General features: G+C 35.3%; 3 protein-coding genes, 1 long non-coding RNA gene and 1 pseudogene across 4 annotated transcripts; 2 read left to right on the top strand and 3 right to left on the bottom strand.

Moving 5' to 3' along the window:
• Nucleotides 1-5771: 5771 nt before the first annotated feature.
• LOC113295469 (wall-associated receptor kinase 2-like) lies at nt 5772-8406 on the bottom strand. The gene is made up of 4 exons (XM_026546439.1): nt 7611-8406; nt 7380-7574; nt 7053-7217; nt 5772-6964 (listed from the first exon to the last, which is right to left on the bottom strand). Exons 1-4 carry the CDS (start codon nt 8404-8406, stop codon nt 5772-5774), a joined length of 2349 nt encoding a protein of 782 aa, XP_026402224.1.
• A 22319-nt stretch (nt 8407-30725) lies between these two features.
• Nucleotides 30726-31808, top strand: LOC113324999. The gene is made up of 3 exons (XR_003347965.1): nt 30726-30970; nt 31225-31278; nt 31357-31808. It is a non-coding gene; the product is annotated as an uncharacterized LOC113324999 (long non-coding RNA).
• A 19203-nt stretch (nt 31809-51011) lies between these two features.
• Nucleotides 51012-53546, bottom strand: LOC113303281 (wall-associated receptor kinase 2-like). Its single transcript, XM_026554815.1, has 3 exons — nt 52655-53546; nt 52364-52528; nt 51012-52189 (listed from the first exon to the last, which is right to left on the bottom strand). The coding sequence occupies exons 1-3, from the start codon at nt 53544-53546 to the stop codon at nt 51012-51014; spliced, it is 2235 nt and encodes a 744-aa protein (XP_026410600.1).
• Nucleotides 53547-55963: 2417 nt separating this feature from the next.
• On the bottom strand, nt 55964-64757 carry LOC113311318 (annotated as a pseudogene).
• Nucleotides 64758-66655: 1898 nt separating this feature from the next.
• On the top strand, nt 66656-67618 carry LOC113318828 (uncharacterized acetyltransferase At3g50280-like). The gene has a single exon (XM_026569711.1). It carries the CDS (start codon nt 66656-66658, stop codon nt 67616-67618), a length of 963 nt encoding a protein of 320 aa, XP_026425496.1.
• The last annotated feature ends 4471 nt before the right edge of the window (nt 67619-72089 follow it).

Below are 72089 nucleotides of genomic sequence, written 5' to 3' on the forward strand. Positions count from 1 at the left end.
TATGGTTTTTGTGTGTGCTTGTGTGATATGATATAGTTTCTCTCAAATTATTGTTTTTTCTCTAAATTTTATGAGATTATACTTAAAATTATTATGGGACTCTTTAGTTATCACCACAATGATACTAGAGTGTTATATCTCAGTATAATCATAATGTTATTACAAGCATGAATTTGCAAAACGTAAAGTGTGGGTTATGCAGTTATCGACATCATGTGATAATGATATTATTTTAGTTGATTGGCTATCACCACAGTGATGTCAAATCACTTTTGGTCATGATCACACTTTTTGTCAATTGCTTGTAATCCTGTTTTTCTTAGATATATCAGAACAAAATTTACCCACATGAAATTGGAGTTCACATATTTAAGAAAACACTGATTGATATGATTGTTGATCATATGGATATGAACTGATTTGAATCGTGAGGGTGTCTACTGTCATTATGTTTCACTTTTCTCCCAATGTTGATGATAATTTCAGTTGTACGTATAAAATTATTGTGCTTAAGATTCTTAGGCCATAATTCTTTAGTTATCACCGATACTAGAGCGTTTTATATTAGCAATAATAATAATTTTGTTGTATGCACGAATACGCCAAGCCGTAAAGGCCAGGTTTAGTAGTTATTGTGGAATTATTTTTGAGTTGTTTGGCAATCACCACAGTGATGTCAAATAATTTTTCCAGTCATAATCGTTATTATGTCAAGTGCTTATAATATTGTTTTGCTTAAATTTATTAGAACAACAATTACCCACAGGTAAGTTGAGTTCACATGTTTAAGATAATATTGAAGTGTACAATATCTGATCATACATTATGGTAACTAAATAATTGGCACATGATTTTACGTTATTTCTTAAAAGTGCATAAAATAAAATTTACATAAATTAACTCATTATCGAGTTGAGTAACCTATTACGATTTTTTTTCATATTTTCATGAATATTTTTATTATGTTGTCCAAAACTTATTGCATCCTCTATGAAATTGAGGTTTTATTTTTGATAAATTTCTCCACATTGACTATTTAACACCTTTCATATTAATTCATCATATATCCGTTATTTATCATGATTTTTAAATTTGTATCATATTTAAATGAGCGATGCATCAAAGAATTTTTCTTCAACGAAATTTCATTATTGAATTATACTTATAGACTTGCTTTATGCTCGATTTTGTTTTACGAAAAGTTCATTATGTTTGGACATTTCAATTAAAGGGTGTTATTATTTTTACAATTTATCTATGATGACATGCCTTTGAGTAAAGGTTTATGATTTAATGTTTTAGGGTCACTCGTAATTATTTATAATCGACTAATTTTATGATCAGATCAAGGATGTCCGTATCATTGATTAGGACCATGCAATGTCACAAGAAAAGCTAGTGTGATATTGAAATTCTACATATTTGCTGGATTGTTTATTTTGAGTGTTGCTACACTGATGCTAAATTCTTATCTTGTAAGTGTTGTATATTTTGAGTCCTCTTAGTTTGATTTAACTATTAGAACAATGTTGCTCACAAGTAGTTTTGGTTCACAAATTCAAACAAGCATTAAGGTTATCTGAATGTTTCATATACATGTGAAATAATAGCCACCCACAGGTGACTACAACTCACATTATATTAGGTTGAACATATTTAGAATTATTGGAGTTTGTTAATACATTTTAGGACGTGAGTTGCCCACAGGTGATTCTAGTTATGGTATTAAACAAACATAATGTTGTGTGTATGAGAAGGTAAAATATGTACTAATTTTTTTCATGTCTCACATGGTTCTTTGATAAGGTTTTACCCACAGGAGAATCTTATTGAAGGTATGAAACTGTTGTAAGCTTAATTGTCATTTATCTCTATTATAACTTTCAGCTTTTGTTCTTATTAATTGTTGATTATGATTATTTTGTAGACTTTTAATGGTCCAAATTTTGGAAGATAAAATTGTTTATCACCTGATGATTTTTCGCGTTACTGTGTACATCTATCAATTGCATTATGAATCTCAATCCGTGGATATTTTCTCGAACATTCATTATTGAAATTGAGAGGCAATTATAGAGAAAGTGAAAATCATAAAGTCTGATAAAGGTGGTGAATATTGTGAAAGGTATGCCAAAACAGGATAATATCCTAAATCTTTTACGTAGTATCTCCAAAAGTTCGAATTTGTTGCTCAATACACAAGGCCAAGTTATCCTTGGCATAATGGTGTATAACAAAAGGAAAAACCATACTTTTATGGAAATGGTTAGAAGCATGATGATTTATGCATAACGAACACATATCAGTGAATGTATGTTCTTTCAACAACTGCGTAATTTAAATATATTTCCGAGCAAATCAGTTTCAAAGACACACTTTGGACTAGAATGGCTGGAAACCTAGTTTAAATCACCTTTAAGTTATGGTTGTTCAGTTGGAGGTGAGGGCTTACATTCCAAAGAATCGAAATTGGATTTGGAACTATTATTGGATCATTGGTTTTCCTAAATAATCCAAATGGTATACTTTAACGTTTTAACCGTAGTATGAGATTTATTGAAATCGAAAATATAAAGTTATTAATGATGGCATAATCAATGGGAGTGCGTGGATATATCTGTTCAAGAAATCATGATAATGATCCCTTTATTTCAGATTTCTATAGATATTGTGAATCTTCTCATTATCAGAATGTTAGATAATGAAATACCACAAATTACTGATCCAATACTCCATAATATAACTAATGCCAGTAAAGAAAATTTCTGATAACAACATGAACCAGCATAAGAAGGTCTCAAAAGAGATTGAAAGAAATTTATTCATGTTGTTTCAGTGATTGTCTTACAAGAATTTATTACATTTTGATATGGAATGGCAAAGACTCGGTTTTAGGTTCACAAATATTATGTGTAATAATTTTGATTAATGGATTGATGCTATGTGAGCAAAAATCATTGGTTGAAAGTCAGGTCTCGGATATTGTTTGATTGCTCGAAAGACACAAATTAGTTGTATGAAAGTGGGTCTTTCTGACCTAATATGACTGTAATAGCAATTCTAAATGGTATAAAGCAAGAATTATTACCAAATATTTTACTCCGAAACGATGCATTGATTATAAATAAGTTTTTCTCTCGTGTCAAAGAAAGACTTATTCAGAATTGTCATAGTATTATTAGTAGCTCAGTATGACCTAAGAGTTGCATTAATTAAATGTGAAAAATAGCCTTTATTAATGATAAATTTTAGGCTACAAATTTTAGAAATCAAAGTATGAAATTTAAGCATCCTCCCATAATGGTATATGAAATTCAACAAAACTGTAACTATTTCAAGTTTTGGATGAAATTATTACAGATTTATGCATATACCTCAAGATCAGTGGGAGAAATTCATACTCTTGGTCTTGTATGTTAAGACGTACTACCTACGAGTGGTGATCTTGACTTTATGCATATCTCTATAGTTTTTTTGAAGTAAAGGATATGAATGAAGATTACCATGTGATAGTAATATCATATGGATTAATAAAGCTCTCGTATAAGGCATATATCGAATATTCAAAGAATTTTGGGATAATAACATATTTAACAGATTTTGTTTCATGTTAGATAGAAGATATAAATTAAATCTTCATTACGTCTTAATTCTGATATGAAACTTATAAAAAGTTGTTGATATGTTAAAGAATCGAAGAAAAAATTATAGGAAAGCTATCAAGAGTTTTGAGATACTATTTTAATTTATGTCTTATAATTAGTTAGCAAACCTAACAGAGTTGATTGGGTTTTCGGACTTCAATTTTTGTGGATGTATGGATTCTGTAAAGGAAGAATCCATTAATATTAATTCCACAATTGGGTTTGAATATTTATAACTGCGAGACTTAGAGATTTAAGTTTGTCTCTACATTGCTGAAATTTATCGTCTTAGCTTCGCAGCATTAAAGCAAGATATGTATACGAAGGGAACAAAACACATGAAACTTAAGTATATATGTGTGAATTACGAAATTCAGAAACAATAGTTGTTTATTTATCGCTTAAGCACAATTGCATTCAGAGATGCACTTAATGAATAATTACCTTTTAAGACCTCTTAAGAAAAGATTAAAATCTCAGGTATGTGGGAGTAATTGATTATTGAACTCAGCTAATTTATGTGCTTATTTTTGAACACTTATTGAGCTCTTATTAATGTGTTTTGAATGTATTTCTGTATCCATGTTTAGTATATTTTTATGTGAATGGATGAATGTTTACAAAAATCGTCTTTCTTAAAGACATCACTGGACCATTATGATACTCTTATTTAAGGCCTAGTTGATTGAGGTACTCATGTGGTGGTACATGGAAGGGAACATGTTGATAACAGGACAATGTGCCACCGCTATGACTCGCATGAGTAGTTTGCTTGATCAAGGTATTACGTTAACCACTAATGTATTATATTTAGCAATTACGCGCGCCTTATGTTTCCTGAAATTAACCATTAATAAATTATCACATGGACCGGTGGGAGAATGTAAGATAATTTTTTATAGGATAATTATTTTTATTGGGCCCATGTGATAATCTGGTTATATTTAGGATATTGCTAAATATCTAATCCATGGTTTATATAAGGAGTTAATATCATATTTATGCTCTTCCTTGATGGATGATCGAGATCTAATGTCTAATACTAAAACCCTAAGAACTTGGTCCTCTTTCTACCTATGAAAGGGAAACAATAACCATTACTATTGTATCTAAGGAATTACTCATTATGCTTAAGGTCAAGAGAGAGAAACCATGAGATCCACAAGGTATTAGCGCTGTTTTAGATTGATCCATCACAGACTAAGGATTGCGCTATAAGGTATTCTTCATATATTATTCCTGCATATTTATTGTGTGATTATCATGAAGTTCACGATACTGATTAAGTATATCTATAAAATAAAACTTATAGATGTCTCTAGATATGTATAAACTGATACCCTTCATTGAGATTCTAACCATTTTGAGATTAGATAACATGGAACAATTTAGAATATCAGTCCATTGAAAATGTAGAACAATTTCATAGTATTTATGATTTACTCTTGTAGCCTGCTATTAAGCGATGTTGATATGTTAACTGCACAATTTGCTATTTACTCGTACAAAATACTGATGGAAATTCTGATTCTTACATTGGTAAAACTGTTTCGTTCATAAAAAACAAGTCTGAGAAGTATACGCAGGAACAAACATGGGAAATGGAGAACTTTCCTGAATGTCCTAGGTTTCCCAGACATCTATTTTGGTTCTTATTTCCCAGCTTAATGTTATAAAGCGGCCATTTCAAGATTTAGTATGCAATTTTTAAGTTTCTGAATTAGTGCTTTGAATAGGAATTATGGAAATCTCTTTCTTTGTTAGTCAGTGAATCTCGTTCTGAGGTTTGGTAAGTTTTCTCATGACACACTATTCAATTACTCTTCCCTGAGTCTTAGATAAACTATTAACTAGAAGTGAACTTAAGATTTTTGGAGTTGTTTGCCATGTGCCATTTCAAGATTTAGTACGCAATTTTTAAGTTTCAAACCTGTTTTTGGCATGCATATAGTAAGGAACTTAAGGCTTATCGATGTCAAACCTTTTTCTCTTACGAGAAAGAGAAATTATGCATCTCTATCATCTCTTTTATTATGATCCAAAATATCTCCAGAAATGCCATGAATTTAGATACATCCATATACTTTTATTTGAATAGTGTGTATCAAAACCCAACAGAGACAACAATCAGCACCGGATGTTTATACCCGTAATCGTATTTTTCTGAAAACTATATTGATCAGAGCTTAATGGCACAGTATAGAGGTCTTGTGGTTCAAGCAGGCTAGTTTTCTCTTCTTTGTGATTTGGTGGACAATCAGTCCCTGTGTGCGTCTTAAGCATCCTTCTTAGACCTTCCAGCTCCGCTGCTACTTCTTTCATTCTTGGCCTTTCTTGACCCCTTAAGTTTAGACATCTTTTTGCAAGCTCCGCAGCTATTACAACTTGCTCTTGCTTGCCTTCCTTCGTTACTCGAGCATCAAGAAGGTCAAAGAGTCCTCCATCTTTCAGTGACAAAATGAAATATGACGTAAGATTTCTTTGTTCTTGAGATCTCTCAAGTGATAGTGGCTTTTCTCCAGTTAAAAGCTCGATAAGAACCACACCAAAACTGTAAACATCACTTTTCTCTGTCAACTGGCTGGTATGGAAGTACTCTGGATCCAAATATCCCACCGTTCCCTGAACTACTGTGGTTATTTGGGTTCGATCCAAAGGCACCAACCTTGATGCTCTAAAATCTGATACTTTTGCAGTGAAATTTTCGTCCAATAGTATATTAGTAGACTTTATATCTCTATGAATGACAGGTATAGAAGCCGCAGAGTGTAAATATGCAAGTGCCCCAGCAGTTTCTGCAGCAATCCTCAAACGACCTTCCCAGGAAATAGATGATAACCCAGCAACTTTGTGATGTATATGCTCAAAAAGAGTACCATTGGAAACATATTCATAAACGAGCAATGGGACTTGAGTCTCTAGACAACATCCCAAGAGCCTCACCACGTTTCGATGGTGAACTTGTGTTAGAATGACAACCTCATTTATGAATTGCTCAATCTGACTCTGGACGATTATTTGAGACTTCTTGATCGCAACTACCCGGTTATCTGATAATATTCCCTTGTACACTGTACCATAGCCTCCACGACCAAGGATCCGACTCTCATCATATTTGTTTGTCGCTATTTCTAGCTCTTTTGCAGTAAAGATTTGTGTTGATTCTATGGCACCTGCATGTGAGCCTATTTGTTGTTTTAATAGCATACCACCATTCTGTAGGAAGAATTCATCTCTGAGTTTGGATAACTTTCTTTTCTTTATGTTTAAAAATAACAATGAACCACCAATGATTAAACACAACAACGCCAGGCCGACGCCTGCATCATCAATTCATCAATGACATGGATAAATCGAAATGTAATATTAACGTATCTCAGACTACTCAGTGAGAGAATTTAATTATACCTATCACAATTTTTATTACTGTTGTAATTTTTTTAGAGCAACCAGTCCCATCTTTCCTCCCATCCCCAGTACTGCCTTTCGGACAAGAACATCTGTAACTCCCAACAAGATTTGTGCAAATTCCTTCACAAGGGTTATTTGTTTCATCCTCACACTCGTTCGCGTCTATTAAGCCCATCATGAACAAGTAATTAACATCACAATAATAATTAAGTTTACAGCTTAACTGTATATGTATTGTGGCTTTGGTTAATTAATAGTCATGCATATATACAAAAATAGACTGATCATGCACACATCATATATATGTATATCCAAATAAGGTACCTTGGCATCCAGGACTGATATAAGGGTTCCCCTCATAACCTTTATAGCAAGAACAACGATACCCACGACCATTTTCGGAATCGATACAGTAACTGTTGTGTTCCTTATGACATGCAAAACTCGTCAGGTTCTTCTGCGCTTCTTCGCAAGTCATATTCCCGATCGCCCAATTAAGCACAACTGGTAAAGGTATATCTTTATTCCCTTCCCTATAAACAAGGGTAGTATTACTGCGAATGTTTGGAATGTCAGTGTCCGCATTGAATTTGTAATAGTCTTTCTCAGCCATGAAAACGGAGCTACAGGGATTGAAAGACCACACCTTAGTGTGATTGAGCGTGGTGGACACTATTCCCTGGAAAGATTTTTGCCCCTTTGGGAATGTCATTTCACAACACCCACTGCCAGTGCAAGAACCTGCGTGATTGTACTCACTTTCCCTACTAACACATTCGGATTGACACTGAGTTGAATAGTTCTTTTCTTGATCATCATTAGCATACGTTACGATTGATGCATATGTTGCACAGCCGACGCCATACACTCTGTTTTTAGTGTCAGAAAATGTGAAGGGACTCCAGACGAAATAATACCAAATGCTATTTGCTGTTGCCGGTGTTAGCAGAGCACCAGATTTGTTGTAACACGAACTGGCTTGCAAGGTTTTAAGGCGAATCTCTGACTCCGATATACTTAGAATTTCAATTTCCTCGATGTCTGTCTGTAACTGGTTACCCATACGAACAAGCATCTGTTGATTTTCACCAGGTGTGACGCCGGCTAAGAAGGGTCTTGGAGGATTATAAGTAGTATTGCAGTTAACGCTGAAGCCGTAACTCCCATGTGATCCGTACATGGAGCAGTTGGCACCTGATGATGATATAATTCCAAACGGATAAGGAATGCTAACATCTCCGCATTTAAGTTGGCAACCTGGTTTTGTCTGAGCAAATGATGATGACGATGAAGCTATTGTTATCCAGCAGGAGATGATAATCACCAGCTGTAATAAGATATGTTGAGACATTAATATCATATGATTCATATCCTTTTGTCTCTTTTAATCTACTTTCGTCAAGTGTGGACGAATGGTTAGATAATTAATTAATTAGCCTAGCTTTCTTATGTTATATAAGAACATCATTTTTCCTGAAAGATCACTGTTTATGTATTATCGTTTTCCCATATCGATTTAGAAGGGTAAACTGACCGCATTTCTGAGCTGACCAAGTAGCTTAAGTGCAACTGACAATTTTTTATGCAAATCTTAATTTCTTTTTATGGAAGTTTCCTTACTTTTGTTCAACCCCTGAAAAACTCAATTGTTGAAGTTTCCAAACTAGAACAGTTGACATACGAAGTAAATACATTGTAAATTTGTAATCGTAAGCAGAGTAGCTTATGTGCAACTGACCAAGTAGTTTATGTGCAACTTACACAATTGTTTTATGTAAATTGACAAAATCATCGTTATTTAGTTTCTTTTTCCTTACCTATGTTCAATCCCTGAAAAACTCAATTGTTGGACATGCTAGAACAAATTGGTGACATTAACATACAAAGTAAACCATAAGCTGAACCAGCATAATTGATTTATTTGTGTTTTGAATAAGAGAAAAGATGTATTTGTCTAAACTAATAACCAGAAAAGTCAGAAAAATGTAATGTACCCCCTTCCGTACGACTCTTGGAATTGCTCAGAGGTCGCCGTGTTGTTTCCTCTGGGTCTCGGACGGTCAAAACAGAAGAAGAAGCAAAGAAAATGGTGAATAGTGGACTTTGATTTAAGTTACAGCCATAAGCATTACAACAGAGTAAAATGATTGAAGCCACATGCATTAGAATACAGATAAAGAATGGTCAAGACTGAATCATAATCAAAATAGAATATAATCTCAATCATCCGTTTCCAATCATTTGAGGTTAGTAGATTATTAAGGAATGATATATTACAGACCCACTAGATGTTTACATGATTGCTAAAGAAGGGTACCAGGATTAACTTGGGGATACCGTTTGAATGTTCCAGCCATGGGGATCGGTTTTTATCTTTTTGCCTTATATGGAATGGTATCGCCGGCCAGGATTTAGTATCAGCCTTTAGCAATTATGGAAGTTCATACCGGTTCCACTCCAGTTCCTGTCATACGTCCCCCTTGCATCAAAGTTCCAAATCCACCATAAGCTCCGGCAGGTTGAGACAATTTTAGTTTATTAAGTTCCTGTCATACGTCTCCTATAAACAATTGTATACACCACTTTGATACAAATTGTAATTGTAGTGCATTTTACATAGTGGGAATGTTATAAGTGAAAACTACAGCCACACCCATTTTCTCACCTTCCACCACTGTCAAACCCACGCGTGTAAAAGTTCACACGCGCACCCAAAATCGGCGTATAAATTCTGCCGAAACCCAAAATTTTCAAAATTCAGTTTTCTTTTTATTTTATTTCCAAGTTTAACCTCACTTTATGTTTTGAGATTTTGTTCTGAGAGATTGAGATAGAGCCGGAGCGAGAGCTGAAGTATTGAATTATCGAGAGTTGCGAAGGAGCTGATTGAGAGATTCAATTTACTCAGCAAAGATAATCTGAAATTCAAGCTCAGGTTCGTTCTTTTTATCTTTGATTCTGATCTTGTTTAACTTTGATTCTGATTTTGTTTAATCTTGATTCGATTCTAGGTTCTAGTTTCTTTAAGATTATGATCTATTATTTTAAGTTACAGAGTTTAATTTAGGTTTTCGAATGGATTTTTAGATATTTTAAGCTTGTTTTTGAATTTACGATCAATGCAGATCTTTTCGATTCAATCTTTTAGTTTCGATTTCACAGAGTTCCAACCCCATTGCATTGTATTCATCTCTAAAGTTCTCCTAAAACTGCAACATGATTTAATAACACTCATCAGGGAAGGCATAACTTTATATGCATAACAGGTTATGCAGATACTCTAAACAATGCATAACTTGTCATGCAGTCAATGTTGGATCTGCATAAGATGTTATGCAGTTAAACAATGTGTGATGCAGGGTATGCTTAACTAATATAATAAGGCTTTTTATATGCATAACAAGTTATGCAGATACTCTAAATAATGCATAAAAGGTCATGCAGTTATTTTTGGATCTGCATAAGATGTTATGCAGTTAAACAATGTTTGTATTTTAACTGCATAAGCAGTTATGCATAATAAGTTATGCAGTTCACCATGTTTGCTTTTACTGCATAACCAGTTATGCATAATAAGCTACGCAGTTCAGCATAGTTGCTTTTACTGCATAACCAGTTATGCATAATAAGCTACGCAGTTCAGCATAGTTGCTTTTACTGCATAAGCAGTTATGCATAATAAGCTACGCAGTTATGCATAGTTGCTTTTACTGCATAACCAGTTATGCATAACAAGTTACGCAGTTATGCATAGCTGCTCTTACTGCATAAGCAGTTATGCATAGCTGTTTTTACTGCATAACTAGTTACGCATAACAAGTTATGCAGATACTCTAAACAATGCATAACATGTCATGCAGTTAATTTTGGATCTTCCTAAGATGTTATGGAGGATAGATATGATTTGATTTTTTAAATTTGATCTTTGCTGTTGTTGATTTGATATTTTAATTTTGAGTAAGAATTTTTTTTCTGAAGCAACATGCAGGATAGATATGTTTGATTTTTTCTGTTTTTGTGTTTTGCAGGGTGAAATGCCTGTTATTAGTGCACTAGCTGTGATTCACTACTTCAGTGAATTCTTAGCACATCATGTTGATGTCAATTCAACTCTGGAGAATTTGAAGACAGCCGTTTGCCTGAAGTGGACTCGTTTACTACCTCATCATGTCAGTTTTTCTTTTAATGATGGAAGCAAGTTTTTGCGAGTTGATTCTGATTTTCAGCTTCAGTGTTTTGTATCTCGTTGCCACTATAAAGGTCAAAAGAGATTTGATTTACTTGTTGAAGTTGTCTCCAATTCTTTCAATTGTTCCAGCAGTCGTAGTAGAGCTTCATCAAGTATGCATTTAATAGAACCTGAACCAGAACAAACTATGGTGAATTTCCTTGAAGATGGTTCTGTCCCTGTTAACAAGGTTCTTAGGACTAAGGGTTGGGATAAATTACTTGGTGAAGTTAGTAAAGTTTTTTTTGAAGGTGTAGCAGAGGTACGTATTGCAGTGAAGAAATACGAGCTAAAGTCTGGGTATGTTCTTGTATATACTAAGAATGAACCTAGCAGGTTCTATGCAAAATGCTCTAAAGAAAATTGCCATTGGGAGTATAAGGTTTGTGCTGTTGATGTTGAAAACAGGATGCTTAAGGTTAAGAAATATTATAACAGTCATCACTGTGGTGTGGGATGTCAAAGGCTTTTCCACAGGCTCAACAGTAAATTTGTTTCTAGTCTTATCAAGGAAGAAATCAGAAGTGATCCGAGTATCAAAGCTTCTGATTTGAAAAAGTTTTTTAAACATAGCTACGGTATCAATATGAAATACTACCAAGCTTACAATGGAAGAGAGAAAGTGTATGAGGATATATTTGGTGATGATGCCATTTCGTATTCGCATCTGGTATGGTATGTAGATGCCATTCGCAGCACAAATCCTGGGAGTTGTACTGATTTTCAAGTTCAAAGGGATGAAACTGAATCGAACAAGGATAGTTTAACTGATTTAGAAGTTGATGCACCTTCAAATAAGTTTGTGCGTCTTTTTATTGCTTTCGAGGCATGCATCAGTGGTTACCGTTACCTTCGTCCCATGATTTATGTCGATGCTACCTTTCTTACAGGGAGATTTAGAGGATGCCTCATGGCTGCAACCGGTATCAATGCTGAAAATGGTTAGTTTTCTGATAATGTATCCTTTTTATATATGTGCATAATGTTTCATGCATTATTTATTTTGGCTTCATAATGTTTCATGCATAATATCTTATGCATTACTCTTTTCACTTTTCTGGTTATGCATCAGTTTTGTTTAGATACATAAGACATTATGCATTTTTTTATAGCTGCATAATGCCTTATGCATTACTATTTCCACTTTTCTGTTATGGAATTTATGCACGTGCATAATGCATAAGACGTTATGCATCATTTTTTAGATGCATAAGACATTATGCATCATCTTATTTAGATGCATAAGACATTATGCATCCTTTTATTTAGATGCACATACTTTATGTATACGTTGGCTTGATTTTATAATTTTTTAAGTCCTGAACCATGTTTTTTTGCTGTATAGGGTTCTTTCCACTAGCCATGGCCCTAGTACCTGCTGAAGATAATGATAACTGGGAATGGTTCATGAGGAATTTGAGTAATGTTGTTGATCATGATCAAATGCCAATCACATTTTTATCCGATCGTGCAGAAGGATTAAAGATATCGATTCCAGTTATTTTCCCTGGATCCTTCCATAGTTTCTGCTATTATCATCTTAAGATGAACTTACCTATTAATGCTTCTGATGAAAGGTATGGTGCCGTTATTGATGCATTTCATGCTTCTGTATATGCTCTTAGTCCTAAAGGCTTCCAAAATGCCACTGCTACGATTAGGGGTCTTGGTTGTGGTTGGGTTGCAAACTATATTGAAGATATACCTCCCGAGAGATGGTCAAATGCATTTTTTCAGGGTTGTAGGTATGGAAGGACATCTTCTACTCTTGCTGAATCCTTCAATAGTTGGATGAAGGTACATAAGAAGCTCCCTGCTAATGCTCTTTTGGATCAGATAAGGAAGGATGTGATGAGGATGATGTCAGAAAGGAGAAATACTGGTAAAAGTTTCATAACAGTTCTCACACCGAAGAATGAAGTAAAGATGAAGGCTCTTATTGATGAGGGTTTAACCTGGCTGGTTATACAGTTTGATACTCATGTTTATGAAGTGGAGGGCGGGGAGAGTTCTCATTGTGTTAACCTTGAGCTAAAGACATGTACCTGTCAGAGGTGGCGCGTCTATGGGTTTCCATGTGTGCATGCTTTTGCTTCGATAACAATGTCTGGTTCTAATCCATATGATTTTGTTGAACCTTATTTCACTACTTCATACTTCAATAATACCTACAACCATGCCATTCATCCTATTCCAAACTACAACAGGCCCGAAGTTTATGAAGGTAATCAGATTATCGATGTGCCTGATGTTAGGAGGCCGCCTGGGAGACCACCAGCTAATAGACATTTCAGCAGTTAGGAGAAGCCGCCAAGGAGATCTATTCGATGTGGTAATTGTTTTGAGATTGGTCATCACAACAAGAAAACTTGCACAAAGCCTACCTGCTACAAGAAGCCGCTGAAGCAGCCTAAGGGAAGTTAAGGGAGAGAATTTTAACTTGTTGGTTTCTTCAAGCTTAGTTTTACGTTTGAACCTAATTCATTTTTCTTTATTTTAATTTATGTATGGGATTTTATGAACAAGTACTTTTTCATTTTGTATTGGTTTTTATGAAAAAAAAATAATTCTTTTTTCACTGTTCTTTTCTGCTTATATCAGATAATGTTATTGCATAGTAAGTTATGCATTATTTTTGAAGATGCATCTAATGCATAACTTATTATGTATTATTTCTTGAAGATGCATAGTAAGTTATGCATTTATTTTTGAAGATGCATCTAATGCATAACTTATTATGTATTATTTCTTGAAGATGCATAGTAAGTTATGCATTTATTTTTATGAAGATGCATAACGGGTTATGCATCATTTTTATAAGATAACGTTATTCATTTTTATTCTTAAATGCATAATAGAAAATGCATTATTTTTGAAGATGCATAACTTGTTATGCATTAGTTTTGAAGATTCATAACTTGTTATGCATTATTTTATGAAGATGCATAACTTATTATCCATTATGATAGTACAATTTTTCTAATTTTTGTGAAATAAGATTGTAGCAAATATATATAAGAAGCACTGGAAAAAGCATTGATATATAAATATATTAAAAAATCGAAAGTTAACAAGATATAAATTGTTTAGACATGATTCATACCAACACATTATGCATAACATTACACAACTTAATCATATTGCTGAGCAATTGCATCCCAGACGTCTTCATTTGCATCTATCTTCCAACTGTTAACTGGATTTGTCAGCATTTTCAATACCAGACTTATTCTTTTCTTGTTGGCTTTTTTTATTGCATCTTTCTTTTTCAACTTCAGCCATTTCTCTCTGACTTGACATTTCATACTCATCTTCATATAGTAGCATACAAATATGAGGCAGTCTGGGTGATGACCTTGTTCAGGAACACCTGACGACTCTTCCTGCACCTCATTTATGCCTGAATCAATGAGCAAAATCTTCACATATTCATACATCTGAGAATTGAAGTCTCCTCCAGTCCGTCTATATGTCTCCTGAGTCTTCTTCATGTCTTTCAGCTTTGCTTGAATAATCTTAAACATTGCTTCAATACTATCAGGACACTTCTCTTCTTCAATGATTTGTAACGCATCTTGAAATGCTTCTTCATACTTGTCCCTGTTCTCTTCAAGATTCATTGAAAAGAGTTCCAATATAGCTGACCTTTTTATTGATTCTCTTGGTTCACAGAGTTCCAACTCCATTGCACTGTACTCATCTCTAAAGTTCTCTTGAAACTGCAACATGATTTAATAACAATCATCAGCAAATGCATAAATTTTTATACGCATAACTACTTATGCAGATAACCTAAACAATGCATAACAGGTCATTCAGTTAATTTTGGATCTGCATAAGATGTTATGCAGTTAAACAATAAGTGACGCATTGAAGGCGTAAAAAACCTTTTATATGCATAACTACTTATGCAGATAACCTAAACAATGCATAACAGGTCATGCTGTCAATGTTGGATCTGCATAAGATATTATGCAGTTAAACAATAAAAGACGCAGGGAAGGCGTAAAAAAAAATTATATGCATAACTACTTATGCAGATAACCTAAACAATGCATAACTTGTCATGCTGTCAATGTTGGATCTGCATAAGATGTTATGCATTAAAACAATAAGTGACGCAGGGAAGGCGTAAAAACCCTTTTATATGCATAACTACTTATGCAGATAACCTAAACAATGGATAACTTGTGATGCTGCCATTGTTGGATCTGCATAAGATGTTATGCATTAAAACAATAAGTGACGCAGGGAAGGCGTAAAAACCCTTTTATATGCATAACTACTTATGCAGATAACCTAAACAATGCATAACTTGTCATGCTGTCAATGTTGGATCTGCATAAGATGTTATGCATTAAAACAATAAGTGACGCATGGAAGGCGTAAAAACCCTTTTATATGCATAACTACTTATGCAGATAACCTAAACAATGCATAACTTGTCATGCTGTCAATGTTGGATCTGCATAAGATGTTATGCATTAAAACAATAAGTGACGCAGGGAATGCTTAAAAAAAACAATAACACTTCTTATATGCATAACAAGTTATGCAGATACTCTAAACAATGCATAACAGGTCATGCAGTTAATTTTGGATCTGCCTAAGATGCTATGCAGTTAAACAATGTTCGTATTTTATGCAGTTAAACAAGTTATGCATAATAAGTTATGCAGTTCTGCATGTTTGCTTTCATATGCTTGAAATACACATTCATTCTTAAGGTTCATAAAAAAGTACCTCTAAGCTTGAAATATGCTTCTTGAGCATTGCTTTCTTCATTGCTGCAAATTCCCACCTTGCAGCTCTTGGTGTAGCATTGGGATTGACCTTGACAATGTCTGATGATGATATCTCAGCTATGTTATGCACATAGTTGTTTTTACTGCATAACCAGTTATGCATACTAAGCTATGCAGTTCAACATGTTTGCTTTTACTGCATAACAAGTTATGCAGTTCAGCATAGTTGTTTTTACTGCATAACCAGTTATGCATACTAAGCTACGCAGTTCAACATGTTTGCTTTTACTGCATAACAAGTTATGCAGTTCAGCATAGTTGTTTTTACTGCAGAACAAGTTATGCAGTTCAGCATAGTTGTTTTTACTGCATAACAAGTTATGCATAATAAGTTACGCAGTTATGCATAGTTGTTTTTTCTACATAACAAGTTATGCAAATAAGCTATGCAGTTCAGCATGTTTGATTTTACTGCATAAGCAGTTATGCATAATAAGCTACGCAGTTCAACATGTTTGATTTTACTGCATAACAAGTTATGCATAATAAGCTACGCAGTTATGCATAGTTGCTTTTACTGCATAACCAGTTATACATAATAAGCTACGCAATTATGCATAGTTGCTTTTACTGCATAACCAGTTATGCATAATAAGCTACGCAGTTATGCATAGTTATTTTTACTGCATAATAAGTTATGCACATTATGTTTCCTGCATAACATATGTTATTTAAAAGTAAAACAAATGACTTATTATAGATGCATACCAGAAAATTCCTTTTTCTCCTTCACAAAATCTTCCTTTGCCTTCATTGTAAACTCAATCAGTGGTCTTTCACTATCTGTTTCTCCATTTTCAAATTCAACATCAACAAGTAAAAATGATGTTAAAATCAAAGAAAAAGAAAGTGATAAATGGAGAACAAATTAAAATAAAATGATGTTGTTAACCTGATTGTGCTTCTGTTTCGTTCATTTTTGTCGAAATGTTCTTTCTAGGGTTTGTAATTTCAACTTAACTAGTTTCTAGGTTGGTTTTATAGAGTATGAAATTGATTTTTTAGGGTTTAAATGGAGAAGAAATTAACTCCTCAAATCAGTTACAGAGTTTTTTGTGCTGAAAGTTTTTAAACCGCTTAGGGTAATAACTTCTCAGGAGAAAAGAAAAACCGCTTTAGTTCGAAACTTCCGAGGGTAATAGAGTAAAAATATATTTATAAAAAACTTTGGTTGCGAGCATATCCAAAGTTAATTATGGGCCTGACGGTAAGAAAATAATTTTTTTTGGGCCTGCGCCTAAAATTCGCAAAAAACACCCTACTATTCATGGATCGTGCACAAATACCCTTATCCATTATAAAAATATCCCTCCCCTTTTAAAAAAGAATCTTTAAAACTATAGTACCAAATCTGCCCTCACCAAATTAGAGTAGATCTAATATTTCTTGTCGATCTTTTTATTTCTATTCTCTGTCTCCTCCTCTCCCGACAGCCGACCACCAACTTCATCGTGGCCACCACCGTAACAAAGTGGAGTATGGTGGCTGTGTCACAGAGGAGAATGGTTGTTGCAGGAACAAAACATGGTTGTAGATTGTTGGAGCTGGAATGGATTGTACAAAGTGCAGTGACAATGGCTCAAGGCTATGTTGGTGTTGAAGTTACATTGGTCGAGTGCTGAGTGGGGAGAGCTAATGTTGCTGCTGTTGATTGAGGTACTGCCATGGGTTCTGATAACAATAAGAATTGTGGCTATGTAGGTATGCAAGCTGAATGATACGGAGAATGGAACTGGGAGTTGCATCTGCAGAAATTGGTGCTGCATTGGACATGCAAGGAATGAATATATTGGTGGTAAGGGCAGCAAAGTGTTTGAACTGCAGATGATGATACTGGCAGGGACAAAATGGATGTGGCCTTATGCTACGAAGCTTTATGAATGTTTGATAAAGGTCTTGACGTCAAAGCATTTTTCAGCTTGAGGGAGATGTTGTGGATGGTGCACCTCATATATGTCCTATATGAGATGAAGTTTACATGGTATATTGGTTTCATAACTTTTGTATGACTATAAGAAGAAACTCTCATAAAGTTATGAATATAAATATTGTGGTACAATTTGAATTGGTCACAAAGTCACAAGTTGCATGGCATATTTTGGGATAGTGAACATTATTATGCCACGTTGCTTGTAGGTTTCATAACCCAATACATATTTTTGGTTGTGTGGCATATTTTGGACTTGGATTATAATCAAAATAGTCAAAATAGAATGTGATCTCAATTATCCATTCCAATCATTGACATTAGTAGATTATTAAGTTGTGATATTTTATAGACCCACTAAAAATTTGAACCACTACTTAATATAAGTATACACCACTTGATACAAATTGTTAAGCATTTCATATATATCCAAATTATTATTGTATAAACTAATCATAAAAACTTTTGGCGTGTTACAAGAGAAACAAACCAAGTCTGAGGGTTTGACTAATACTATTTGGTATGATTTATATCGTCACCAAAATATAGGGCATTATTTTGTTTTTTTTCCGCATTATGCCTTCATTTACTAAACAAAGGCATATCTTTGATTTTGTTAATATTTTTCTTCTACCTATTACATTTATTGTTGCGCCAAAGTCTGCGGAAGCGTTTAGGTTTGCACTACTACGAGGTAGATCAATATCACCAAGAACGCAATCACACACACAAGAAGAACAAGTATTTAACTAGGTTGAATCCTCGGGAAGGAATAGCAATTTTATATATCATCGTATAGGTTGGAACATACAAAGCTCAAGCAGAGAAGAAGAGAACTCTTTCTAGTTCTGGTGTGTTTCTCTTTGGCTATTTATACACATCAATAAGAGTGGACATATTCCTTAACAAGGATTACTTTCCTACAAGTATATGGTTTCCTAACTTAGCTCTAAGATACAAACCTCTTAAGCTTCTATACTTAGGACACAAGTACTTGTTTTCCCTAACCAACTAGATTTCCTAATTTAGTCCTTGACCGACCTACCAACAATTCTCCACCTCGGATCATGCATTCATGCATGAGACGATCAATAGATAAAATCACCTCCATCTTCCAACGTCGATTGAACCATCACTGGCTGCCTACTTATCCTCAATAGAAATCAAACCCGATCGTAGTTCTCTCAAATGTCCTTGCTATAAGACCTCCACCAGGTTCCTAAGAACCTATACCCAAAAAGGGCCTTTCACCAAACCAGAAGGATGTGGATCAATTTCGAACAATGTCGAAATTTGATCTCAGATACTATTTTAGTCAACATATCAGCTGGATTGTCTTTGGTATCGATCTTCACAAGTGCAAAGTATTCTTCTTCAAGAATTTTTCTCACAATGTGAAACCGTACATCTATATGTTTGTTTCTAGCATGATGCACTTGATTCTTAGGAAAATAAATTGCACTTAGACTATCACAATTCACATGCAGTTGGTCTTGTACAACTCCTAAGTCATCTAGTAAACCTTGTAACCATATAACCTCCTTAAATGCCTAAGTCACTGCCATATACTCCGCCTTCGTAGTTGAAAGTGCCACAGTAGACTGCAAGATTGATCTCCAACTTACTGTGCCCCTGCTACAGTAAACACATACCATGTAGTTGAACGTCTCTTGTCCAAATCACCAGCATTGTCAGAATCCACATACCCAACACACACTGATTGTTACTTTTATCCTTCATAAACTCCAAGCCAATATCAACTGTACCATAAAGATACCTCAAAATCCATTTCACAACATGCCAATGTCCATTGCAGGACAATGCATATAACGGCTGACCATACTAACTGCATGTGAAATGTCCGGCCTTGTACATACCATCGTATACATCAAGCTACCAACAACCCCAGCATATGGGACTTGGGCCATATACTTTCTCTTATTCAGTAGTGGGAGACATACGAGCATTCAACTTAAAATGAGCAGCAAAGGGAGTACTTACAGATTTAGTTCCTTTGTAGATACCAAACTTCTGTAACACTTTCTTTAAATATGCCTTCTGAGACAAACAAACTTTACCCTTATCTCTGTCACGTTGAATCTCCATACCAAGAATCTTCTTAGCCTCTCCCAGATCTTTCATCTCAAACTCAGATGACAACTTGCACTTCAAATTATCGATCCCTTTCTTGTTATTCAATGCAATCAGCATATCATCGACATACAAGAGAAAATATATGAAAGATCCATCACGTAGCTTCTTGAAGTATACAAAATGGTCATAGTGAATTCTTTTATATGTCTGGCCAATCATAAACTGATCAAATCGCTTGTACCACTGTCTTGGAGACTGCTTCATCCCATACAACGATTTTTTCAGCTTGCATACACAATCTTATTTTCCATCAACCTTGAACCCACTCGGCAGAGTCATATAGATCTCCTCTTCTAGATCACCATGTAAGAATGTCGTTTTAACATCTAGATGAACTAGGTCTAAATCATATTGTGCTACTAACTTGTAAATCCCTTCTCTTTGGGCATAACCTTTTGCAACTAACCTTGTCTTGTAGCGTACTTGATTCACCGAAGATCCTTCTTTCTTAGCATATACCCACTTTCACCCTGTGGCCTTCTTACCGTTCGGAAGCTTCATAAGAATCCATGTGCCATTCTTGTAAAGAGACTCCATCTCGTCCTGCATTGCACCTTCCCATTATTTACTCTCTACATTGCGTACAACTTCTAAATAGGAAGTAGGAGTACCATCTTCAACAACTGGTAATGCATAATAAATGTAATCATTCATCCAACCAGGCTTCCTGGTTGATCTTCTCGGTTTGCTGGTTGTTATGGTCTCTGTGACCTTAGCTTCTGTATCTTCTACTGACTCTTGTTCCTCTTCCTCAACAGTGTCACTATCATTTGGAACTTTAGTAGTTACCTCTCTTGCAGATCCAATGTCTTCAGAAGTATTCTGAACAAATACAAACTTAACTGGAATTGGTGGAGTTGCATCAATCTCCACCTGCTGCAAAGGCTCACTAGTACTTATGTCCTCCACCTGCCGAGAACCCCAAGACTTTACCATAGACATCTCATCAAATGTGACATCTCTACTCATGACTATCTTCTCCTCAACTGGATTCCAAATCTTGAACCCTTTTACTCCACTCTTCATACCCACAAAGATTTCTTTTACAGCACAGCTATCAAGCTTGTTTTCACTAACATGATACCACGCAGGACAACATAAAATATAAATTGAGTCATAATCATAAGCTGGTTTACCAAACCACTTCTCCATAGGAGTTTTACCTTCTAATGGAGCTGATGGAAACCTATTAATGAGGAAGCACGCATACATAACTTCCTCAGCCTAAAACGCCTTACCTAATCTAGCATTAGATAACATACATTGTACCTTCTCCAGCAAAGTACGATTCATGCGTTCAGCTACCCCATTCTGTTGCGGTGTCTTCTTAACTATGAAGTGCCTCTCTATACCCTCATCCTGACATACTTGCAAGAACGGATCACTCTTATACTCTCCACCATTATCCGAACGTAGTACTTTGATCTTTCTGCCAGTTTGAGTCTCAGTTTCCTTTTTCCACCTCAAAACTACTTCTAGGACTTCATCCTTATACCTCATGGTGTACACCCATACTCTCCTAAAATAATCATCAACGAACGACACAAACCAATGTTTCCCTCCCAATGATGCATTCTTGGAAGGACCCCAAACATCTGAGTGAACATAGTTAAGAACTCCACTAGTATTGTGGATAGGTTGTGCCAAAGCTTGTTCTTGTTTTCTTGCCCTTAACACAATGTTCACAAAATGCTAACTTGCAGGCAATAACACCTTTCAACAAGTCTTGTTGAATAAACCTATGCAACGACTTCTCACCTGGATGTGCAAGTCTCATGTGCCATAGCTTTGTCTTCTCGGTAGCTCCTCTCTTGATGTGTTCAGAAATAGACACATCCCCTGTTGTGGTAATCCCAATCAAGTAATACAAGTTATGATGACGTGTTCCCTTCAGGATTACCATAGATCCAGATATTACCTTTAGAACACCATTTTCAGCGACTATCTTATAGCCCTTACCTTCTAAAGTTCCGACTAAAATCAGATTCTTCTTTATGGCAGGTACAAATCTTAACTCCTTCAGCTCTCTAACCATACCATCATGCATCTTGATACGAACACTACCAATCCCAATCACCCTGCAGGTATGATTGTTTCCCATACGTACTTATCCATCAAGCTATTCAAAACTTGAGAACCAGTCCCGATATGGACATATATGATATGTTGCTCTAGTATCTAATACCCGTGTACCATCTGTAATAGCACAAGCTGATGGTGTTACAGTTAGCGAGAAATCAGAAGCATCATATGATTCTTCTTAGCAATGTTCACCTCGGTATTACCGTTATCTACTTCTCTCGCCTTACGCTTGGTACAATCCTTAGCCCAATGACCAAAGTCATGGCACGAAGCACACTCATCTTTCCGCAGTCACGTTCTACTCTTAGAACGTCCTCTACCTTTACCATAACCACCAGTATTCCTTCTCGTGTCTGTTGACCGACCTATTGCAAGAAGCACATCATTATTATCTTCACTTTCAAGGTCATCACGGTTCATCTTACTAAACTCCTCACTACGCAATGCTGCAGTGACCTCAGAGTATGTTATCTTATCCTTGTCGTGCATTAATGCTTTAATCACGGGTTCATACTTATCAGGAAGAGAGTTTATCAGACACAAATCTTGTTCCTCATCGTCAATTATCTAATCGTAGTTAACCAACTCAGCAAGAAGTTTATTATATGAATTTAGGTGCTCGGTTAGGGTTGAACCTCTCTTCATGTTATAGCGATACAAATTCCTTTTAAGATGTATCATATTGGCCACGTTCTTCACAAGGTATTCCTTCTCTAGCTTTTCCTAGAGATCCTTAGCTGAAGTCTCGTGCTGATAATTAACTCTTACTGTAGTTGCTAAACACCCTCATATCGAAGCAAGACATAATTTATTCATCTTGTTCCACTACTTTTCAGACAACTCCACACTAGTACAAACCTTCACATAGGCCACGTTTTTTTGTTTACAACCTAGCCACGTTTCGAGTTATTTGCGTGGCTATTGGTCATATGTACAACTATAGCCACGTTTTGTATTACCATGTAGCCATAATGCACCATTTGGTCATGATTTTAAACATAGATCTATCAATTGTAGCCATAAACACCTTTTGGTCATGGGTTTAAGTCTAGACCCATTACCCGTAGCCATTGGTGAGGATACGGTCACATTAATCAATTCTGTAGTGTCGAATATATAGGTTGGTTTTAGACACGCCTATTAACTCGTGACAGAAATGAATCTGATTAAGCCACTTCAATTTATTTATGTGTCCGAATGGTTGGGCTCATTAGACACACATCTTGTGACTGAGACAAAAGGCTCTCCATGGCCATCAGCCATGTTTGGCTTTTGTTGATACTCAACTAAAGTCATGTGTATTAATGGAACCAGGTCAAGAACTCTAGGACCTGAACAATAGCCAATTCTTTTTCTCCATTTCTTTCCGCCCTCTAAGCTTTAGCGGGTCATGACAATTTTGTTGGAAAGATGGACACTACAGAGACCCCAAATACAAAACTAGTATGGGACGGTTAATAATGACTGGCAGTATAAAATAACCCTACTAGACATAGCAGTTTGCAGCTGCTTTAAATTTGTCTGTACAGTTCATACTGATGGTGTAAGCTATGACTTGGTCCAACACCTTACAATGTGGTTGTAAACGATCACAACCATTAGACAAGACCCAACACCACATTGAGAAAATGATATAAAATATTGATAATTAGCACCTGTTTCATAGTATTAAGACCGGCGAATGCCTCTTTAATGATTGGTACACAAAATAGGATATCAACAAGATCTTCGAATAACAATGGAAACTAGGTATACAAATTGTACTTGCATATGATGGGTTCGTATGAAGGTCGTCAAATAATGTTCCTGCAATGCTTGGGAATTGGTTTTGGAAACTTGACAGCCACAACAGAAAGTACACCTGGCTGGGGAGAACCTCAGTTACCATAGCTTGTTGCAGATGCATATTCATGTGTGCATGACCTCTGCATTCTCCTAAACATGCAATTGACCAGCTTAAATTTCATAAAAAATGGAAGAACAAAACAAGCATCTTACACAACACAATGACTCACTCCAAAATACATCATATTAATTTCATCAAAAATTATATTTACGCACAATTAGTATGACCCCGAGACAGTTGTGATTGTACATGGGTCATTAACAACAAAACAGCCGTACACTTCTATCATTCTATAATCCAAGAACACCCTAGTCCCCTTTTTTGTTTTATCCTATGTTGAATCTCTATCACATGTTAGATTTTTATGTTTCTTATTCTGGCATATAACTGCTGCATTTTGCACACAATATACCATCACTAAGTTATCTCTCTGCAATCTAAATAAGTGTTGGAGACGTATCCTGCCTATACAGATTATGAAAGTGAAGGATTTTGACCTTGTGCAGCTATAAATCTTTGAAACCACTAACAAATATAAACATGCTTATGACACAAATGGAAACAAGTTTTTGCCATCAGTTCCAAACATGCATTAGAGGCTCCCGAACCTTGTGATCGAAAGCTTGTATATTTTCTAGACAAGCTGAATAATGGCGATGGACTTGTAGAAAATAACGGAACCTGCCAGGAGGGAACGACTGTAACCAAGCTGACTTTTAACCAGCTCTGGCTATAGTTGCCATGGGGTTTGCGGTGGGATTTTGGGGTTTGTTCTTTTTTTTTTTGCTTGTAAAGGAACGGAAATGGTGGTTTCTGTATTGGAGAACTATAGACTCTTATTCAGTTAAAATAGTTGAAGGATGTATTCATAAAAATTGATAGTTCTAAAAATGAGTTTTTTTTCTACATCAATGAGAAAGATTACTATAGTTGCGATCTAAATAGGTTTCTATATCATTATCTAAAGCAGTGACAACTGACAATTCAAGTCCGCTATCTTTTCTAACAAATTCAATCATATCATAACCCAAAACAACAAAAAATTTAACAGAGAAGAACACTTATGCTATGGGTTTGCAAATAAAAGATTAGGTTTACCTCTTGAAGCTTCCCTTTAAGTATCAAAAAACTGATTGCAATATCACGACAACAGCTTTCATAGTGACGCTTTCTTTGGTTTTAGTAAGCTATTTAATTCATGTCAAGCAATTTATCAAACATTTAGCATTTACCGAACTTGATAAGAATGAATAATTGTTGACTGTAAATCACCCTCAAATAATCTTATAAACAGTATCACAATTTTGAGTTTGTAAAACCCTACCACATCCAGTTAGTACTCAATAATGCCTATAAATGATGCAGAATCAAGAGAATATCCCCATAGCAGAGGAGAGCAGAAGTTCCGCGGATAAGGTCCTCGCTGCAGCAAGCCAAGCAAAAAGGTCAGGCAACAAAATAAAACAAGCCTTTTTCTCTAAATCGGACACCCCACTACACCTTTATTTGACTGTTCATCCACAAAAAAGGGTAGAGGAAGAAATGAGAGTTAAAAGCAAAATTCATGTCATATACAACATGTAAGTCTAAGTAGTACAAGCAAATATTTTTGTGTTTTCCCAACTTTAGAAGCAACAATTCACTTCCGGTGTGGCTTAGAAATTGCAACAAAAACTCAAATTAAAATCACAGTCCACATATATAGAATCTCAGAATAGAGGGAGAATAGAGCCTAATAGTTTTTGCGATAAAACATGTCAGCCAAGTTATCATCTGTTGAGTACAACATCGTCTGTGTAAGTAGTTTCTTTAAAATTGGTCAAAGGATTCTTATCTCAAATTGTCACTAGTCAATAATGGGAGTATGGGACCTAATGCAATGAATTCTTAACCTTGGTCCTGCAGGCTATGAAAAAGAGCTAAATTTTAATTTTTAAGTCAATTCACATTAATACTAGTTAATGAAGAAAAGTTCAAATCAATTAAACAAGTTGGCAGGTGTTAGAGTTTAATGCTAAAGTTAAATCTATAAATAGTAGTCTGTAGCTGAGACATTCTGCATATTCATTCATCAATAGAGTTGTTTAGTTAACCATGAATACATTCAATAAGACAACTAAAGTACCAGCATTTCTAACGTATCTTGTTTAGTTAACCATGAATACATTCAATAAAAACATACCCACCTCTATTGTCTTGGATCTCTATTTTTAAAAGTAATTATAGTAGCAAGTTTTCAAGTACAACAGTAGACAGACCCGCCAGAAATTTGGGACAGTCTGAACATTCTGTAAACTTTGCGCGCTCAAGTATTGCCACAGATCATTGGAGAAGGCATTGCAAGAATAAACTGCCCTACCAGTTTCTAAGATTTCAAATTGAATGGTAACAGTTCGATCCTAAGTTTCTAAGCTGTCGACATAAACTGCGAGTCAACCAAATCTAATTTTTCAGTTGGACACTAGTGACACATTGCTACTTGGACCATCCCCTGACAATGTACTCACACCATTCCAATAATTAAGATTCCAAAACATGTTATTGAAGTACCCTCTCCAATTCACCCTCTTTATTGAAGTACCCTCTCCAACTCAAAGCCAAAAATCTCTAAATAACAAATACTCCTAACAATCACAACACTTCACCCAGTCCAGATAGTCTTAATTATGAACCATTGAAAGTTTGATGTACCTTCATTCTGGGTTCAATCTGTGTAGGGATTTCGTTAAACCCTGGCTAACTCGACTTGGGAGAGCTATCATCCTTATTGTCTGCTTCTTATTTCCTTCTCCTCATGTTTTTAAACTTATCCTGCCAATCCTGCTTTCGGGTCAGTCATAGCACCAATACTCCCTAACTACACACCATATCCAAAAATGCAATGATTCAATAATTGCACACAACAATTCTACAGGAGTTCTACCAACTTATAATTTGAACTACAAGAACTTAGAACTTCAACACTGCACAAGCCCTGTTAATTATAATCAAACCATCATGACATCACACTCATGTGTACTCAGCAAGTTTGTGAATAAGAAAAAGTGATTCATCTCCTGAAACATTGAACAGGGAAAAAACTTTTCAACAACTCAACAAATTTTAAATCAAATCATACCCATAATCTGAAAATTTCAATAATCAAATCTATAATCAGCCATAAACAATATGAGAATAATAAATAGACCTAGATTTTATTGATTTTGAATTGATTCACATGAATTCAATCAAATAATAATTCACATAATTAATAATGAAAAACAGATCTTCATACCTCCGAAATTAGTGTACGATTATAGGAAAAAAGATAAATCGATATATCATCTTTTTCTCCATCTTCAAATCTCTGACAAATCAATAACTTACAAGAGAAAATCTTAGATTACCAGATTGGTTTTGATTTATGGTTGATTAACCACTCAGAGAGGTATCGTGTTCTGATTTTGTTGAGAAAAATAGTACTCTGCTTCTTGTTTATTGATATTTTGGTGGTTTAGTGGTGAAGTTAGTTTTCTCGGAGGCTTCGAGGTTCGAAAGAGAAAAAAGAGTGTAACCAAAGAGGGAGGAATATAATAAGACTTGGTTAGGGTTTTGAGGTTAAAAAACTATTGAAATTTAGGAGGAAATATTGCGCCAAAATTTCGTTGTTCCCGCCCATGGAGATCGCAGTTTTCCCTCCTTTGTGTAAGATTGATCCATATGAGTTTTTGTGTTTGCATTTATATTCGTTCAATTAAAGATTTTGATTTTCTATTGGTCGAATAAACACCATACAGATTGTGTGACTTAAATACCACCTGTCAAACCATGATTGATACCACATACCACATCAAAAATAAATTTTACGAAATATATAACTAACATATGTTCAATTTTGTAAAAAAAAAAAGAAAAAAAAATGGGAGATCAAATTGATGATTATGTGATCCAAGTTTGTGGTTTCTTACTGCAGGTCGATGTATGACTAATGAATCTATTGATATCAAACGAAGTCCCTCGACGAATTCTAATAAATCATTTAAAATGGGGTGAGGCTAGACGAAGTTTGTACTTGAATAAAAATATAAATATTTAAACCGACCAGAAAAAAACTAAATATTTAAGCATAAAAAAACTCGGGCTAGCTGAAATAAAATTCAAAGTCCAAAATTGATGAATAAAGGTGTCATTGAGTGAGACCAAAGTTAATAAGATCCAGTGAACTTGAGTAAAATTAGATTCAATTGGATGTAATCTAATTCCAACCGTTTTCTTGGTTGTTTTTTAGTTTTTATACCAAAAGAAATATATTTAAATTAAGCAACACTTGCAAGAAGTTGTTCCTCCAGTAATCTGAGGCTAATAATGTTAGGTGGATCATTAATCGGATCCTTAAATTTGTGGATAATTAGTCACAATAAGCATTATCCAATGATCGTGGGATAAAAGGTAGTACAATGTGTCTGAACTAGAAGGGATTGGGTGGGTAATCGGTCATATTATGTATCATCAAGTAATTTTGAGTATGATTTGATGGAATGAAGAAAAATTCTCAGTAAAGTTGGATTAAATTTGTGGATAACCATTCAAAGTAAGCGTTACTCAATGATTGTGAAAGAAAGTTGAATATAATTGGATTAAATTAAATGGAATTAGGTAGATAATATACCATATTGAGTATGGGTATGAGCATGATCATGTGATTTTAAATATGATTTAATGAAATTGAGCAACATTGAGTAGAACTGGAATAACTTTGTGGATACTCAAGCATTATCCAGCGATTGTCGAAGAATGTTGAGTATAATTGGATTGATTAAGATGGATTCGAGTGAATGATCAGTTAAACTGAGTATTATCTAGTGCATTTAAATCCAAAAAAAAAATACAAAATATGAATGCATATCGAAAAAATTATTGTGAAACTGAAACATGAATTGATACGCCGAGAAAAACTATCAATTTAAACAAAAATATTCGGAAAATTATAAACTCCTATGAAACAATATCTCATGTCGAAGAAAATTAATAAAAGTGCACCCATTAAAAAAATAGCCAATAAGAAGATTAAATCGAAGTTTGTGATCCGTAATTGGGTTAATTTACACTAAGATATCTAGCGTCCAATACGATCACACAGGATCGAACGAAATCCAAAACCATATAAATAATTTTTGGCATTTTTTTTGAAGCATATAATAACGTTATTAATAAACTAGAAAGAAATTGTACACGAATATGTTGTGCTTAAGGAGTCAGCTAATACAATTTGGTCCATAAAAATTGGGACAATATGGTTTCATCTTGTAGTCGAGAATGAACCTGGATGGCTTCCGTCTACTGCTTGGTTTGATAATCTATACGACGTCAGGTTTCCCTCTCGGTGGTTCTGATTTAGTGTTTTATGTGAAAGTAATCTTATCCAATACTTATTTTTGATATCATACCTGAGATATATCAAGACACCCTTTGGTATATTGTCTTATGTTACCGTCCTTGTCTTTGTCCCTATGATCCTGGTTCAGGTTAAACTATAAAATTAAAGAGAACCAACTTAAAAATAAAATGAATTCCCATATATATTAGCTAAAATGTTAAAATGTATTTGCATTATGCTTTAATACCCCCTGGACAATTATGTCAACTGACTCAAGTCTGATGAAACAACATTGCTGATGGGGGTGTTATATTGCTTGGGATGTACCCAAAACCAAATAAGACAAAACACCAATTCCCTTTGGTTTGGTACACCCTCCATCAATATGCTACCTCCAATTAGAAGCCATGAAAAAATACCAAAACATTTTAAAGATGCGTTTTTGAAATCCAGCATTTTCATGATCGCTAAAAGTTGTTACCACTTCTGCTAAGGACGGATACCAATCCAAGATCCAACGGTTGAGATTACTTTGTCCTATATGGATTGGTACCCGCCCCTAGCAGTAGCTGTATCAGCCTTTAGCAATTGTGGCATCTTCGTCATTTTCCGAATTCATTTTTATTAGGTTTACATAAATTACACACATTTGCTCCTTGCTTTGTTTTCTCCTCCTCCAGCAACCCTAAGAAGAAAAAAAAAACAGTATGCAGCGGCGCAAGATCTGTCTCTAACTTTCCCCAGAAATCCTCTCCTTTCCCTTCAAATCAAATCTAAAAACACTGTTAACTACTGAGACCGAGAAGAAAGTTCATCGACAAAGCTATTTACGAATCAAAACTGAAAACTCGATGGGCTGATCGAAGTAGAAGAAGATGGTGTTCTTCAGTTACTGCAACTCAAACAAGAAAATGGTATTCAAGGTTAGTTAGTCCATCTCGCTCTACTGTTTTTCACGTTACATACAAGTCTCAATAGATTTACATTTTATAGTTGTTTTCTCTGTGTAGATTCATAAGAAGAAGAAGCCCTAACATGGGTTCCTTTTGGGTTCTGTATACGGGGTTCGTATTTCTTAAAACCCCCTTTTTTTACAAGCCCTAGTCTAAATTTAGCATCAATTCTTTCAGAGCCTTATTCTTCTCCGTGTTTAAGAAAGAGAATTTTTTCATTGAATTCCCACTTTATTTTTCTTTTTGGAATTTTACCGAAAAAAATGGAATCATATTTTTCGTACATTTTCTGTTCAATTCTTGTGCTTTGGAGAAATTTTGTTTTTTGGTTTTGCTGATTTGGGATTTGGTGGTGTTAAAGGATGCGGAGCTTGCCCAAGTAATGGAAGGATCAATTGATTATGATCCCATTACTCCTGAACTGTATCAAAGGGTATCTTCAATAATCCATGTGAAAGAGGAAGATGTCATTACCATCTCTTGTTCACTAATGAATTCTGGTTATCTTTGTCGTCTTTTGAGGTTACTGGCAGGGAAGTTCAAAATTTATTTCAAACATTAAGGGTAAGATTTTATTTTTCCTTAATCTTTTGCTTTGTAATTAATTTGGCTTGATTTGTTACCAGTATCTCAAATCAACATCCACATTATTCGTCGCTTCGGTAAGGAACCACAAAACAATTACTAACTTTATTTATTATAGAAACTGGCCTATTAAAAAGTAATGGAGAGAGTAGTATTTGAGAACAGAACTATAATTTCCTAGTAATGTTTGTCGATTCGAGATGTTTTAATAGCAGAATACCTCACTTTGACAGGTTGCCATTGTTGTGGCTAGTATGTGTTCACAATTTTGCTCTCTAGGTACCATGGTAAATATAATTTCTTTGTCTTGATGTTCACCTCATCTTTTATATAGATTGAAATCTTACTATCGGAATTGGTTGAAGTCTTCTTATTATGCAGGGTACTTCTCGGGTGACAAAAAATCCCAAGCACAACAGCAGGGTACTTCTAGGGTGACAAAAAATCCCAAGCACAACAGCCTGAAGCTAAAGTCATATTGGCTTGCATACCAGGAGCTGATCCAAGTTTACTTCGAAGCGACTGATGTTATTATCAACTCTATCATTGTTTCTCAGTGTAGTGTTAAGTGGACTACCACTCCTGTAATAATAGATTGATAATTTTATTCAAGTTTTGCTCGATTCTATGCTTGTAAGTTTGGTAACAGGTCTTGTAACTTTATGGTCGATATACTTGCAATTTTATGCCAAGTGTCCAAGTCCTGGATGAATGGTCATTGTTATCGCATTTCCTTATGTTAAAGAGGCTTTGGTCAGTGATGTAACTACCCTTTATTATTAAAATAAATAAATAAATAATATTTTGATGTTTTGAATATTTTCGCTTCTAATTGTACATTTTTTGGGGGAAGAAATAGCGGTTCGGTAGATTCATATATATCAGTAGCGTAATTTGGAGGGTTAAGCCATGGTTGTACCAAATATCACCCGAAACTATACATTGTCAATATGCCACATTATACTCTGCCATCGTTAAAATGAATCCATGTGGCCTTAAGGTATACATTAACCACGTTCAAAGCTTATTGTGTGTCCATAAGAAATTTATGGCCATGGTTTTACTGGTTCCCTGTGTCGTGAAGATATACAATAGCCACGTTAAAAAAAATTGTGTGTCCTTAGAAAATTTATCGCCATGGTGCTACAAGTTTAATGCAGCGGTAAGTCATGAATTGGCCACGATAAAACAAATTTTACGTGTCTAATTGATAGCAAAGGCCAGGGTTAAAATAAAATCTATGTGGCTTTAAGGTAAACTCTAGCCACGGTCAAATTAAATTGTGTGTCTATAAGGATCCTATGGCCATGGTGATAGTGAAAATGCTTAACTACAAAAAAAATAACGAGTACCATATAGACACGGTTTTAGAGTTATGGCCATGGTAAATCATATTTTATATCCACTCAAAGTTTATGTAGCCATAAAGATACCACTTTGTCACGGCACCTGATGCCACATTTTTGGAGTGAAAAAAATCCTTGACCAAAAGCCTATGGACACGGTGCTTAAGTGTGGCCAATGTGAAGATTTGTACTAGTGCCACTAGATGACCTTCTAGAGCTTCTTCTAGGTCAAGATGAACAAGAGCATCCATTATGTATGTTCTCCATAAACCAAAGTTATTGGTTCCTGTAAACTTTTCTACCTTGAGTTGTGATCCATGTGAATGAAGTATTTCTTTTTTTGTTTCTTTATCTTTATTTGTGGACTCTGAATGTTCTCTTAAAGGATTTTTCGGATCTTCGTCCCCTTCAACCATTGTTCACAAACAACCAAATATAGATAAAAAACAGAACCTTTGGGATTTGTATTACCTCAACCAATCTTCAAAAAAAAAAATACCTTCACTTCTACTGCAATTCGAGTACCCGTATCCAAGAGCGTCTCCTTGCTCTGATACCAATTGTTGCGCCAAAGCCTGCGGAAGCGTTTAGGTTTGCACTACTACGAGGTAGCTCAATATCGCCAAGAACACAATCACACACACAAGAAGAACAAGTATTTAACGAGGTTGAATCCTCGGGAAGGAATAGAAATTTTATATATCACCGTATAGGTTGGAATATACAAATATCAAGCAGAGAAGAAGATAACTCTTTCTAGTTCTGGTATGTTTTCTCTAGTTCTCTTTATGGCTATTTGTACACATCAATAGGAGTGGACACATTCCTTAACAAGGATTACTTTCCTACAAGTATATGGTTTCCTAACGTAGCACTAAGAGACAAACCTCTTAAGCTTCTATACTTAGGAGACAAGTACTTGGTTTCCTTAACCAACTAGATTTCATAATCTAGTCCTTGACTGACCTACAAACATTTATCATATATGAAATTACAAAAGAAAATTCATGAGTTTTAACTGATTATAAAAAAAAACTATCGTAAGGTTATTAATACATATATTGAGTTACAGTGCATATTTTGAGTCGGTCACCAAATCACGGGGCACTTAATAAATTTGTGGTCATGTGGCATATTTTGGGTCATTAAACATTGTTACGCTACAGTGGTTGTTGGTTTCATGACCCATTACATATTTTTTGGATTACAGTATGTGGCAAATTTTAGACCCAGATTGCAATAAAATAAAATATAATCTCAATTATCTAGTCCAATCATTTGACATTAGTAGAATGTTAAGTCACGATATTTTGTAGAGCCACTAGAATGTAGACCACTACCCAGTACAAGTATAAACCACTTGATAAAAATTGTTACGTATTTATCATACGACCAAATGATGTGTAGTACTAATAGTAAAATATTTTAGCGTGTCACGAAGATAAAAAAAAAAAAAAGTTTTGAAGTTTCGGTGCTAATATTTTATAGAATTTGTCGTCACCAAAATATCGTGCATTACTTTATTTTTATTCCAAATTATATCTTCTTCTAACTAAGGACATGCATATCTAGTATTTTGTTAATATACATGAAACCACATAAGAAGTTCATGACTTTTGCCTGATTATAAGAAAAATCTCTCGTAAGGTCATGCATACAGATATTAAGTTACAATGCATATCCTGAATTGGTCATAATATCACAAGGCACTTAATAAATTTTGGGTCACATTGGGATAATAAACATTATTACGTCACATTGTTGGTAGGTTTTATGACCAAATATATATTTTTGGATTATGTGGCATATTTTGGACTTGGGTTATAATTAAAATAGTCAAAATATAATATGATCTCAATTATCCAGTCCAATCATTTAATGTTAGTAGATTATTAAGTTGTGATATTTTATAGACCCATTAGAAGTTTAGAACACTAATTATATAAATATATACCACTTGATACAAATTGTTAAGCATTTCTCATACAACCAAATTGTCGTAGAATAAATAATAAAACTTTTTTGCGTGTTACAAAGAGAAACAAACCAAGTCCTGGGGTTTATTTAGGATTTTGTTAATATTGTTCTTCTGCGCATTACATTTATTATACATGAAATTACAAAGGAGGTTCATGAGTTTTTGGTGATTATAAGAAAAATCTCTCGTAAGGTCATCAATACAGATATGAAGTTATAATGTATATTTTGAGTCGGCTACAAAGTCACAAGGCACTAAATAAATTTGGGATCACATGACATATTTTAGGTCACTAAATATTATTACGCTGCGGTGGTCGTAGGTTTCATGATCCATTAAATATTTTTTGGATTATAATATGTGGCATATTTCGGACTTCGATTGCAATCAAAATAAATTATAATCTCAGTTATCCGGTCCAATCATTTGACAGTAATGGATTATTAAGTAATGATATTTTATAGATCCACTAGAAATTTAAACCACTACCCAGTACAAGTATACACCACTTGATACAAATTGTTATGTATTCCATGTACGACAAAATTATTTGTAGTATTAAATAAAATCTTTTAGCGTGTTACGAAGATAAAAAAAATAAATCAAGTTTCGGATTGTACTACTATTGTTTCGTAGGATTTTCATAGTCACCAAAATCTTGTCCATTATATTTTTTTTACTGATTATATCTTCAATCTAATTAAAGAAAGTCATATCTAGGATTTTGTTAATATTGTTCTTTTACCCATTACACTTATTATACATGAAACCACATGAGACGTTCATGACTTTTGCCTGATTATAAGCAAAATATCTCATAAGGTCATGGATACAGATGTTGAGTTACAATGCTTATTCTAATTGGCCACAAAGTCACATGGCACTTAATAAATTTGGGACCACATGGTATATTTTGGGACAATGAACATTTTTTTTTTTTGAAGGAAAAACAAATTTCATTAATTTGTTTGGCAGAGTTTTACATAAATCTTTAGTACATCAAAAAAGAAATTACAGTAAAAAGTACAAATAATGATAAGATCTCCTAAAACAGAAGAACTAATAAAGTACATTAAAGGTACCCAATACAAATATTTCCATGAGGATATTGATGTTTTCCTAATGGTTACTAACTTCATGTTGAACCATTTTGATTTTTTAATCTTTAATTTAGATTCTTTGATCTTCGAATCTTGAATCTCCATTGAAAAGGAGTAATATGCTTTTAACATCTTAATAAGCATCATCACCGGTAGCCTTGGATCCTGGACATAAATGTTTGGATCTGCGACACGCCAGAATGAAACATCCTTTATGATATACCCGTGTATATCTCTGCAAGTGAACAAATCGCCACAAAGGCTGTTGAAATATGCTAAAGCTGCATATAATTAGAGATCGTAATGGAAATACCATTCCATTAGACTATCACAAAAAAAGAAATAAAAAAGAGAAAGGGAATTGAACCCTAAATTGCTGGACATCTGTACATCAACAATTAAGTTTTATTTAGATAATAAATCCTAATATTATTGTTGTGAAATCTATCATGAATCCTAAGAATCAAAATAGATTTGACAACACAAGATTTAGATGGAAAGAATTTAGTTTTTTCTAAAAATTAGGAAAAAGAAAAGAAAACAGTTGATGGAGAATTATTAGGCAAAAACAGTTAGGAATTGCAGAGTTTTTTCAGAGTTTTTCACGAAGTTGATTAATCACAACAATGAACATTATCACGCCGCGTTGGTTATAAGTTTCAATACCCAATACATACTTCTGGATTATTTGGCATATTTTGGACTTGGATTATAATCTAAATACTCAAAATAGAGTATGATCAAAAAATTTCATTCCAATCATCTGACATTACTGGATTATTAAGGCGTGAAATTTTATAGACCCACTAGAAGTTTAGCCACTACCCAATATAAGTATACACTACTTGATACAAATTGTTAAGCATTTCACATACGACCCTAACTATTGTAGAATTTATAATAAAACATTTTGGCGTGTTACGAAGAGAAACAAAGCAAGTCTTGAGGTTTGTCTACTACTATTTTATATGATTCAAATCGTCACCAAAATGTTGTGTATTATTACTTTTCTTTCTTTTTTTCCTTCTTTTTTCCGGCATTTTATCTTCATTTAACTAAAGAAAAGCATATTTAGAATCCTGTTAATATTGTTCTTCTACCCATTCCACTTGTTATACATGAAATTACAAAGAAAGTTTATGAGATTTTCCTATTATAAGAAAAATCTCTCATAATAAGATCATGATTACAAATATCGACTTACAATGCATATTTTGATTCAGTGATAAAGTCAAAGGGCACTTAATAAATTTGGGGTCACTGAACATTATTACGCCACTGTGGTTGTTGGCTTCGTGACCCCATAAGCGTTTTATTATGTGGCATATTTTGAATTTAGATTATAATCTAAATAATCAAAATAGAGTATAATCTCAATTATCCATTCCAATCATTTGACATTAATAGATTATTAAGTTGTGATATCTTATAAACCTACTAGAAGTTTATAACACTACTCAATATAATAATAAGCTATTTGATACAATTTGTTATCATTTCATATATACGACCAAATTATACGTAGAATAATAATAAAATCTTTTGGTGTGTTATATAAAGAAATAAATGAAGTCCTACGGTTTTACGATTATTTTTTATAGGGTTTTTATGTCACCAAACATTGTTACGCCGTAACAGTTGTTGGTTTCATGACCCAATATATATTTTCGGATTATCCAACATAATTTGGACTTAGTATAATTAAAATAATCTCAAATATCCCTTCCAATCATTTACCACTAGTGACTTGTTAAGTTATTATATTTTATAGACCCACTAGAAGTTTTAGAGTTTAGACCATTTCTCGATACAAAGTATACACTACTTGATACAAATTATTATATGTAGAATTAATAATAATTTTTGTTGGCGTGTTGCAAAGAAAAACAAACCAAGTCATGAGGTTTTACTACTACTGTCTTGTACTGTAGGATTTTTACCGTCACCAAAATGCTGTGTTATTTTAGTTTTCTTCCGTACTATTACTTCATTAACTAAAGAACGGCATATCTAAGGTTTTGTCAGTATTGTTTTTCTGCACATTACACTTATTGCACATGAAATTATATAAGAAGTTCATGAGTTTTGTATGATAATAAGAAAAACCTCTCATAAGGTCATCAGTATGCACATTTTGAATCGTGTTAGAAAGTCACAAAAGCATATTTTGCATTGTAGTGAGAGATTTTGGCCTCATAATGCCTAATAATTTGTGTCATGAGGCAAGTTTGCGTAACTTAGCAAATTTCGTATATGTGCGGTCAACTTTAACTGTGTGATGGGTTCTTCTTCTGCAGAAAATGTGATAGGTCGCTTTTGCCATTCTTCTAAGGGGAATTCTTTTGCTTCACTGTGTACCTCCTTCCCATTGTAGTCGCGATTATGGACTCTTCTTAGTTCATTCTCGTAAAAATTTACCATTTTTTTTGATGAATGGTAATGGAGTTACATCTCAAATACTCAGTTCCTCTATATAGGAAAATTGTAGGTGACAAGCCAAATTCTAGTCACTTTGAAAATTATGGGTCCCACCGGAAAAATTTGTGAGACAACGCAGATTTTAGGCGCTGATTTCGGGCAACAACTACAACTACACAGATTTAGAGATACATGGGTAGAGGTCTAAATTGGGCTGTGCCAGCACGAGCACAGCCCAGGATAGCACGCTAAAATCTGAGCCCATCCCAGCCCAGCCAGCACGTTAGTTTCGTGGGCTATGCTGGGTAAGCCTAATCGGCATGGTAGCACATCACAGTATGAGACACGCATAAGCACGTGGCCCAGCCCAGCCCAGCACGTTAAAAAAACACGTCACAGCATGCACAAATCAAGAATATAAAACAAAGCACGAACAATTTAGCTTAGATAAAGGACGCTCTGGATTCATTCTTAGGGAAGCTAAATCGATGGTTGTGGTTGTTTACATCATTATTATATCATTAATTTTGTATAATGAATATTTTATTAATCACTCATTATAAATGTCTTATAATTATGTTAATTAATATACTTTCATTAAATTTTGTATTCATTTTTCATTATAAGTATCTTCTTACATCATAAATATCTTATGATTATCTTCATAAATGAACTTTCATTAAATATTTTATCAGTATTTCATTATAAATGTCTCGTAATTTTCTTAATGAATATATTTTCTTCATTAAATATTTTATTAATGTTTCCTTATAAATAATGTCTTTTCATTATCCTGATAAAATACTTTCATTAAATAAATAATAAATGTGTTAATAATCATATCAATTGGGTAGTATTTGTGGGTGTCCATGGAGTCGGTGATGAGGTAGTGGTGATCGGCGGTATTGGTGGTGGTAGTGTAGGAGGTCATTGTGGTAGTCAGGTAGTGGGGAATTCTTACTCTATGAGAAAATAAGATGGTTATATTTAAAAAAAAAAAGTTGTATTGACCCCTAAAAACAACCCGATAAAAATTTAACGATGATAGGGTAATGTATCTGCTATTGGCATAGTAAATATTTGGTGATGAGGTAGCGGTGGTGGGCGGTTCTGGTGGTGGTAATGTAGGTGGCCAGTGTGGTGGTCAGATAAGGGGAATTCTTACTCTATGTGGAAATGAGCTGGTTATAAAATAAAATAAAAAATGTACAGGTTAACCCCTAAAAACAACCTGATAAAAATTTAACGATGATAGGGTAATATATATGCTATTGGGATAGTAAAGACTTTCAGTTGGTCCCATTACATGCTTCACTCGGTGGTTTCTTCGAGACATCTATTACAGTCAACCTAGCAATTCTCAAGAAGAAAAAAACCATGGAAACAAATTGTCACTATGTATAGAGCCAACAAAAAAATGACAAGCGTCAAAATAGACATAATTCTTCGTTTAATTATTATGGAAGTCGTACCGTTACGACACAGGTGAAATTATAAACCAGCTTATAAAATAGAGTTTAGAAACCTTAGGCAAGATAAAGGACGCTCTGGATTCATTCTTGGGAAAGTTAAATATACGACTTTAAAATGATCAGTTTAATTAACTTTCAATAATAAATATTCTATTGATACTTCATAATAAATGTTTCTTCAATTAATCAAATAAATATATTTTCATTAATATTGTACATAATAAGTTTATTTTATATTAAATCAGTAGGAATTAATGGTGGTTGTGATGGTGGGTGGGGGTGGTAGGTCGGTAGTGGGGATCTGGTGGTTGGTGTTGTTGAGAATGGTGGAGTGATGACATTAATGGCGGAGGTGGAGTAACAAGTAGTTGTAGTGGGATGAGATAGGTGTCCTAAGGTAGAGAAATTATTTTGTTACCCTTGGTTAAATTTTTTATATATTTGATATTAATTTTTAAATTTTTTTTTCTTTTTATTTATATCAAATAAATATAAAGGCCAAATTTTTCTAGGGAGAAGATAAATCAACAAAAGTGGTTTTAAGATTTGTCTGGTCGGGTCAACGCTACACGCGAATCAATTGTAGTAGATAATTTAGTTTCTCATATCCCTTTTTATTCCCATTTTTAGTCATGATTTATGTTTCTGCCATTTCATCTCGACTTCATGTGATTATGCATGCTTGAGAAATAGTTCATGGAAATAGGTAAAGAGAAAAGATAAGTAGATAAGAAATGAAGTGGATCAAGAATTACAGATTCATAAACTTTAGGAAAATAAGTAAACAAAAATCTACCTAGATTTGGAATAATTTAATTATATCAACAAAGGGATAAAAGTAATTCCTGAAGCTAACAGATTTTGTAAGATTAATCTGATTGATAGACAACTTACGCAAGATAAAGGACACTCTGAATTCATTCTTGGGAAAGATAAATCTATGGCTGTAAAATGATTAGCTTAATTAACTTTAAAAAATAAATGTTCTGTTGATATATTTCATAATAAAAATGTCTCTTTAATTACTCAAATAAATATATTTTCATTCATACAGTACATAATAAATTTATTTTATATTAAATCAGTAGGCATTAATGATGGTCGTGATGGTGGGTGGAGGTGGTGGATCGGCGGTGGGGATAATGGTGCTGGGTGTTGGTGAGAATGGTTGAGTAATGACGATAATGGTGGTGGTGATGAAAGGAACAGTGGTAGTGGGATGAGAAGGTGTCCTAAGGTAGATAAACTATTTTGTTACCTTTGGTTAATTTTTTTATTTGATATTCTTTTTTTATTTTACTCCTTGAATTTTTTAAAATAAAAATAAATATTAAAGGCCAGATTATTCTAGGGAGAAGATAAATCAACAGCTGCAGTTTTAAGATTTGTCGGGTCGGGGCAGGAAAGAAGATGAAACCTATAAAAAAACTAACCCTAGACAAGGCTACACACGAATTAATTATAATTGATTTAATTTCTCATATCTCTCTCTATTCCCATTTTGTCATGATTTCTGTTTTTGCCATTTTTCCTCGACTTCATGTGATTATGCATGCTAGAGAAATAGTTCATGGTAATATGTAAGGAGAGAAGATAAGTATATAAGAAACAAAATGGATCAAGAATTACAGATTATTAAACTTTAGGAAAATGAATAAACACAAATCTATGTAACTTTGGAATAATTTATATCATCAAAGGGAGAAAACTAATTCTTGAAGATAACAGAATTTGTAAGATTATCAAAGGTCGTTCACCAAATTTTTAACAAAACTGAAAACACAAAATTACTTCAAAAACAACCCGAGAAAAATATAACGATGATAGGGTAATGTATTTGCTATTGGGATAGTAAAGATTTTCAGTTGGTTCCGTTACATGTTTCACTCGGTAGTTTCTTCGAGACATCTATTAAAGTCCACTTAGCAATTCTCAAGAAAAAAAAACATGGAAAAAAATTGTCACTATATATAGAGCTAACAAAAAAAATGACCAGGGTCAAAATTGACATAATTATTCTTTTACTTATTATGGAGGCCTGCTGTTACGACACAGGTGAAATTATGAACCATCTTATAAAACATAGTTTAGAAAATTAGGCAAGATAAAGGACACTCTGGATTCATTCTTGTGAAAGTTAAATCTACGACTGTAAAATGACCAGTTTAATTAACTTTCAACAATAAATATTCTATTGATATTTCATAATAAATATTTCTCCAATTAGTCAAATAAATATTATTTTCATTAATACATTACATAATAAGTTTATTTTATATTAAATCAGTAGGCATTAGTGGTGGTTGTGATTGTGGGCGGGGTTGGTGGATCAGCGGTGGGGATATGGTGGTGGGCGTTGGTGAGAATGATGGAATGATAACATTAATGGTGGAGGTGGTTTAAGAAGTAATTGTAGTGGGATGAGATAGGTATCCTAAGGTAGAGAAATTATTTTGTCACCCTTGGTTAATTTTTTTTATTTGATATTAATTTTTAAATTTGTTTTTCTTTTATTTTTTTAATTTTTTATATCAAAATAAATATAAAGGCCAGATTTTACTAGGGGGAAGGTAAATCAATAACAGTGGTTTTAAGATTTGTCAGGTCGAGTCAAGGCTACACATGAATCAATTTTAATAGATAATTTAGTTTCGCATATCTCTTTTTATTCCCATTTTTTGTCATGATTTCTGTTTCTGCCAGTTCTTCTCGACTTCATGTGATTATGCATGCTTGAAAAATAGTTCATGATAATAAATAAAGAGAGAAGATAAGTAGACAAGAAATGAAATGAATCAAGAATTACAGATTATTAAACTTTAGGAAAATCAATAAACAAAAATCTATGTAAATTTGGAATAATTTATATCAACAAAGAGGGAAACTGAAGCTAGCATATTTTGTAAGATTAATCTGATTGATAGACAACTTACGCAAGATAAAGGACACTCTGGATTCAGTCTTGGGAAAGTTAAATCTACTGGCTAAAATGATTAGCTTAATTAACTTTCAATATTAAACGTTTTATTAATATATATTTTATAATAAAATATTTCTTTAACTAATCAAATAAAGATTTTTTCATGAATTTAGTACATAATAAACTTATTTTATATTAAATCAGTAGACATTAATGGTGGTTGTGATGGTGGGCCGGGGGTGGTGGATCGGAGGTGGGGATAATGGTGGTGGGCGTTGGTGAGAATGGTTGAATAAGGACGATGATGATGGTGGTGATGAAAGAAGTAGTAGTAGTAGGATGACAAGGTGTCCTAAGGTAGATAAATTATTTAGCTACCCTTGGTTAATTTTTTTTATTTGATATTAATTTATATTTTGTGAACTAATTTTTATTTTATTTTTATTTTATTTCTTTAATTTTTTAAAATAAAAATAAATATTAAAGGCCGAATTATTCTAGGGAGAAGATAAGAAACAGTCGTGGTTTTAAGATTGGTCGGGTCGGGGCAGGAAAAAAGACGAAACCTATAAAAAAATTGACCGTGTACAAGGCTACACGCGAATCAATTGTAGTTGATTTAGTTTCTCATGTCTCTCTATATTCCCATTTTGTCATGATTTCTGTTTCTGCCATTTCTCCTCGACTTCATGTGATTATGCATGCTTGAGAAATAGTGCATGGTACGTAGATAAGAAACGAAATGGATCAAGAATTACAGATTATTAAGCTTTAGGAAAATGAACAAACACAAATCTATGTAACTCTGGAATGATTTATATCATCAAATGAGGAAAACTTATTCCTGAAGCTAACAGATTTTGTAAGATTAATCTGATTGATTTTGAAGTAATTTTGCGTTTTCAGTTTTATTACAAATTTGGTGAACGACCTTTGATGATTTATTTGTTTTCGAAGTAAGGACACTACTTTGTTTTCAAGAAGTGAGTGAAGTAGTGTTCTATTACCCATAGGCCCATAGGAATCTGAGGAGTTGATTAACGATTAACTGTATTGGTCCTAAAGGATTGTATGATTTACGGACATAATATTAAAATATTTGAGGCTAATAGGACATGTTTATTAACCAACACCTCAAAAACATTTAGGCTTAGATCAATTGGGTCGATTTTTTGCCAACAGTTATGATATGTATGAACCGATGGACATATTTGAAATACATATTCTTTCCCGTGTCATTACGGCACGGGTTAAGCCCTAGTACACCATATAACAAGGCATAATACATCACATTCTTTGTATATTTCATAAAAGAGTCACTGTTCTAGCTAGTTTTTGACATTTTATGCTGGTTTATTTATAACCACACATATAATATTTTAATATTTGAAAAATATTTTTCAATATCGTTGTTACAATGTCGTCACCTATATTTGACTATAACATTAATTAATTTACATGACAATAATCTAATTTTATATTTGATGGGCTATTTCTTTTTATTAATAAACTTGTTAATTTTACTTGAAATAATTTCAAATAATATGTTGTGAATTTAAATTCTCGTGATAATGTCTGACTTAATGTATACATTAAGTGATTTCAAATTGTTTATAGCACGTATGTCAGCACGGCACGGCACAACACGTTTATTCGTGTGCTGTGCTCGTGGGCTGTGTTGTGCCTAGCTTTTAACTAATAAAGCACAACACCACACAACACGTTTAAATCGTTGGCACAGCACAACACGGCACACGGCACGTGAAGCACGCGACTTCGTGTGCCGGGCTGTGCCGGGCCGGCACGTTTTAACCTCTATACATGGGCATTTTAAATCTTGAAGATGATTTTGAGTCTCCAGGATAGGTTCTTGGTCGACATAGATTGGGATCAAGGGGAAAATAGTAACCTCATAGATTTTGAGATACGGGACGAGCTATTTACTGGAACATGACTTAAAAAACATAATTGGTCAATCAATCCAATAACGACAATTCCTAGGTGAAAAAGACATGTAAAATTTGATACTGTTTAAATGGACGACAATGTAAAAATAGTCAGGATGTAAACAGTTTCATTTTACCCATTTTCAAATATATATATTTTTATTTTTAATTTACATCAGGATGCATCCCGTTTCACCCTCGCTATTTTTTAAGTTTAAGCCAGGATGAATCTGGATTCATCCTTGCTATTTTTTTGGTGTCAATTTCACCCATTTTAATTTTTACTCATCCATTAGAACCATGTTTTGAAAATATTTGGACAATTGACCCAATTTCTCCATAAAAAAGATAAAATTCTCGTATTTACTGTTCATGATTGGAAATTCCAAAAATAACATTTTGTACTTTTAGCAACTATTTTATACTTTTTTTGTCATCAAAAATAGATTTTTAGCAACTTTTTTGGTCAGGCAAGGACTCATCAAATCCCACGAACATACCATTTGCCGTTGACTATGCCAGTTGACTTAACCCAGTATTCAGGTGCACTCCTACTGGACAACCAAAAAATGAGACCGTTGACTAAATAGTGTCGACTGTCAAGTGTTGTTGACCATGAACATAAATCCAGTTGTCTGGTTAATATTTCGAACGCACAATTAGTGCGTTCAGAAAAATGTTCCCACTGTATTTTATCGTTTGTGTATAAGAACATGGGCATCATGTTTTGGTCATATTTTCCCCTTTTGGAAACTATGTTGTTTATGGTATTCAGCGGTACGTTGACCATATGCACTAAATTGGCCGATTTTTTAAGTCTTTTTTTGCAAAAATGGAAAAAACTTTTGTAAACTTTTTTTTGTATTGAGATATATTTAAACTATGGTCAAAATTTCAAATTACGAGGCAAATAATGAATCGCATTTAGGTAACGAGGTTGACAGCTAAGACACTGAATGAAGCTTCTTCTTCACAGCAGATACTTTCTCCATCTGAACAAGACTACTGGAACAATTGGAACATTATGGAGGAATATTTTCAGGAAGATAACCTTCCAGTCCCCAAAAGATTGAAACTAAATGAAGGTGAAGGGAATCAAGTGCCTGCATAGTTATTGAACCTACTAACACTGTAAGAGAACATCATCTCCAATGGATCAAGGTACAAGCCAATTCATCTGCAATGCCAGGAAAGGGCAAAGATTCAAGCAACAACAGCTGAATGAGCAATCCATATAAAGAATAGAAACAGGAAACCATGAGGGCCTATAACATTTATTTTGCTTAACTATTTTGTTTTTCCTGCTATTATCTGTACTTAGTTTTTTCTGCTTTTGTATATTTTGATTTACTTTCCCTTTACTGCTTGTAATTACTTCCTTTTTTTTTTTTTTTTTTTTTTTTTTTTTTTTGATATGTAATTATAAGTAGTCAACTTCTCCTTCTTGTAATCTCTTTGTTTTACTGTAATATACTAGCTCCTTTGTTTTCCCCCTCCCTTGTGAAGTTTACTTTCACTTTTCTGGATGTTAAGTTTTTTGTTGTAACTTATCTTCTATCAGTTTATCTCTAACTGAGTATAGCTAAGCAGATTTTCTTAAGTACATTTTCACAAACACTGCATTCTCTTTTTGTGGCTTAGTTCTTATTCCGTGTAGCCACTCCTTCCTTACAGGCCTGTTTTCCATTGGCGCTTTTGAGTGGATTGAAGCCAATATCACCAGGCCTGTTTTTCCTTCTCTCCAGTTTTTTCTTTTTTAGTCCGACTCCTTTTATTTTTCTGTTACCTCTTACTGTTACAATCTTTGTGATAAAGATTGGAGTTAGGCTTTTATAAAAGTTTCCTCAGTTCCTTCTTTGTTTTTTTTTTATTTTCTGGTGTGGTTGGAATTAAAATCAATTCTCCCCCTCTGGTTTTTGATCTTTAATTCCAACAGTATTACCCTGTTTTTTGACTCTACCTTCTAGGAAGCTCCTTTCCTGAAATGTTCAAGGAATTGGGACTCCAATAACCTAAGACCATTTCAATTACCTCAATTCCTTCTACAAGCCTGACATAGTTTTTCTTGCAGAAACCAAAGCACCATTGGCTAGAATGGATCCTTTCTTTAAAAAATAAAATTTCTCAGATCAGTTTATTGTTCCGTCCGTGGGAATTGAAAAAGGGTTAGCGATAGCGTGGCATAATAATGTAGAGATGAACTTAATTCCATCAAATTTAAATGTTTGTCATATTGATTCAAAAATTGGAGATAAGGAGGAGATACTAACCTGTGTATATGGTGCAGTGGAATCGGAAGACAAATTAGAGCAATGGTCTTATATTGCTAACATTGCACAGCAGGTCAACAAACCTTGGATACTTATTGGAGATTTAAATGTGATTCTGGATCCAGACGAGAAACACGGAGGAAACAAAGCTATTTCCAGCAGCAAGTCATTCATTATTCACACTATACACTCCATGGGACTTCAGGATGCAGGATATCAGGGAGCTCCTTTTACATGGTCAAATAACAAACAAGGCAACGCGAATATTTGTGAAAGAATCGACAGAGCTCTTACGTCATACCTGTTGATACAAAATTTCCCGAATACCAAGGTAAGTCACCTCCCTAGAGTAGGGTCAGATCATACTCAGCTCTTACTTGATTCACACTCTGATAAACAAGTATTACATAAACCTTTTAGATGCATTAGATCTTGGCTCTCTCATCCAACATTTTCCGCCTTAATTACCAATTCTTGGACTCTCCATTCCAATAGTGATCTAAATAATAACATCTATTCCAAACTCCAACTCCTCTCGTCAGAACTCTCTAAATAGAATTCAGATGTTTTCGGAAATATCCAAAAAATATCAAATCCCTAAACAATAGAATTGATTCTCTACACAAATCAGGTAATTATTCTGCCAATCTAGAAAAAATTAAAAAGCTTCAAACCGAATTAGGTGATTGGTACAAGATCAAAAATGACTATTATCACCAACTCTCTAGGGACAATTTCTTTAAGGAATTGGACCAAAACAACGAATATTTCCACGTCACCGCCTCAAATAGAAAAAGAATAAATGCAATTCATACCCTTGGAGAACCTTCAAGCCTTTGGATTTCAGATAGAGATCAAATCAATGCTCTGCTGATAAACCACTTCTCCCAAATAGGCACCTCTCAGATCCCTAATTATCTGGAAGATTTATCCAACATTATTGATCCTTGTATTTCTGAAGAGGAAAATCTAGCTCTTACCTTGATTCCTTCAAAACTAGAGATTTGGAACACTATCTCTAATATGAACAAATGGGGGGCTCCAGGTCCAGATGGGTTTCAACCAGGCTCTTTTAAAGCTAATTAGGATATTTTAGGGACAAATATAATTCAATCGGTGCAAGATTTTTTTAAAACAAGAGTTTTAGACCCAAAATTAAATTTTTCTTACATAACCCTTATCCCTAAAATATCCACTCCGCAAACTCCAGTTGATTTTAGACCTATTAGCCTGAGTAATACTATCTACAAAACCATATCTAAAATTCTGTCCAATCGTCTCAAACCAATTCTTAATAAAATTATTTCTCCTAACCAATATGCTTTCCTCCCTGGTAGACAAATCACAGACAATATCATCATCTCCCATGAGCTTATCCACACAATGAAAACATCGAAAGCCAGAAAAGGACATTTTGCTCTAAAATTAGATCTCTCTAAAGCTTTCGAGAGGGTGGAATAGAATTTCATTAAAGATGCCCTTACTCCTCTAGGCTTTAGTGATCCATGGGTAAACCTCATTATGCAATGTATTTCAACCACCTCCTTCTCCATCCTCCTAAACGGATCCCGGGGCCCTTCATTCAAAACCTCGAGAGGGCTAAGACAAGGTGACCCCCTCTAACCTTATCTCTTCCTCATTTGCATGGAGATCCTTTCTAGGTTGTTAGACAAAGCGGTGTCGGAAAAGAAAATTTCCAGTCTGAAAATAAACAAAAAATGCACCCAATATTTCCCACCTATTCTTTGCTGATGACTGCTTTCTTTTCACAAAGGCAGACTTAGGGGAAGCAAAAAACCTGCTAGACATCTTATCTAGATTTGGAGAAATTACGGGTCAAATGATAAACCTTCAAAAATCCGGAATATACTTCAGCCAAAGAATTCATCTGAAGCACGGAAAAATCATAGCTAAAATTTGAAAAGTTCCCTTAATGACAAAAAATGATAAATACTTAGGAACTCCTCTCTTTTTTGATAAAAAAAGAAAAAAAACTTTTGAGCCCCTCCTTCAAAAATATTATGCTACTTTGCAAGGTTGGAAATCAAAATTACTCTCTCAAGCGGGTAGAACGGTGTTAATAAAATCTGTTCTACAAGGTTATCCTACTTATCAGATGCAAATTCTGGATCTTCCCAAGGAAACACTGGATCAAATGGATAAATTCAAAGGGACTTCTGGTGGAATAAAGATAAGCCCAAAAAAAGCGGAGGTTATTTTAAAGCGTGGGTAAGAATATGCAAACCAATTTCTCAAGGAGGTCTGGGAATTAAAAACCCACATCAATTCAATATAGCACTCTTTACGAAATTGGCCAGTAGACTTATCTCATAACATGATTATCACTGGGCTAAACTGCTGAAAGAGAAATATTTCCCCAATAACGACCCACTAGAAGCTTCAAGGACCTCAAATTTATCTTGGATTTGGACAAGCATACAAAATGGTCTAAGTCTTATTAAAGGGAATTTCGTGTGACAAGTAAAAAATGGAGCTTCAATTAAAATTTGGGAAGATAAATGGGTACCCAATGAAGACACCATTCAGCAACCGTTGGTTTCTCCTGATCCAGTCCCTCAAAGAGTAAGTGATCTGATTACTCAAGATGAAAATTGGGATCATGATAAACTAGATAATCTCTTCACACCGGATATAAAATAAAAAATCCTAGCCATTTCTCCTAATGCTCAAGAACAAGATATGATAAGATGGCGACATCACTGCTCTAGAAGTTTCTCAGCAAAAAATACCTACAACTTCCTTATAAAAGAAGATCAAGAAAACAACAACACTATTGATTTTCCCTGGCAGAAAATCTGGAAAATCAATGTGATTCCTAGGATTAAACTTTTTATTTGGAAATTAGCTCAGAAAGCACTCCCAACCAATGCCAGGCTAGGAGCTCATTATAAATATTTTATTACGGATTTCCCTATGTGCAACTTTCAGACTCAAGAAACAGAGCAACACCTTATAAGATCTTTCCCTTTTGCTAGAGCTATATGGTTTGGGGTCTCTTTAGATACTGTGAACGCAAGAAGTAACTCAGATTCAATAGTAACCTGGATTAAAGAGTGGATCGCAGGACCAGATTTCAATAAATTCTCAGATAAGATCGCAACAATTTCCTGGTTCATCTGGAAGTATAGATGCTCTGTATTTTTTGATAAATTAAACCCAAACCCCAATTCTCTTATAGAGCAGATTAATTTTTTTTTACAACAATGTCCTCAAGAGGATTTCCACAAGAGTAAAAGGATACAACCAGGTATGAACTTCAAGGAAAAATGGACAAGCTCAACTTCAGATTGGATTATATTTATAGATGCGGCTTTTAAAAAGTAAAATTCAACCATCGGGTAAACTTTTATACTTTATTTAGTGGACAACGAGGCTTTTATGCACATAACAGCTGGATCAGATAGGGCTACTTCGGCTTTTCATGCAGAATCAAAAGCTTTATTGAAGGCCTCTTCTTGGCTAAGTGAGAATATCTTATCCAGTGTCTCCTTAGTCACATATTGCAAAATGCTAGTAGAAACCATCAGAAAGGAAGACAAGATCCCAGATTGATATGCAAAGAACACCATCAAGGCAACTCATACAATACTACAAAAGCTCCCTCAAGCTCAGGTGCACTATATTAATAGAACTCCGCAGCAGACCACGTAGCAAAGGAAGCTCGTGCTAAAAATACGAGGAATCTCTCAACCCAAATTCATCTAAGGATTTCACAATCTAGTGTGATATCCAATGTGTTTGAAAAAAAAGATATTGTAAATCTTATGTCCTCTATTACTTGATTAATATATTACATTTTCCATTAAAAAAAATAAATATTTTATGATCACAATTTTGTATCACATGAGGTAATCATGGTTTATTCGTCGCATGCAGTTACACCCAAATCTCTATATTTGGTTCTTCGATTGATCCATGCAAAAACTCTTAACAATCAATTACAAGATAGCTCATCCCTAGGTCGATGGCCTTCCAATCTTAGATATGCAACTTTCACGCTGGATCCAAATTTGCATACCCACAAGAAAACATAAGACAATCAAAACCAACTAAATCGTGCACTTTTGCTCCTTTTATGTGTTTAGGAGTTTTTTTTTGTTTGTTTCTTATTAGTGTATTTTAATTTACTGGTAAGTTATATACAAAAGGCACTTGGTTTTGATTTAAATCGGTGTGTAAGATAGTCAATAAGCAACCCAATGGGCATAGAGTACTTCTCGATTTCTACCACCATCTACATCCACATCCATCTACATACACAGTAGTAACACTAACATGTACTCAAATACTCATACAAACATTATGGAATTATTTTCTCTCACATTTTCTAACATATCTCATTACAATAAGCATTCATTTCTTTCACAAGAACAAACTTTACCACCAGAGCCAGCAGCAGAGACATTGCTCTCCAACCTAGGTTGATGCATGCCAAGATCCCCACTTAAATGCTCCTTCATTTGTTTCAGACGTAGCTACCCAAAAAGAAAAACACGCTGCAATCAACACACTTACAAATAAATACTCCTGAAACACTTGGATTGCTAAATTATCTCGGGAGATTCATGTACAACAGTGTACTTGTGTTGGAACTAAACTGTCCAGAATCAAAGTCTGAGACACCATAGAGATCTGTAGGCTGAGGCACAGGTGGTGTTGGTTTTGTATTCTTTTCATTGCTTGTAGACCTTCTCAAATCTTCCAGTTCAGCTACCACTTGTTTCATTGTCGGTCTTTCTTCACTCTTCAAAGCAAGACATCTCTTTGCGATCTCTGCACACGCAAGGATATCCTCAAACTTTCCCTCTCTTAGTACTTGAGCCTCAAGAATTCGAACTATATCGGTTTTTGTTGCCATCGATAAAATGAAATACGTCGCAAGATTTCTTTGTTCTTCAGATCTTTCAAAAGAAAGAGGTTTCTCAGCTGTTAAGAGTTCTGCCAAGATTACACCAAAACTATAAACATCACTTTTTTCTGTTAATTGACTAGTAAAGAAGTATTCTGGATCCAAATATCCTAAGGTCCCTTGAACTAGCGTCGTTAATTGGGTTTGGTCCAAAGGAATCAACCTTGATGCTCCAAAATCAGATACTTTTGCCGTATAATTTTCATCTAATAATATGTTAGCAGACTTGATATCTCTGTGAACGATGGGTGTAGAAGCTGCAGAGTGTAAATATGCAATTGCATCTGCAGTTTCAGTTGCAATCCTGAGGCGATTTTTCCAGGAAATGAATGATAACTCACTTCTACTGCAGTGTATATGTTCATAAAGGGTACCACTAGAGACGTATTCATAAACAAGCAAAGGAACTTCAGTCTCTAAACAACAACCTAAGAGCTTTACCACGTTACGATGATTAATCCGGGTTAGAATAACAACCTCATTTATGAATTGCTCAATCTGAGTCTGGTCAAATATTTTGGACTTCTTAATGGCTACTTCTCGATTATCTGACAAGATTCCCTTGTAGACTGTACCATAACCTCCTTCTCCAAGCACCCGGCTTTTATCATAATTGTTGGTTGCTATTTCTAGCTCTTTTGCAGTATATATCTTTGTTGATTCAACACCACCTTCATCTGAGGGTACGTTCTGTTGTAATAGCAATCCACCGTTTTGCTTAAAGAATTTCGCTTTGAGCTTCATTTGTTCTCTTCTCGTTATGAAGAAATATAACCAAGAACCACCAACTATTAAAAACAAAAGCCCTAAGCCGATACCTGCATCAACGAATCATTTAGTATAAGTTTATATAATTTATGTTATTGTGACACATGACACATCCATCTTCCAAAAACAAAGAGTGCTGATACATATTCATTCTCATCCGTACTACCAAATCAAATTGTTATCTGTATAAATCACTAACAAGCAAGGGAGTAAAACTTCATTACCAAGCGAGACAGTTAATAGTACTGATTTCCTGGTATAGCAACCACGACCATCTTTCCTCCCATCGCCAAGGCTTCCCTCTGGACAAGAACAACTGTAGCTCCCTATAGTATTTGTGCAAATCCCTTTACAGGGATTGTTGTTTTGGTCCGCACACTCGTTCATGTCTGTTAAGCAAGAATAACTACAGCTTAATTCATATGGCATATGGGTCTAACTAGAATAAAGACACAAGAGAGTAAATTATTCATATACAGTAATAATTATCACAATTGGTCCATGATAAATATTACCTTGGCATCCAGGACTGAGGTAAGGGTTCCCCTCGTAACCCTCATAGCAAGTGCAACGATACCCCTCGTTGTTATCAGAATTGATGCAATTACTATTCTCTTTGCATGCCAAGTCTTTCTGTGCTTCTTCACACGTCTTATTTCCTATTGCCCAGTTAAGAACAAGGGATAGATTACTCTCTTTAGCAATAAAATCAGTGGAGGGAAGAAGGAAATCAGATGCACGAAACATATACTGGTCTTGCTCGGCCAAGATTGCATAACTACAATTGTTGAAAGACCAGACTTTTGTATGGTTGTTGAGGGTAAACACGTTCGCCCCAAACCAGTTTATTCTCTTGGGGATGGTCAACTCGCAACAACCATGTCTTTCACTACAAGACCTTTCTACAATTTCTTCTTTGCTACCACATGATGATGTGCACATGCCTTCATACTTAGTTTCTTTCTTGTTACGATCCACAACATAACCTTGGAAAGTGGTGATAGTGTCGCAGCCAATAGCAAACAACCTATTTTTGGTGTATGAGAATGTAAAAGGACTCCTTTCTAAGCTGTACGATATTTCATTAGATGAGTAGTTGTTGGAAATCGTTTCTCCTACCAGCACACCGGACTCTGTGAAACATCGTCCGGCAACCTGCTTATTTCTCACTCGAATTTCGGATTCTGATATGCTTAAAACTTGCAGGGAACCTTTGCCTAGGAAGGGCTTGGGAGGATCAAACGAAGTATTGCAGGTGATACCGTATCCAATCCAACCTCTATTAATGGAGCACCCTTCTCCACCGGCAGCATCAAATATGCCAAACGGATAAGGTATACTGACATTCCCACATTTGGCTGGACAACCTGGTTTTGCCTGCATAAATGATGACGCCGCGGTCACCATTCCCGACCTTGCAGATATCACAAATACCCAGCAGGAGATGACCAGTTGAAGTAAGAGTGGCGAATACATGGCAATTAGTGCACTAAATAGATCTGTTTTGCTTCTTACAAGAGAAGATTTAGAAAGATGGGATGGTTAAACTGATCATTGATCAGCCATATTTGTAGCAACTAGCCAACTAGTACTCCATATTTTATGACTTTTGAATATCAATCATTTATGATTAATCATATTATAATATTCAATCATGTGGCAACTGACTAAGTTGGTCCGAATTAGTACCAGTTCATTTTTGTACATGAATTTGGTTTTCCATGAAGGAAATTTGATTTAGTAAATGAAGGAAAAAAACATTTAATTTAGTTGAATCTTGGAAGAGCTCATTTTATTTAATTTTCTGCAGGCAAATTTAGGTTCCACCCCTCGGACAAGCTTAGAGGGGCTTTGCTGCCAGATAGGATTTGATTTCTCCTGTATATAGTACGGTTTTGGACTTTACCGGAACCGAAACAGAAAATGAAACATATATCTTGTAACAAGATTTTCCTGGAAAGTTGCCTGAAGTGGTTTTTAACAAAGCTAGTTTATCCTCCATTCTCAAACGTGGCGAAAAAAATGCTTGTAATAAGTCTACCTTCCATGAGCTTGTGCTCGATTCGCTCAAAAACCATTGTTGGCAAACCTGGCATGTTACTTGCATTTAACTGCTCCTCCATATGGATGATCCTCTTTAATTATCTGCCTTGGCTAATTTGTATTACATTACTGGCACGGATTAGTGGCGTCCCATATATAAGATTTTAATTGAGGCCATTTTCATAATTTGATAATCAAAGAAGAAAAAAAAAGCTTTGTTTCACCCACCTATCTCTCTATGTCTATTCTTGCAATCGATTGTAGTTTTTAATAAAATTTTTATGACTTGGCTGAAAAAAGTCAATACAATTATCTTGCACTAATCTTTTCGGTAAATTTCATTATAAGAACTTGCTCACAACGTCTATTGAAACACCGAGGGAAGTTAACAAAGTCTATCGAACAATGTATTATGGCAGAAACGGAAGGGGAAATGGAAGAGCTCAATATCGAAACCGTGCTAAGGATAATAATGTCTTTACATCTTTTTAAGAAATTAATGGATTAATCTGTACCTAGTTGACTCGACTGAACTAACTAGTAATTTTGTATGAGTTTCTGGATTTAACTGTTTTTTCTGTAGTTTTTTCATTCCTTACTTGGAAAGTGGCATTCACATAACCTTTGGTTGAGTTGTTTGAATGCTTTTAAACATAATTAATCATAAAAATTCAAGGTGACCAAACTTTGTGGTACAAAAACCCGTTCAAATGTTGGGATCCATTAAAACTCCATCTTAAACAAAATTGATACAAAAACCCCAAATTTTTGAAAATTGATACAAAAACGTCGAATTTCAAAATTGGTTTTATCAAATTTTATGATGTTTCATTAAATTCTTTGGGATTTTTGTGGAGTTTTCGTGTTATTTTTGTTTTGATGGATTTTTTGTGGATGGATAGTGACACATTTGGGATTATAACTCGCGGACCGACTTTTAAAACAAAAACTCTGTTGCAACAAATACTTTAGGAGCAGGGGGTGTACACTTGCTACCCCGTCCATTGGTCTTCCAAGCCTAATTTTTCCTCGTAGCCTAATAATGCTTTCTAGCTACCCCTAACAAAACTTTACTTCCGTTTAGTCTAGTTTTTGCCTCAGCCGCCCCTCCAGGACGAGAACTCTTTAAGACTGTTCCCCAATAGTGTTGTCAAGCCATCGACTTTTGTTATCAGAGTCGTAACGAAATTTAAGAGATCAGCAGACGTATGAGTTAGCCAAAGGAGAGACTTGTCATTACATTTTTCTTGAATTACATGGGCCGTCACTTTGGATTAATTATTTGGGCCTCTTGTTCTAGAATTACATGGGCCGTCAGTTTGGATTAATATTTTTGGGCCTCTTGTGTAAGATAGACAACCAAGTACAGACGTACCCTCCTCATCATTTCGGCTATTTATTTTTAGGCGAAACTTGTTTTCAAGAGTATGTTTAAGCTGCATCTAAATAAACTTGGGATTTTTGAGCAATTCATTCTGAAACGAGAGATCAGTTGGACTGATAACTTCAAAAGTATATCAATGATAAGTCTTCAGAAAGGCTCGGTATTGACGTGCTTTTCTTTTTCTTATCTAAATTTTGTATGTTCAGATATATGGTATAATTCAGTTTTGTGAAATCTCTCATATTTCCGTGTCTGATTAAGGTATTCATGAACTCGATTTTGGAAGGGAATCATTTATAACTTATAGTGATGAGAAGCAATAGCTTGTGGATGATGCTATTACCACGTAGCAGAAACGTATAAGATGGATCGTAATCATGAAAAAAACTTTGATAGATCAAATAAACATAACCACCTCATCAAATAAACTTTGATTAAGAGTTTCCAGACGTTGTAAAAGCCACTGATTTGTAGAAAAAATGTAAAATGAAGGACTAGCATTTTTGTCGATGAGACTGAGACTCTCAGCAAAGAATCTGTCTTCCTCATCGAAAGCTCTAATAGTCATGGCTCCTGCAATGGATTCCCCAAGTTGGTTTGCCACCAACGACTTTGTTTTCCCATTAATCCTCATCAACTCATTTTGCAGAAGCTGAGTAGTATCTCTGTCAGGAAAAATGTGCAATACCATTCATTAAGTTATTTCTGTCTTAATTTTTTTTTGAGGCGCTGGAATAAAATAAACCAAGGCTTACCTGCGAGTATATCACCAAGCATACCATGGGTACGGTGACAAACAGAACATCCAACTGAAAATCAATTGGCAATGAGTGGAGAGGCTCGTAGAGTTATAAAGGCACGAGTAGCCTCGTAGAGTTATAATCAATTGCCCACACAATGTGGAACTAATAATCTCAACATGCCTCCACATGTGTAGCCTCGTTGGGTCTAACACGTGGACAATAAATCGGATGATGCGAAATAAAGGCACGGTCAACGACTCGTCGCAAAATAACCTGCTATGATACCATGTTAAAGTCTGCGGGCATCCAACTCAAAACCAATTGGCAATGAGTGGAGCGCCCCTCCCATATTATATTTTAAATTAATTAAGCAGATTATATCGATGCGGGACCATTGTCCTTTCACACCAGGTAATGACAGCCATTACCAAAAGAATGTATTAAGCGTATTCGCAATTGCTAGTACAAAACTGAATGGAACATCTAGGTCAACAATAGATGAATCAGAAGACACCTATAGTTGAGAAACGTAGAAACATCCTTTAACTTCGTGTGCATACTTACACCTATAGTCAAAAATCTTTAATACATAATTGCGATTTCGTAAAAAGCTACGGGTTCATGAAAAAGAGATTTCAATAGCTTTGAGAACAAGGACTTAGATGAACGGATACCCAGACCAACTGTAGGAAGAGATCTAACAAACAACCAAAATATAGAGATAAACCCCATCAGCAAGTATATTTCGATCACACGCAGTGTGCTGACTTGAGGGTTCTCTACTTTGGCAGCCATCCAAGAATTCTGGAGAATTTGGCTAACAACAAACATAAGATGGGAGACAGTTGCCAAAGAAATGTAAAAGAAGCCATTGGCTTGATAAAGATATTGTAGGTACGGCTTCAAACAACTGTTTCCAGATTCTCGCTCTTCTTGCTTAATCAACTGATTCTCAAATGCAACTGGTTCCACAGTCTCTTTAGCAAGCGGAACGCAAGTTTGGCGAGAATTTACCTTAGCAGGTAACCTGTCACAGTTGACTGTATCTTTGTGTGCATTCACAAGGTCCGAAAACTCTTGGCTGGAGCTCATTAACAAATCAAAAGAAGCTGCATGTTGGATTCTCCCATGTGACATCTGTTAGGTAATTGAAGACTAATTAATTATTTACTAAAGTTAGCCGTGATATTTTAGGAAGGGGTTTTCTAAACCGGTTATAATTTTTGGTGGCCAAGTTTGTAACCTATATAAATAGGTAATTAGGCCTTATAAAATTGTATTGTGTAGAAAACGATTAAGAGATCGGTGGGAGATTTCTTGTATATCTTTTACGGCTAAAGCTAGGGTTTCGTTGTGAGAGCATATTGGTGAGGAACAAGAGACATGGTTATCGTATCGGGTAATTGTTGCGGTGTAACCAAGGGTTTGCTGGGATTCACACAACGTTGTAATCGTTTTTCTTCATAGTGGATTTGAGTTGGTGCGGCTCAAAGTGGACGTAGACAATATATACAAGTTGTATGTATTGGTCGAACCACTATAAATCTTGTGTCTTGTGAGTTGATTTATCTTTCTCGTATTTTCATAGTTACTTGTGCTTGGTTTACTTATTATTCATCATAATATCTCAAGATCCGTTATTCCGCGGTTGTCAGTGATTTCATAAGTAAATCTTGACAACTGGTATAAGAGGTCGGGTTAGAGCTTTAGGGTTTATCGTAGTACGATTGGAGTGGGAGTTATGGGTGATAATAACGAAAGTACGGTAGCTAGGGTTAAAGTTTTTAATGGGAAGAACTTTGTGTTTTGGAAGTCTCAGATAGAAGACTACCTATATGAGAAAGACCATGATGATCCATTGGGTGGAGTTACGAAAAAGGGAGCACGCAAAGACGATGAATGGACAACTCTTGATCGCAAGTGTGTAGACGTGATGCGTAGATGTCTAACGGAGGAAGTCTACAATAATGTACAAGAGGAAACTAGTACGAAGAATCTTATGGATAAACTTGAAAAGTTTTATCAAAAGTCATCAGCCTCGGGGAAGATCATGTTGTGTGAACAATTATTCTGAAGATGCAAGAAGGCGAAGCGATTTCAGCACATCTTGGGAAGTTTAAATCAATTATTTCTCAGCTTTCAAAAGTTAGTATTACTTTTGATGATGGAGTTCAAGCTTTAAGGTTGTTGTCGTCATTACCAAAGAGTTGGGAAACAACAAGAACAACCATTAGTAATTCCGCAGGTAGCGAGAGGTTGAAGCTTGATGATGTGCAGCAAAGGTTAATTGTTGAAGAGGAGAGAAGAATAGAACAAGGTTATGTTTCTAGTTCTTCAAGTTCGGCCTTAAGTTTGCAACAAGAAGATAGAGGCAGGAGTTCAAATAGGAACAACAACAACAAATCCAGATGGAAGTCTAGAGGAAAGTCTAAGGGGAGTTCTCAATCCCGTCCTAGAGGTGTTGTTGATTGTTGGGCGTGTAAGAAAGTAGGACACTTCAAGCGCGATTGTCCGGAAAACAAAGGTGTTAATAATGGTGGAAACAAAGGTAATGAAGAAGAGGGAAACATAGTTACAGCTGCGGAACCGGTGAAGGTCCTTTTTGGTAAAAAGAAGGTGATTATGAAAGGTTTTCTACTACTCTCTGAGGACAAGCAAGATGAGTCTTGGATTATAGACTCGAGAGCTTCTGTCCATGCAACGGGTGAAAAGAGTATTATGATCTCTTATAAAGAAGGATACTATGACCAAGTATTTTAGGTGACGGTGAAGCATGCGACATCATTGGTTTGGGTGATGTGATCTTGAAAGTCAACGGTTCAACGTGGAAATTAAAGGATGTACGAAACGTTCCAAAATTGAAGAAGAACTTGGTGTCTGTGTGCCAAGTTTTGTGATGATGACTGTGAAGTTGTGCTTACGAAACACAATTGGAAAGTGAAGAAAGGAGCTATGGTATTAGCTCGTGGAGTTAGAGTCGGTACTATATACCGGACTTCAGATGGAACTACTTTAGCAGTGGCTAGTAGTGGTTAAGACACTAACTTATGGTATAGAAGATTAGGTCACATGAGTGAGAAGAACATGAAGATTCTATGTTCGGGAGGATATCTACCTAAGGTGAAGTCTGTTGATATGAGTTTTTGTGAAGACTGTGTTCTTGGAAAGCAAAAACGGGTTAGTTTCAGCAGAGGCGGCAGAGCCTTGAGAAGTGATAAACTTGATTTGGTTCATACTGATGTATGGGGACCAATTGATGTTACATCTCACAGCGGGTTCCAATATTATGTTACCTTTATTGATGATCACTCAAGAAAGGTGTGGCTTTACTTCATGAAGAATAAGTTCGAGGTGTATGAAGTGTTTAGAAAGTGGAAAGCTTTGGTTTGAACAGAAACTGGTCTGAAGTTGAAGTGTCTAAGGTCAGACAACGGTGGTGAGTATGACAAAACAAAATTCTTACAGTTATGTGCTACAAATGGAATTCGTTTGAAGAGAACAGTTCCAAGGACGCCACAGGAGAATGGAGTAGCAGAACGTATGAATTGGATGTTGAATGCGCGTGCTAGGTGCATGAGGTTGCAGTCTGGTTTGCCCGAGACCTTCTGGGAACATGCAACAGAGACGGCTACTTATCTAATCAATATGACACCTAGTAGTCCATTAGATATGAAGATACCAGCGGAGGCTTGGACCGGAAAAAAGGTAAATCTCTCATATTTGAAAGTTTTTGGTTGTGTTGGTTATGTTCATCTTAGTCCTGGTGAGAGGTATAAGATAGGTGCTCAAGCAAAGAAGTCTATATTTCTTGGTTACGGAAATGACGCTTTTGGGTATAAACTTTGGGACTACGAGGGTCACAAAGTTATTAGAAGTAGAGACGTCACTTTTAATGAGAATGAGATGTACAAGGACCGGAATAAAACACAAGTTGAATATGTCGGATCAAGCAACGTCGATAAGGAGTTGTATATCGATATTGATGATGTTTCTGGAAAAGGTGTGGTACAAGAAGGGCACGGTGTTGCTGATGGCGGAGAAGTACAAGGTGAAGAGACTTCTGCTGCAGTGGGAGTTACTCCTATAGTTCCACAAGAAGTACGAAGATCATCAAGAACTCCAAAACCAAACCCAAGGTATGCTCTGAATTATCTATTACTTACGGATGAAGGTGAACCTGAAGATATTAAAGAAGCACTAGCGGCTGATGATTCAGGAAAGTGGCAACTTGCTATGGAAGATGAGATGAATTCACTTGAGGAGAATGACCCTTGGGTGTTAGTAAAATTACCAAGAGGTAAGAAGGCGTTGCATAACAAGTGGGTTTATCGGATGAAGTCTGAAGAAAATGGAGATATTCGCTACAAGGCGAGGTTGGTTGTGAAAGGTTTCCAGCAAAAACCTGGTGTTGATTACAACGAGATATTTTCTCCAGTTGTGAAGATGACTACTATCAGAGTAGTGTTAAGTCTAGTGGCTTCGGAAGATCTCTACCTTGAACAATTGGATGTAAAGACAAATTTTCTTCATGGTGACCTTGATGAAGAAATTTACATGAAGCAGCCAGAAGGATTCATAATAAAAGGCAAGGAAGAGATGGTGTGCAAGCTAAAGAAGAGTTTGTATGGTTTAAAACAAGCCTCGAGACAGTGGTACAAGAAGTTTGATAACTTCATGCATAGAGGTGGTTACTCACGGTATAATGCAGATCATTGTTGTTACTTCAAAAGGTGCGGTTCTGACTACATCATATTATTACTGTATGTGGATGATATGTTGGTTACCGGAACATCTCTACAAGAAGTTGAGAATTTGGAGAAACAATTAGCAAGTGAGTTTGCTATGAAAGATCTTGGTGAAGCAAAGCAGATTCATGGTATGAGGATCATAAGAGACAGAGCTAAGGGTGTACTTATGCTTAGTCAGGCTGAATATATTGAACGAGTGTTGAAAAGGTTCAATATGGAGAATGTTAAACCAGTTAGTTCTCCACTTGGAAGTCAAATTCGTATTTCAAGTATGCAGTGTGCGAAGACAAATGAAGAAAAGGAGTAGATGCCTAATGTACCATATTCTTCGGCGATTGGGAGTCTAATGTATGCTATGGCGTGCACGAGACCGGATATTGCACATGCAGTGGAAGTAGTGAGTAGATATGCAAACAACCCAGGAAAACAACATTGGGAAGCTGTGAAGTGGATTCGCAGGTATTTGAGAGGTAACACAAACGTAATATTATGTTATGGAAAAGGTGGTTCTATATTGAGGGGTTATGTGGATGCATACTTCGCAGGTGATGTAGATAAAAGGCGAAGTACGACCGGTTATGTTTATACTATGGGGTCAGCTGTAGTGAGTTGGAACTCACGGTTACAGAAGTTGGTAAAATTGTCTACTACGGAAGAGGAGTACGTAGCAGTAACAGAAGCGAGCAAGGAGATGATTTGGTTACGAGGTTTGTTAGCTAAGTTGGGAAAGGAACAATGAGATAGTGTTCTGTTTAGCGACAGTCAAAGCGCTATACATTTAGCCAAGAACTCAGCCTATCATGCTAGGACGAAGCATATAGATATCCGTTACCATTTCATTCGGGATCTCTTAGAAGAATGAGAGTTGAAGCTCGAGAAGATTCTTGGTTTGAAGAATCCAGTGGATATGTTTACCAATGGAGTTACATCAGACAAGCTAAAGCTCTGCAAGGATTTAGTTGGTCTCTTAAAATGAGGATCTGGGAGAGGAGCCGCACTGACATGAAGATATTTTAGCACCGTCAATCCAAAGTTGAAGAAAAGGAGAATTGAAGACAATAAATAAATCTTCAAAGTGGGAAATTGTTAGTTAATTGAAGACTAATTAATTATTTCCTAAAGTTAGCCGTGATATTTTAGGAAAAGGGTTTCCTAAACCGGTTATAATTCTTGGTGGCCAAGTTTGTAACCTATATAAATAGGTAATTAGGCCTTGTAGAATTGTATTGTGTAGAATACGATTAAGAGATCGGTGAGAGATTTCTTGTATAGCTTTTAGGGCTAAAGATAAGGTTTCGTTGTGAGAGCATATTGGTGAGGAACAAGAGACAAGGTTATCGTCTCGGGTAATTGTTGCGGTGTAACCAAGGGTTTGCTGGGATTCACACGACGTTGTAATCGTTTTTCTTCATAGTGGATTTGAGTTGGTGCGGCTCAAAGTGGACATAGACAATATATACAAGTTGTATGTATTGGTCGAACCATTATAAATCTTGTGTCTTGTGAGTTGATTTATCTTTCTCGTAATTTCATAGTTATTTGTGCTTGGTTTACTTATTATTCATCATAATATCTCAACATCCGTTATTCCGCGGTTGTCAGTGATTTCATAATTAAATCCTGACAACATCAACTGTAAGGGAAACAAAACGTTGAGCCAAAAAAGTCCTGACTGAAGGGAAATGAAGAACCCAAGATTGCAGAAGATATTATGCTGCAAACTTACCAAATCAGAATCAAATGCGGGAAGGAATTCGACTTGGTGAGTCACAAGTAACACTGTCTTTTCTGATAAAGCTCCCATTACATATTCCTGCACAATACAGATTAACTACCATATTCATGAAAGCGAGATATACATAAACAAAAACATATATTGCAATAAGTGAAGAAATGAAAGTTCACATTGAATAGGCTTGTAGCAGTAAGGGCGTCAACTGCACTGAATGGAACATCAAGGAGATATACATCAGCGTCTTGATAGAGTGCACGAGCAAGTTGAATACGCTGCTTTTGGCCACCGCTAAGATTAATTCCTCTTTCTCCAATTTCAGTTAACTATAAGGTAGCATCTCAAGGTTCTTTACCAAGGAACACTTTTTCAGTGTTTCTTGGTATTTTAGCTCATCCATTGCGCGACCAAACAGGATATTCTGTTGTATACTTCCTGACTGGATCCATGCAGTCTGGGAGACATATGTCAGTTTTCCATGAACTTGAATCTGCAGAAGAAAAGAGAAAAAGAGAGATTAAGTACTTCATATGACATGTTTATGATCCAAGAAGGGAAAAAAACACTTACCGAGCCTTCAACCTCTGGCACCTCACCAAGAATTGCAGCTAGGAGCGTTGATTTACCTGCACCTACCTCTCCACAGACTGCAACTTTCCCACCTGGTTTGACCTCTAAGTTTATGGATGTTAAGGTACGCTTTGTTGGATTCTCTTCCCACGAAAATGTAGCAAACTTCACATGCATGGCATGGTTATTTTGTGGCTTTCCTTGTTTAGCAAGCCTAATATCTCTACTCAGCAATTCCGGTTCAGCAAGAAACTTTGAAATACGTTGTAACGCAACTTTTGCATGAATTACTGCTCCAATAACCTGAGGGATTGATCTAATATTATTCTTAATGATGCGCAGAGTTGTTATGAATGTGAAAACATTCGTAGCACTGCGAGGAATTTTAAGAAAGTAACAAGCTCCAAAAGTAGCAGATGAGACTAATATGGGAGCTGACCAAAAGAAAGTTCCGTTGTATGCCTTACGCAACTGCACAGCTGACAACCACTTGCATTCTACTCTCCTCAGACGCTCAACATAACAGTCTTGAAATGTATCTCCCAAGCGTACAGCTTCAACACCTTCATGTTCAAAAGTGCTTCTGACATTGCCTTAAGCCTCCTATCCCGAGCAACCGCAAGCTTAGTCTGGAATCTAAGCTGCAATTTGGCCAAGGGACCATTGCATAACACGGTAAGTATTATAATGATCAACGCTGCAAGTGTTGCAATCCCCACAGCATGGACAAAAATTAATAATCCAAGGCATGTCTGGAGGACCGTTGTCCATGTCTGGTGCAACTGGTAACAAAATTCGCCTATTCTTTGAGCATCTACTGTTACATAATTTATCATTTCCCCGGCTGAATGTGTAGTCTTGGCAGCATTAGACAGCCTGAGTTGTGTCCGATAAATGGCTGCTGAGAGCAGAGATTTGATTCTGACTCCCATTAAACCGCTCTGAAAGTACCACTGACTCATCGATACCGACTCTAGGAATTTTATCAAAAACAATACTATGACCAGTACAAAACCTTCATGTTTAAAGGTTCCCTTTCCTTCCGTAACCTTAATCAAACCACCGACAAAATAGAGGACTGGTCGAAAGAGTGAGTACCTTAAGAAGCGCAAAGATGCCAGATATCAGAATTTCTTTCCAATAGCATGAAGCCATTGCCCGTAAAATTGATGGCGGTTTCGTTTGCTTTTGCTTATTGAATTGTTCCATGAACAACAAATAACATGTTTCTGCTCTATCCTCCTTCCGTAACAATGGAATATCATCGTCTTCAAGTTTCATTTTCTTCTTAGCTTTGTTCATTAATGGATTTAACCACCAAAAAGACAATCTACTCAGTAATCCAGCATTGGCAAAAGGAGTATAATTGATCTGAGTGTTCAAGTTATTATTATTCATCTCTAACTTTCGATATGCTTCAATCTTTTACAAGGACATGCATTCATCTGATCCTCTGTGTGCCTTCTTGCTTCAGGATCAACCCGAACGTGCATTTCAAAAAATAAAATATGCATATCTTAATTAGCCGACCGGTATGGCGTGTATAGCACAAACCACGAAGGGACAGTACAATGCGCACAAAGCAACAAATAAAAGATGTTTATCACGTTTGGATGCATTTAAAAAAGAAATCATTTGTTACTTTATGTTACCTGGCTAAATGGGTGTCTATGGATTTTTTCATCCACCCCAAAAAGAATGATAAGGGATGTCTAAGTTTGATGAAATTACCATTTTACCCCTATCAAATATTAGTACTACTAATTTGTCCCATCAAACCCTAATCATAAAATTAAAAACTAAAATCAAAACCATAAAACTAAAATCATAAAATTTAAAAACTAAAATCAAAATCAAAACCATAAAACTAAAATCATAAAATTAAAAACTAAAATCAAAATCAAATTCATTTCCATCTCCACTTCAACTGATTCTTCTTCTTTTCTTCTCAACCCAATCCTATAAACTAGGTTTTAGTAACATAAAATTGCTCAAAAATTGAAATCAAAATTTTCCTCGTTTATCAAAATCGGTTAACGTTAATGTATATGTGATCCGATTGCAAATAGAAACGGTTTATGTTCATGCCCACAAAGACCGATTGTCCTTGATATGTTTTCTGGTTCGAGAAATTTGAACCAGAATCAGATTACATTAGCACTTATAAAAACCGATTGTTGATGTATAATGTTAGAATCAGAGTTTATATGTGTGTCGAGTAAACCGATTGTTGTTCTCAATTTTTCTGTATCTTTTTTTTTGTTAGAATTGGATTACATGAGAATTCTTATAAACCGATTCATGTTTATGCAGTGTCAGGAATCAGTTTTTACGTATGTATCGCGTAAACCGATGCTGGTTAACCCATTTTTTTCAGTTAATACTCGATCATAAAATGAGTACGAAATCATACTCGATTTCGTTTCATTAACTCGGGTATAGAATGAATTTTAATTTTATATGATGTTTAACAACACATAATTCACAGATAAAAAAGAGAAAATTTACCCACAATCTGTTTACGTTCATGCCAATACAAACCGATTATGGATAATCGGTTGATTTTCGTGTCCATATAAACCGATTCTGGGTAGAAGCTAGTTTCAAAAATCTCTGTATGTTTTTGAGGTTACAATAGGTATATGTTTTTGACAACATATACCGATTCTGAGTTGGTGTTCTTCAAAAAATATTCCTTCCTTGCAATCCACTTATGGTGATAACCAAAGTTAATTTCCCGGGCTGGCATTCCACATGTTGATGTCCGGTAAAAGGTCTGGTAGTTCGTTCGTGGAAGAGATGATGTCTCCCTAGCTAGCTATATACCGTGGAAGAAAAGCGAACAAAGAGGATTCATAATTCTAGTAATTAGGATGCAGCTGGAAAACTAATCAGTGAAAGATGCAGAAAACATTTCCATCAAGGTACGTACCTCCAATATATTTGTATCGTCATAATGTTTTTTTCTTCATCTTCTTGTACATGGAATTAATTTTTGTTTTTGAATTCACCATCACCACAGAGAAACTCTAGAGACGGAGTCGAGGAAGGTTTCTTGTCACCGAGAAGTTCGTCATATCTCAAGCTGCAAAGTTCTACCGACCAGCACCCACACTGACAGTCAAAGAATAGAGCTGAACCATACAGATCTAAAGTCTCTTCGACGTCTATAGACTCAAAGTGGTTTGTTGTTCGATGACAAACGATGGAAACAACAAGGAACGAAACAAGTGATTGATCAACTCAAGTCATCTTTGTCACGTACGCTCGACTACTTCTTTCCTCTTGCGGGTCGAATGACTATTACTCAGCATGAAGATGCTATTTTCTCTGCCTACATTAACTGCAACTCAGCTGGTGCGGAACTCATTCATGCCGAAGCAGATGTAACCCTGGCTGATATACTCGAACCAACTTATGTTCCTCAGATAGTTTACTCCTTCTTCACTATGGACAATGTACTGAATTACGACGCCTCCAAGCCATTGCTTTCCATCAAGGTAACTGAGTTGATTGACGGTTTATTCATCGGGTGTAGTATTAACCATGCTGTTTGTGATGCTACATCGTTTTGGCATTTCATGAACTCATGGTCTGAAATATGCAGAGGTGGCGGCGGTTTAACTAGTCAAATCTCACAACCTCCTATTTTCAAACGCCGGTTTTTAGACGGCACAGAGTTCATGATTCGCTTTCCTTTCCCTGTCCATGAGCTTAACACAAAACCATACTACCCACCTCCATTGGAAGAAATAATTCATTTCTCACCCGAAACCATAGCAAAACTCAAAGCCAAGGCCATCTCCATGAGTCCCGAGATTAACGCTCACAAAATTTCTTCATTACAAGCTGTGCTAGCACACATTTGGATAGCTGTAACCCGAGCTAGACGTTTAGACCCAAATGAAGAAACTAGTGTCCAGATAGCAATTGGTAATAGACCTAGAATGAACCCTCCATTACCTGAATTCTACTTTGGAAGTTCACTCACGACTGGCACAGCAACAGCTAAAGCTGGGCAGTTGGTGGATAAAGGTTTAGGGTGGGGAGCATCATTATTAAACCAAGTGATTGCGTCCTACAATGTCCAAGGGATTCAAAGGTACAGGGAGACTTGGTTCAAGAAACCTGACTTGCCGTCTGCTCATGATTTGATATCAACAACTAATTTGAGGGTCGGGTCTTCACCTAGATTCAATGTTTACGTGAACGATTTCGGTTGGGGTCGACCACTAGTTATGCGGTCCGGAAGAATGTAAAAATATGAAGGGAAGCTTTCAGTTGACCCTGGTCCAGTCGAAGGATCTATATGCGTTGATGCTAATCTTCCTATTGAATTGTTTGAGGCTTTGGATAGTGATCCTGAGTTCATGGATCGGGGTATCACTCACTCACCGCAATTTCTAAGGGTTTAAATTCCTCAGTAATTTATTTTATTTTTGAGGTTGGGGGTTTACGTATCCTTTATGTACACCACGAAGTAGGGCTGTGAATGGATCCGGTTCCTCCCGGTACCATACTACTCAAAACCGGATCCGATTAATTTTATCGGTTTCAGATCCTAACGGTTCCGGACCGATTCCTGAATTAATGGATCCAGAACAGAACCCAATTAAATAATCGGGTACCCACCGGATCCGAATAATTAATGGATATGTTACTTAAATATTTTGAAACCAAGTTCTCGGACTTAAAAATCCACATTTCTCTTCTATGCAATTCTGAAATCAAGTTGGAGTGTATATCAATTTTGGAATCAAGTTGGAGTCTACGTTTACCGAGAACAGAGACAGCACGCAAGACTAAAATTAAAATGTACAGATAGGAATAATCCATCGGTACTACCATCTATTGGTAAAAACGAAATTTAAAGAGAGAAGTTAAATTAAAGCCTAGATAAGTACAGATAGGAAAAATCCTTGTGGAGTAATTAACAAAAGGATTTGTTGCTCCTTTAATTTAGCCAGAAACTACAAAAGTGTTGGTTGCTTTCGAATTTTGTATCACTGAATGTGGCTTTCGCCAATAACAACACAGCCATAATAGTACTACTTTAATTAGCAGTATAGATAATAACATTTGCAGTTGAATTCTTGAAGAGGATCCATTAATTATTTAGTTTGGATGATATGTGGTATAAGCAACGACATCTCGTATCATTCTTAAATAAGATATTAAAACTAAGAGTTAATTAGTATTTGGGTCGTAAGTTTTGGTATGTCTTAGTGTTTGGGTCCTAAGTTTGTCGAATTTAATGTTTGAGTTGTTGACTCGTTAGTCAACCAAGTCAACTGACGATTTAGGTCAAACCGTTAGTTATAACTGACTCCTGTTAGTGAATATATTTACTAAGCTTGCCACTAAGTTAATACACCACCAGCTCCGTAATTATGGTTAAATTTTTTTTTTACGGAAATAAGATAGGATCTCTCAATGAGATCATGGAATTCCCAGTAGTCTAGCAAGTAAAAATTACCAGCCAGATACATGAAAGTTCAAGAGCAAATTTTGCAAAGGCATGAACTAAATTTAATGATGCAGAAAGAATAACAAACTGGATTACGTGAGAATGTTTTCATCACAAATTTGATATTAATGTGGTGAGGGATAGTGGGGTGGTGGAGGGGGATAGTGAAGTCGAGAAACAGGACTACGTTGTTTAATGAAAAAAGGAATGAGAGCGACTATTGAAGATAATATTCAGCTATTGTTGATACTGGACAGGTATGTTTGGTTTTTTGTTTTGTGCGATTTTGAATTTGGGTTATGTCAAATCTTGCTCAAGTATTCTAGCTCATGAATAAAACTTGTTAGGGTTTCACTCAATTTCCCCAAACATTGCAATTACAGGGTTTCTCTCAGTTTGGATGATGATGAACAATATTGGACTTCATTACTAATCAATCATTAGTCGTACGTGGTGATCTTATATTGATTTAGTGGTGGTGCTCTTGGTGTTGGTGGTGTCCACCGATGTGATTTTCTCTAGTAGTGATGATGATTATACACTACATGGAGAACTAGATGATGGAAATGGTGATGATGATGAAAGTGTTCTGTTAAAGATTAATTAAACCCTTTTTGATGGTGAATTTGTAACGGCGGTTCATGTTTTTCTTGATTTTTGATGCACTTAAATTTACGTTCAGAAAAGAGAAGTTAGAGAACCGTGATTCGCCAGCTTAAGATGCACGTTTAACGGCTGTTACTAAGGACAATACTTCAGCTGACAGAAGTTTCGGACGTTAACTTAACCTAACTGTTTGACTAGAATCCCTAGTTGACTAACGGGTCAACGATCCAAACACTAAATTGGACAAACTTAAGACCCAAACACTAACACATACCAAAACTTGCGACCCAAACACTAAATAACTCTAAAACTAAACGAATGAGAAAATTTAAAAACTAATCCTAAGAGAGAAAAAAAGATGATATTGTAGCATCACAGTCGCACAGACAGTTTGAGTGGATTATAAACGTATATTTTACACAAAATTGATCAAAAAGACCAAAACAAACATTTTCTGGGTGAAACGGACTGCTAGGTTTAGATACTGTTTATATGGACATTAAACAGAAAATTACTGTTCATTTAGCCAAAAAGGATATTTGACTCAGGAAAATAAAAACCAAAAAATATCAATCACCTAAAATACCCCTTAACTGCCAAACGCGACCATTGAACCATGGAAAAGCACAGTTCCTTTGCCTGACTGATTACATAAAAACTTGACCAAAATCTAGTCTTCTAGCTTGTCTTTCAAACTGAACTTGGTCTCTCGTAAACAACATCTTCACACACGACTGCATTCCTTGTAATCAACAGCATCATAACCATTTAATCTTCAATCCCCTATAACTCCAGCTGCCACAACTCCACTAGACACCAAGAATAAGAAGAAAATCCTTGTTCTGCACCACCTTATATCACCGGTTCTCAGACTCGAACCATTATCCATCTGCAGCTGTACTGAAACCTTCTCATTCTGCGACCACATCATCACAACTGCCAATTCCAGAGACCCATTTGTAGCTTCTTGCCTGCTATCTCAGTATCACCAGCTTCTTTATTATAGCTTCCAGCTGCATTTCATTTACACATTTCCTTCAATTGCCTCAGTTCAGCTTCACAGTAAACACCATCATCTTCTCTGGCCAACAACTGCAATCTCAGTCCATGCATTATCATAACAACCTGCCATTGCCTGTACCTGCATCTTCTTGTCAATCTCTTCTCAAATCTCTGCAATATCTCCTAACATTCATCTTTCATGCTCCAGCTCCAATGCTTGGCCTGCAATTCATACGCAATTTTCATCCATCAACACAGAGAATCCCGTTTACTCCATTTCTGTCCATATCTCACACAGCTCTAGACACTGCATTCGATAGCACATTCATTTACAGCCTCAACTTCATAATCAGCCATTACAACTCCGTTCAGACCATTAGTTGCAGAACATTTCTTGTTCACCTGCAACATTACATTTCCATTGCAGACTCAAAAACCATTTTAACCACCACTGAAACTTCACAAAACTGCAGCTAATACCACCAGTTTACAGCCCAAGCCAACCTGCATCAACTCCATCACCATCTTCACTGTATTCAAGAGCCAGCCACATCAATACAGATTCTTAACAAGCCAGACCTGTAGTTCAATAGCAACATCAAGACAACAAATTTCAGAAACTCATCTTCATTGAATCTGAACCAAACCTGTTCTTAATTCATCATCATAATCTTCCAGCAACAACAACTCAACCTCGAATTCATCTGTTTATCAGCAAGAACAACATCTTCTTAGTCTCAGTTTCAACTGCAACCAAGCTCGGTCCAATCCTGCAGCCGCACCTTCAAAACGAGATGAAACTGATTTCATCCAGCATATTTCGATGAAAATACAATTATATAATAGTCTATAACTAGATAAAATTAGTTTTCATCCTGCATATTTTGACAAAAAAACAATTATATTATAGTTTACAACTAGATGAAATTGGTTTCATCCTGGGTATTCTTACGAAATTAAGGTATATTAATATGTCATTTATATGAAACTGGTTTCATCCTACACATTTGGCGAAAATACAGCTATATGAAAGTTTACAACTAGATGAAATTGGTTTCTAGTTGAGTATTCTGACGAAAATGGTATATCAATGAATAAATTATATGAAACTAGTTTTCATCCTGAGTATTTTGACGAAAACGTAATTATATCACAGACTATAACTAGATGAAAACAGTTTCATCCTAGTATAACATGGATAAAAATAATTTTAGGTCAATCCAAAACAGGATGATACTGGTTTCATCCTAGTATAACATGGATGAAAATAATTTCAGGTCAATCCAAAACAGGATGATACTGGTTTCATCCTAGTATAAAATGGATAAAAGCAATTTCAGGTCAATCCAGATTTTACACAAGCTTAACCCAGATGAAACTAATTACATACAAAAAAATTCAATGAATTTTAAAATGGATTTTACAAAAGTTAAACCAATAGGATCAAGAAACTTACCAGTGAAATTGATGGAAGAAATTTTTTAATGCTCAGCACCACCATTGCATTAAATCGCAGATTCAAACCCCCGTTTCCTCTGTGAGTCAAACCCTGAATTTCAAGTTCATAACCTCACTGCAACCCATCACAGATCCAACCTCAAAACCATTACAATTTCGTTTGAGATTCAACAGCAGCATCTGCTGATCCTCCTTCT

Source organism: Papaver somniferum, chromosome 1 (genome assembly GCF_003573695.1).
Source record: "Papaver somniferum cultivar HN1 chromosome 1, ASM357369v1, whole genome shotgun sequence".
NCBI classification, from domain to species: domain Eukaryota; kingdom Viridiplantae; phylum Streptophyta; class Magnoliopsida; order Ranunculales; family Papaveraceae; genus Papaver; species Papaver somniferum.

What these genes read in the sequence shown, in the direction of transcription:
- LOC113303281 (XM_026554815.1), bottom strand. Translation starts at nt 53,546, where the DNA reads ATGGTGACCGCGGCGTCATCATTTATGCAGGCAAAACCAGGTTGTCCA. An exon ending in CCTCAGTCCTGGATGCCAAG is followed by an intron (nt 52,529 to 52,654) that starts GTAATATTTATC and finishes CTTGCTTAACAG; the next exon opens with ACATGAACGAGTGTGCGGAC. An exon ending in ACTATTAACTGTCTCGCTTG is followed by an intron (nt 52,190 to 52,363) that starts GTAATGAAGTTT and finishes TCGTTGATGCAG; the next exon opens with GTATCGGCTTAGGGCTTTTG.
- LOC113295469 (XM_026546439.1), bottom strand. Translation starts at nt 8,406, where the DNA reads ATGTCTCAACATATCTTATTACAGCTGGTGATTATCATCTCCTGCTGG. An exon ending in TGACATTCCAAACATTCGCA is followed by an intron (nt 7,575 to 7,610) that starts GTAATACTACCC and finishes AAGGGAATAAAG; the next exon opens with ATATACCTTTACCAGTTGTG. An exon ending in AGTAATAAAAATTGTGATAG is followed by an intron (nt 6,965 to 7,052) that starts GTATAATTAAAT and finishes TTGATGATGCAG; the next exon opens with GCGTCGGCCTGGCGTTGTTG.
- LOC113318828 (XM_026569711.1), top strand. Translation starts at nt 66,656, where the DNA reads ATGACTATTACTCAGCATGAAGATGCTATTTTCTCTGCCTACATTAAC.